We start from the raw sequence: 60,906 nt of genomic DNA on the forward strand, positions 1-60,906 counted from the left end.
TGCTGAACCAGGTCTCGCACGAGAACAACGTAACAGTCGAGACGGTGCACATTCAGAACTCTCTGCCCGACTTGGACTCGAAGAAGCTCATCTCCGAGGCGAATAAAACCTTGTCGAATTTGTTATTAGACGGCGAATGCCAGAACGAGATCTCCGAGCAGACCGACTCGGGAATCTGCACGGTTATCTCGTCGGAGAATACCAGTTTGTACGATAAGAGTCCCGAGGAGAAGAAGACGTTCGCCAATGAGATTCAACAGGACGAACCGGGCCTGGACGACGAGGACACGCAAGAGAACACCAGTTATTCCTGCTCTAATCTGAACTCACCGAAGAGAAAGAGTTCCACGATATCGGACAACTCGTGCGTTTGCAGCTTGCGCAGCGTGAAGACGGTGGCCTCGTTGGATCACTCGATCGAAGTGCATAACCTGCACGCGGCCAACACCGAGGCCGCCAAGAACATTCCACGAATATCGTCGAACTTTGACGGGACGAACGAGGAATTCGTCGGAGTCGCCTACGGGAACGGGCACATCTCTGTCTGCGACTCGAACCAGTCCAGCTTTCAGATCAACTACTCCGAGAACTGGGAGAACCTGAATTTGAGCATCGACGCGTCTACTTCGAGAAAGGAATTCTGGAGCGACCTGAAATGCGAGAACTGCCCGTCTACGTCGCAGAACATCGAGAAGATCGGCACGAAGATCGAGCAGTACGCGCAGGACAAGATCACCACGTCTAGGAAGATGAGGGACGAGAAGCAGAAACGGCGGCATCAGCGTAAACACGAACGAAATGGGCAGAAGCTTCATCACGGGATGCAGGAGAGTAGGATGCAGAATTTCCAGAACGTTCGATCGTCTGCGAGCACGGAGAGTTCGAGATCCAACTCGACGGACCGCTGCTTGAACCCCAGATTGATCAGTTACGGGGCCAGTCTGCACCCCAGTCAGAACACCAGACAGATGCCTAATTTTGGGAGCCATAGTCCTCATGCCAGTCCTAGACTGCAGCACTTCGAGACTCGTAGTACACCTGGTTCTGGTCAGAGGACCTCTAGCATCGCTTCTAGAACTCAGCGAAACCTGTCCCCGCAGAATAGGAAGCTTCTAGATCATAGGAGGTCTAGGTCTGAGCAGATTAGTAGGATGAAGAGGAGGGACGTCGATAAGAGGGAGAAATACGAAAGGGCCAATCCCAGGTCCGAGCAGACTAAGAGAAAATTGGGAAACAGAAGTCCCAATGAACTGATGAACGATGGTTTGGGACCAAGAACGGACAAAAGCGGTCTGGCCAACGAGCCAGCCTCGCCAGTCACGACACAGACCGTGTCGTACGGAATGCAAAAAGACAATAACTCGCAGAGGGCCACGCGAGCTGTGAGGCTGGTGAACGCATCCACGGTTCAAGGAACGCAGTCGTTCGGCTCGGATCACGTATTGGTTCATAAGCCAGATGTTGGATCCAGTTCGAGCTTCTCGAGTTACTGCGACTCGAGTTCCGAGACCAGCGAATTTCAAAGCGACTGTCAGGACGACGAAGAGATAGCATTGGCCATGCAAGCTGCTGAGATCGCGAATAGGAACCAGATTCGTGCGAAATTCCGGTAAAATATATTTTCTCGGGTCATTAACCTCTTGCTGTCAGACTTCCAGTATTATTGACACCGTGTCTGTCAGGAAACAAGTTCACTGACACTAGAACTACCGATCTTTAACGAGTATCTAGACATAGCAGACATAGATAAGAATAATTTAAGTGGTACCATGAAGTAAAAAAGGAAAATTCTGAGACCAATTCTATCTTTTTGACATTGGATTGGTAAATCTAGTGTTACGAATATTTATTCTGTCTATGAAATTCTTAAAATCTTGACACGTTGGCTGTCAATTCAACTGTATTGGTCACCCGTGAACAGAGCTTGTTTTCTCAATGGAATCATAGTGATCGCAGCAAGTGGTGAATGATCGAAATAAATTAACGAATATCGTTAACTGAAAAATTTGTTAACGAAGTGCATAGCTAGCCTAATTCTTGCCTAATTCTTTGATATTTTATTCTTGCAGGTCGTCTGAGGATCTCGTGCACCGTTTGTTTGTTTGTATAGCCGGTGTGGCGGACCAGTTGCAGACGAACTTTGCCTCGGATCTACGCAATATTTTGAAGTGTGTGTTCCTGATGAACAGTAGTCAAACCGTGGAAGACGGTGAGATGAAGGATGAAAGTTTGGTATCAGAGAATGCCGTGACGAGTCCGTCAAACGATACGGCCACCAATCATGACCGACAGGATTTGCTGCAGGAATACGAGGACGATTTGGAGGAGACTACCGCGACCACAGATCATAATATCAGTACGTATCTCCTCTTTTATCTCGGCTCTATGCAAGCTGTACAGGTATACTGCGATAAAGTTTTATGTGCCGGGACATGTCCTAACTATAAATGGATGATGATTGAATCTGTTAGATTATCCTGGAAGTAGATGACGAGTAATAAAATCCCACGACATGTTTTATTAATGTCGAATTATCAAAGGTACATGTAACGCAACATGGAATAAAATATTTATACCCGGTTATTAGATGGTAATGTTTTATTAATCTGCAAAGCAGTACTTGGTAATTTCAAAGCAAATTATGCACCGGTGTATGATTATACGAGGATTATTGTTGAAATATACAGAAATTATTGTTCTCTGTTTTTACTGTTACTTTCGATGGTATTAATTTCAGAGAAAGCTTACCGATACACGCTCTCTTTCTCAGAAGAATCTTAAAACAATAGAACTGTCTGCAACACTGTAGAATAAGAGATCACACGAGATGTTCGCATTCAAAAAAATAATCTCGAGAGTCTAATTAATTTTAAATACACTACAGTATGAACAGCTCGCTTATTATAATAATCTCGAATTTTTAATCGGAAATGACGAATCTCATTTTAGAAATTTCTAAATCCTCCTCCCCTAGGTACTTCTTATATTGCACATCCACATATTTGTTGAAAACCTCAAAGAATTATTCATTTAATAATTATCTTCAATCTGTAAACAAGTCCAAAGAACAAGAATTCCATACCTCATGGATCCAAAAAATATTTCTTATTAATCCTTCACAAACCCAAAAGTATCCAAGGCTTCTATTGATTCATACTCTTAACATTAAAACTACCAAAGGAGTCAAAGTCACTCGTTTTAGATATTTTAAATTTACATTTTCTTAAAAGATACAACTACTTGGAATAAAATTAATTTTGACTTTTATTCGGCTAGAAATGTGATTATATATAGGGTGGACCATCTAACATGACCACATCAATTACTTACAATTGTTCAGTTATTAGAACATTAATTAACAATTATTTTGCTATGAATAGAATATTGTAAAAATTGATTTTGGTTGAATTAACTATGTAATAAAATAATGAAAACAAAGTGGTCATGTTAGGTAGTTCATCCTATACCTATCCTTTACCTATCCTGTATACCTAACCTAACCTGTCCATCCTGTATCTATTTATCTTCATCGTATCACCTCAATTATTGTCATTTGCATATAGGTGGGTAATTCTAGTGATAATGAACCAAGTGTCCCCACCTAATCCTCGACGCCTGCTCAGTTTCACGTTCAAGTGCTATACAATAGAACAGTAATAGATGAACCACGTGACATTATCACACACAGTGGCCAAAAAAGGTATTAGCACACCACAGTAGAAGAAAATTAACCTAATTAGCAGAGTCTAATTTGGATGAAACTCCATGAGTATGTACATATATCATAACAGATTATACACGCAATAATTGCTTCTTTCACGTAACATCACTCTAAGTAGATGAAATCGGTAATTGAATTTTCAGTATTCTTTTTGTTTTTCTTTTCTAAAATTGAATTTCTAATTCTCTATCACCGTATGCTGACGAAGATTGTAGGATGAAAAAATACTGGAATTTTGAGAGTCCATTTGGCATCCTTAACCTATTGCATTACAGTAACGAGCCTAACTTCTCACGAGTCTTCTTCGAGTATTAAAATTATTTGCCACACTCGCCCTACAACAAAAATTACATTTAATATTTGTTTAAATGCAGAAAATTGGGAGAAATCCTAAAATTTTGTAAAATTTTATCACGAATGAAACTAGAATTAAATACTTCTCCGAAACCTAATTTTTCACAATTAGATCATGCTGTAAGGGTAAAATGATTAAAAGGATTTCCCGGCCATAAGAACACTTTACCTGTGTGAGTCACGTATGCGTGAGTTTTACTGTCAACACTCTTCAACGCGATGTTATCGATGACGTGTCCGACTGCTGCAGAATTGACCGTGTTAGGTATAGTCCTCTTCATTTGTAATTGGTCTTCCAGCGAGTTCAGATCGCACTGTGCAGTGAAATTCTTTGTGATATATTTCACGGTATAATGTAACCTCTTGTCCCACGACTCAAGTTCCGATGACACGTGTCATAATCAACGGCACAGTTGGTCACACGTCGAGCCATTTCGTCCGAACATGGCGAGGAATAACACGTAACTGAAACAGAAAGACATCTGACTTGTAGTGTTTACGTTGGACTCTAAATACGCCTTTCATCCGTGGACACTCATGTTTGGCTCGATTTTCTTACGAGTCCCACACGGTATCGTAGGCGAAGGTATTATAAATTTATTAATAATTTAAACATTAACATCATTTAAACATCCGAAACATTCCATCCGGCGGTGGAATGTGGAGGATTTATACACTGATTACTTATCAAGTTGCGATAATAACAGCGACGAAACGACAGATGGTGATGAATACATTAAATAAATATTAACACCTCGTTTAACTATTCAATCGTAATACAAAGTACAATTATATTGACAGTTTGAAGGTTGCCTATTGACGATTTAACCTATTCGCTGTCAACTACGAGATATCTCCTAAATCGATTGAAATTGGCCACGGAATAAGTTCATAACTGGTTAAGTTAGGAATTATTTGAAAAGAACGATCATTTTATTTTCAAATTACTGTAGATGCCATGTTAGTATTATATCCGCAACTATACTCCGTTCAACGAGAATTAGCAGGAAAGATAAACAGGAAGTTCACGTGATCGACGTTACGATTGCAGATAAATGGCTGCTGAATGTCGATGTTCAAGGACGTTTTGTAGCAACCCCTAGAAAAGGGGAGGATGATGCATATATACTAAGGTAGACATACGGCCATCCCTACTGTGTAGGGATCTGGATATTACGTTTTGACACTGTTCTGATCACGTGCAGCTGTTCCTATTTCCTGCCAATTCTTTTTGAACTGAGTATAAATATTAGACTTTGAAATTCCACAGTTCCTTTGACACTAGAACTACCTATCTTTAATGGGTATCTGAACATAGATAATAGTATCTATGTATCATATCAGGCATAGATAATAGTATCTATGTATCATATCAGGCATAGATAATAGTATCTATGTATCATATCAGGCATAGATAATAGTATCTATGTATCATATCAGGCATAGATAATAGTATCTATGTATCATATCAGGCATAGATAATAGTAATTTTACGATGAAGATAAGTAAATAATTAGTTACAGTTCTCTCTCAATACGAGTCGAAATTACTGCTTTAAAAGCAGGTATATGTATAAGTTGCTAGGGTTTGACAGTGAGTGCAAGAGAACATTTGGGCTTACCTGGTTGATAGTAGATAATAAACAGTAGTCTCGGGTTCAGATCGAATGGTCAGGGTGACGCCTGGAGTGCATATAGGAGAATAAGTGACCGTGTGCAAAAATTCTATGGAGGGGATGTTTACGAGTGATCGAGAAAGAAAGCCTGCGTGTGAAAGAAGACAGACTGCTGGGTTCAAATAAGGGTGCAACGGCTGTCTCGAGACAGTCCGTTACGCAGTTTTTATCGAGAGTTAAGTGTCAGTCAGTTGCGTAATCATACATCAGTTATCAGTTTAGTCTTTTAGTCTATACTTTACTTCTAGTCTCATTCAGAGACTAGTTAAAATAACGTCTCTTATATTTGCTAATGAAACAGCATCCCTACATAAGTTTACCCTAATTGCAAAAAGGAAAATTCCGAGAACAGTCTTTTCGCCTGGATTGGCAGTTCTAGTGTAAAAATAAAATCTTGGTGCCCAGAACAAGACGTTTTAAATTTCCCTGACAGCGAGTGGGTTTAATTTTGTTCGCTTCAACAATGTCGTCAGGTAAAGCGTTGAAATCGAAGCTTGCTAGTTAGACGAATTTATTTGTAACGTGTTCTAACATCTTCACCCCATGTGCATTGTCTGACAGAGGAATACCTGTTTACAGCGTCCGCCATAACCGAGCGTGGCGAGGAGTGCGTGGAAAGGGCGCCGGCCTGGGTCCCGGACAACGACGCGCCCCGTTGCATGGCCTGCCAGGCTGGGTTCACGGTGGTGAGGCGCAGACACCATTGCAGGAACTGCGGCAAGGTGTTCTGCGGCCGTTGCAGCAGCAACAACGTTCCCCTGCCCCGTTACGGGCACACGAAGCCCGTGAGGGTATGCAACAGGTGTTTTCTCTATCAGGTGACGCCTTTCACGGTGACCCCGGTGACGCCGGCGAGCTGAACTTTGCCGGGTCCAGGCGTACGACGAGAGAGTTTCTAGGGAATAAATGGTTTGCTTCGTTCTCCAGAAGATGGAGCCGTGTTCGCGCGCCCGCGGATCGTTGTATCCGGTCTCCCTTTTTTCTTCTAACTATAACGACCGTAAATGGTTTTTCTTTCGAGGTTTGTCTCTTAGGGTAAACGTTACAGACACGAGCATCAATATATAGACGTATATCTATATACATATAATATATTATATACGTATACGTACACACGCGTACACGGAGTATGTTTAACGAGTGTTTTCGTTGGTGGTGTGTCCTTTCGATTTTCATTCGGTTTCAGCCATTCTAGTGGAACTGTATTTTCGGATGTCACGAGTGTATTTGATAGTGTTCGAATTTTTATCGCGAAAGAGATAATGTAAAGTTGTTATTTTTGGCGGGTTAAATTTAAATTCTCATTTTCGTTATTTTGTTTGGTATTTTGCTTTTTCATTTACTATGTTGTTTCTTCTCTTGATCTCTTCGTCAGGACGGTGTAATTGTTGGTTAAATTGCGAAGGGTGCAGTTTCGTTTCACGAATTACGCGTGTTCGTGGAAAACTGATTAGAACGGATGAAGATCGAAGGTACATGACCACTACTCGTTCTTTGCGTTATTTGTATACTTACGTGCACTTAAAATCGTAAAGTTTAGAGTATATATCGGCGCCGATCGCTAATATTTTTACACGTCGTGATCGAACGTTTTTAAAGGAGCTAATTTCCAAAAGCAGTTGTACCATAATGTAATCTTACTTGCGCGCTTAGGCGATAAGGCGTTGAGAAACGAACGAAAGAAACGAAAAAGAAAAAAAAAAAAATGAAAAAAGATTCGCAGTTGTTGCTTTCTATTTAGGACACGTGCGATTATATTATACAAAGTATTCCTTGTATATCGTCTCTGTTCCCATTTTACTTTTCATTTCTCTTCGTCCACGTTCCGTTTTGAATTTTTATCTTCTTCCGTTAGGAGTGTTCATTTAACGATTATGACAAATATATACCTGTATATGCAGTCGAATTCCTCATTTTCTCGTGTCATGCTTTACTCTCGTGAGAATCGTTTGTTTTCTTTTCTACCGGACAGCTCGTTGTAAAATGTCAGATATAACTTCAAATTTTGGTTCATTGCGAGAAAAAAAAAGAAAAAAAAAAGAAAAAATGATGCGAAATATCGTGTATAAATATTTTTGCTTAAACCTATGGGAATTACAGGCTTTCGGGAATTTTTGTATCGTAAAATACATATTTTTGTCTCGTGTATAATGATATTAAACGTGTAATGATAATTAATAAATAATTAAGGTACGAAGAATTTTTTGAAATAAAATATTAACGCGATACATTGGGAATTTGGAAACCACGTTGAATTCTAAGGAAAATTTTATGAGTTCATCGTCGTCTTTATATCTGGAATTTTCCTGAAGCGAAGTTATGTCTGCATTTTATGGCACATCTCGTATAATCATAGTGTAGTTCGTATTCTCGACTGGATTGAATTAAATCGCTTTGTAAAAAGGAAGAAAATTATTGTCAGAGTCATCTGTAGACTATACTGGATGCGGCGAGTTTCATGGTACAAGTGAGAACAGAGTGATTCATAGTGTAAGAATTTGTTGAAATTTTGAAATAAACTTTGTTACGAGAGATGCGGTGTCCATTTTATTTAAAATCTATGAGTAACGGGAAAAGTATTTAAGAGAAAATTTGCAAACGAGAAACGCAATACTGTGTAATAGATTACGTAATTAAATTGTACGGTATTAAGAGTAGACATTTGAAACTTAATTTAAAAAATATAATAAAAATCTCAAGATTCGATATTGCGACATATATACTGTTTAACGTGCATAACGATATTTAGTTATTTTCTCATGTTATCACGTTATTTAATATTCACAAACAAGTGTAACGAAGAGAACAATTAAAAAGAGAAAGAAGATGAGAGTATTTTATAAAATATTCAGAAACTTTATAATCGAAAATCAAAATCTATTTCAAAATTGCGTTTAATCTCTATGCAAAGAATCATTCAATTTCAACATTTGGACCTACAAAGAGAGAAAAGAAAAAGAAAATGGAGAAAAGATCGCTGCAGCCTGTATAGTCGTGAAAGATAAAGAATATTTCGGTATTGCATTGTAAAATAGAGATGTTTGTATTTATACACATACATATATACACATATATGTATTTAATTTTGGAATATACTCTTTTTAGATGAGAACGCAAGATTCGTAGATAGTTGAAAGCGTTAAGGAGAACTCTATGAAGATCGGCGAGAAATCTGGAGTAATGTAGACTGAGAATGAAAAAGCGAAAGAAAAGCATGGAAATTGAAAAGCTCTTACGTGTCTAATTCTGCATTATATCAAACGTTCGCCCAGCGATAGTGATAAAATAGCGATTTCTAAATGTTTAATATTAAACCTGCGACAATGGGACTAGCGATAGGCGGGCCGTGATTTTAGTATCACTATCATATTCTATCGATGAAACTCTTTCGTTCCGAGGAGATGCGCGTTTGCACCGATACGTATTCTTGGTGAAAGAAATTGCTATGGCGGCAAAGATCGATGTGGATGCCTCTGATACGTACGAGAGAATGTCGAGAAATTTTTTAATCTTAGAAATTCGTCTAGTTTATCTCTCATGCGACAGACCATTGCTGTATGTATATTTCGAATTTTTCGAACCGACACCGTGGTAGTAGAACGTAGAAGATCGTGTAACTCAGAGCGTTCCCGCCTAATGTGGTGGCGCCACTGCGGACTTAACCTAAAACCGCGCTACATTTCTTCCACTTTGAATATACTCTTCGAGGAACGTTGTTGCTCCGTTTCCTTCCTCCCCCTTTACCAGAAGAGTTCGAACTGACGACTGCTGTTGTAAATAGCGCGAAAACTTGCGAGCGAGCGTGCAAGAAAAGCGAACCGTATGACGACCGTGACCGAACGAAGGGAGAAAGCGAAACTTTCCGTTTTTAACCGGCATTCGAAACGTACGCGCTGGCGAATCGTGATAATACAAACCGTTTAATAGCTCATCGAGACTTCACGCAAATTTCTAGGCGATATTTAATAGCATCACACTGAGTGTCCTACGATCAGACGACTCTTCGGAGCACACGCGCAGCGGCGCGTCGCTAGTTTCTGTGCCAAATTTACGTGACAATAAGTTTCCTCATTGTAATACGACACTCGCGAATACGAGTTTCGACACAGATCATTCTGGTCGAAAGAAATGGAATCGTTGAGCGAGCTATGCGAGGTTAACAACCGCGTTAGAATCCTTGATCGCTGTATTTTGTAGCGTCGTCCGTTATGTCGTACCATGATTCGCTAATTTTCACGTCGATAGGAAATCGAAGGGTACATATCAAAATCGACCTTGTCAATTTTAACGATTTCATTGATTTTTCCAGATATATCATCTTTGATTTCTTGTTTTATTTATGCAATCAGTTAATTGTTTTGTTATGTTATAATTCAGGAAATATGGCGTTTTTTGTAATACCGATTCGATAATGATCCGACTGTTATTTTTGATTATCAGAATGCATTATCACGCGAAAGCTTGGCAAAATTGACTAGGGTCGTTTTTGACACGAGTCTTTCACTTTGTGAATTTATTCGTTATGATTATGAGTGATCAATGATTCCAGAAATCCTTTCGATTGAAGACAGTCGCCGCTGTGCGTGTGCGATCTCAATTTCGATTTAAAAGACTGCTTTCGATTGTAGGTCGTTCAGATATCGTGTAATAGATTCGATGATTCGCCATAGTTGTTGCTGATTGCTGAGACGAGCGGTTGTGCTTTTTGCAGCTGCGGAGAATTGGGCAGTATTTTCGGTTGATCGGTAGGGAATTTATCCTGAATTTTCTTATTCGAATGTAATTGTAATTGAGCGTCGATTATGTAGTTGATTAGCTAATTCGACGGTAGCAAGCTTAGAAATGAGAAACTGCGAGAACGGGAGCCTTTTATTTCGATTCGAATTGCAAAATTTTGTTTACGTTTAAGTTTCCGTTCCTGTTTTGGTATTATAATTCGACTATTTTCTTTTCTTCTTTATTTTGCGAAAAGGGGGTTTGAGTTTACGTAAGCGTGTTTAGGTTAATGCGGAGAATGTTATATTAGAAGTTACGTTCTTGTTATTATTTGACGACTGATGTATTAATTTTATGACTGATTTACGAATTTAATGAAACGAAAATTCGTCGAAACGACGCCCAACTCCGTGTCGTGTGTCAATTTCATTGCGTGACCTTATTCAATTCGCGATAGCAAAGGTACAGAGACCAGGTATTTCAATTTCGATTACTCGCACAATTAATATATTCGAAATTGATTTAAAATAATAGCAAAAGTTTATTTCCTTATTATCCTGATTAGTGGAAGCATGATGTAACCTTATGTACAAATTCGTCTATAACATTGATATTTGGTATATCGATAAACAAGAGTGGTGTCTTTGTACAAGGCACTTTTATAGTTTATAAAAATTGAGGAAAACCTTGAGGAAATTAGATAGAAAAGATTATAAACGATTCGAATCTAAGAGAAATGGAAATGATTTTATTTTTTTATTTGAGAATAAAATGAAATAACGCTTTGGTTTATACGAGAAGAAAATTAGCTCGTGCGTGTTCGAGAATATTTAGAAATATTTTCTAACGATAAATTTCGCACGGTCTTTCGTATTTAATTTCCTCCTTCAAATTTATATTTCACAATTACTATTATTATTATTATTGTTACTGTTATTATGAGATTAAACTAATTGGCTGTATTTTGTTTGTAATATTTTTTTTTTTTTGTAATCTTTTTTCTTTTCCGCCGAAATTCGATATTTCAGCGAGAGCTGTCTGCGCGAAGACAAAGTGGTTCAGCTTGTTCGATCATATAGAATTATTTAAGAAGTACTAGGGTGTAATGTAATGCAACGAAAATAACAATTATTTGGGGTAATCATTGAATTCGAATGAGTTACTGCTCGCATAACGTGAAGTGCGATTACTGCCAACCTTTATTGTCAAATTAAGTAGGTGTAAAAATAATTTCCTAGTAGTACTTGCATATCTGCTCGATCCAATAGTTGGGTTGATTATTATTGAATATTTCAGAATGTTTAATTTGAGGATTATTCAAGCGAGAACAAGGTCTATGTGGATCTTCGCAAAAGCTGGCCAAATGAGAAATTTTGTCTTGCACTTGCAATTAATTTGCAAAATGTTAGATTCAGGTAAATTAGGAATTTTTGTCAATTTTAATGTCTCGACGTTGGTGTTCGTTTGAGAAAACAAACGCCATTGCACAGGGTGTATCTAAATACGAAAAGATAAGCTTGAAACTTAGGAAATTGACTAATTAACGAAGTCCAATTAAAACAATAACGACATCCTTTGCTCCTCGCCAAGAATATTCTAATAAATTCTGCATATACTTGAAGACAAGTAACCTCGTCTCTATTTAAATTACATTACCGACTTAGACGAAACTTCAGCCAATTAACCGAATGGAAATGTTGGAATTTCCAAAGCAGAGAGGAAACTGCATAAAATAGAGTACAAAATTAGACGATGTAATATGATTTTGAAACAACGACTTCTACACCTTTACTATAGTATGAATTCAGTGATTACCCTGCCGCAATTAGAAACTCGTGATTTCACTTTCTGGCCGATCGTACCGATCGTCCGACACCATTTTTAGCCGAACTTTCATCACTGTTTTACAACCTGTAATCATAATCATCGTGTGATCGATTAAATGAGAATTCACGGTATCGTTATATTCTCCATGTATGAATCTATGACAAAAGTGAGCATTTTCTTGTGAATTCCACATCGTGGTTCGATCGTGAAATGCCTTTATAAATGAGAGGTTCGAGGAATGATTAACCCTTTGGTGCTCAACCATTTTCCAAAAATAATATTTTTCTTTTAAATCAGTTCTAATGTATCAAAAATATAATTTACGATATTAGTGTGGCGAGTGCATGTTACGTATCTGCAGTGTGTTAATTTATGCTACTTTAATTTACATAAAATAGCATTGCACGATTTTGCTGATTGCAGGATCTTGCAATTTTACTGTACATGTAACGTGCAGTATAGTGTATGTGCATTTGAAGAAGCACTAAAGGGTTAACAAAGCTGCATTCTAAAAAGAGGAGAATACGTACAGGAAAGGTGATTGTAAAAACATTCATCCGTTTGCAAACTGCGTTGCAAACTGTCGACCATAGTAACCAGTAGGTATCATATTCCTATCAGAGCAGTTAACACGACGAATTTTTAGAAATATACCTGACGAGAGTAAAAGATGATCACTGATATTTTTCCTGGAAAATCGTGGAAAGCTTTCTCCGAATTTTTTAATCGATCAGAGAATAATGATCCAACACGTTATCATTATTCGTGGAAGAATTTCTTGGATTAAATTGGTCGTTTTAACTGCTCTGATAGTTCTTGTTTTAACAGTGTCGAGAAGGTTAACGTTGAGAAGCAAGATGGCGAAGATAATGTGCCTGTTCAAGCGTTGTGACGATAATAAACGAAGAGCATGCTTGCGACGTTAAATTCCAACATTCCTTTGTGATTATAACGTCGAGTGAAGCAAATTGGACGCATGGGGTTTTTTATCTTAACATCTACGACAATCAACGTCACTGTCGATGACACGTTTGAAATTACCGCTGTTTGTAAAGCGTTCCAAATTCGAAAATTCAGAATTCTGCGCGAACCACGCAGAAAATAGATACGAAGAAAAGAATGGAACGATTCTTTCGCGTTTTAAAATTTGCAGCACAGCTTCTTCGAAATTCGAGAAGTTCGTGACATAATTCGAGAAAATTTATTATTCGACGAAATTCGTGACGAATGAACCTTCTTTCGAAATTCACGAAATTTGCAACTGAGTCTGATATTGGTACACTGCAGAATTTAATACACTTTGTGCAATTTTTAAAATTCTTTTTCGTGTACATACGATAAATATTGTGTAATTGGCGATTGTGTAACGCTTTTAGAATGGTGGACAATTTTGACAAATTGCAATTCTCATTTGCTGACTTTGGTTGTCGATGAAAGATGTCGAGTGTTGCAAAAGAACACTCCAGAGGACTGTACAGCTGTAAATTGAAAAAAAAAAGAAAAAAAAAAGAAACACGGGTATAAAGCAAATATGCTTGTTTAAGAAGAGCATCGACATTAAGAAGTACATTTCAGGTACGAATGCTTGAGAAAAGAGTTATTTTGTGTAATCAACGCCTTGCTAGGGTATTGTCGAGTGCTTTGGATCTTTCGAGATTTCGACTCTTCGTGCGTCGAATTGTCAAAAAGCCTCGAGAACGAAAGTAAACAGGGAAAAGTTTGCGAAGCAATTGGAACGCTTTCGGGATTCGTGGTATTTAAAATTTAAGCAGCTACGCCATTGTTTTCAATGTTGGTAGATATTAAGAAGTATTTTTTCATAATTAATCGCGTAATTCATAATTACAATTCGATACGCATATGTCATACGAAGAAGAGGTTTCACGAAAATGCAGAAATCCGAGTTCGAAAAGATTCTCATCCTTTCATCCTTATTTTCTGTTCACCCGGTATCTAAATGTCGATAATCTAAATATTACATTCTGAAAACTAGTGTAATAGGTACACTGCGAATTCTAGGCTCAACGATATCAAACATAATATTTAGCAACTCGTCAAATTAGCTATAATGCGATAATTAGATACAATTGGATGAAAAAGAAGTCAAGTGAAACAAAAATAAATTAAATATTACACTTCAAAAATTGGGCAATTGTTATAAAAACAAAAATATTTTATATCACGATAAAATTCATAAAGTTACAAAAGTGAATAAATCAAACGAGGATAACGATTAATAAAGAAGCGAGCAAGAATTAAAAATATTTTGGAATTCAAAATTCCATGGATTGGAAATGAAATTCAAGCAACTTGACATCTTTTTCCATCAGTTTTTCGGACTCGATCCCAAACCCGCGGATTAAACCGTGGAGTTCTTTTAAGATTAAGGAAATACGAATTCCATAGAAAGTTCCACGTGCGAAGGGTCGACTGCCATTATGGCGCGTCCGCAATTCTCTCCGATTGCTCTTTCTCCCTATTCGCATCGCTCCGGTGATCGGGAATTCCCCTGTGCCTAAATGTCGCAGGCTAGCCTGCGCTCAGACCGACAAGCGAACTTAAAAAAGACAGACTAAACGAAGAATAAAGACGGAACCGTTGTAAATGAGAGGCAAACAAAAGCAAAAAGACGAGTACGAAAAATGGCGCGAATGGCACCCAGTGAGAAAACACTTTCGGGTGCCATTACGAGGATGAAAGTCACGATGAACGTGATCTGCCAATTAGTTAGAAAATTCCGACTATCGAGGAGAGCAGAATACCTCAGAATTATTTTTATATTATTTGCCCAAGCGTATGTGTATACGTGTATCGTAATCATGGCTCATGCTCGACTTCTGGATCTTCCGGAATGATTTTTCTCGTCGATATTTCTGAGAATAGGTCATATAGGAAGAGCTATAACCTAGTAACTCGATCCGATCGTATTTGGTCGAGAGAAAATGTCGGTAAGATGGGACGAGAAAATGGAGGACGAGGAAAATTATAATGGCGGATTCGAAGATCGAGCGGGGTCACGTGAGGAAGATCGTAGTTAGTATGTATGCGAATTACGAGTAGTAGGAGAGATTGTTCGCGATATTGGACGTAGTTTGGCCAATATGCGGATATACGGTGGTTTCGATAATAGGACACACCGAGTACGTGAATGTAAATAAAGTTTGTTATTCAAGGTGTTTATGGGGTGTTGTTGTTCAATGCCGGATGCATAGGCCTCTTCTTTTTCCGTACTACGAACGACTCCAGATATTACGTTGTAAGATAGAGCTTAAGACATTTTAGTGGGAGAATTAATATATACATACATATATACATACGAATAAGTGTTACGATGTAAAATGTTAATATATATATGAACGATGGCAATTTTATTAATACAATGATATTTTCGTTCAACGCGTTTTTCTATTCAGCTAATCTCGTTGTGCTGAGTTCTTGCTGTAATCCTTTGAGTGATGAAGTGAAGAGGCACAGTCGAAAGGGTCAGTTAATTTTAAGAGTGAAAGAGAATTGTTAAAGGGAATATTTTAAATTAAGATTTTCTGGCAATCGCTATCAATTAACGCTAAATTTAGTAGGGAATGGGTTCAAGAAGCTTATGCTTTGCCATGAGAGATATAAGTATAAATATGTACATGGTATGAATAGAATAAATACATGAATAAACAAATACACGAATACACTACAAATTACACTATACAATATTCCACTGTTTCAGGATTTTTCGTTTGATTTTTTCTCTGTAACATACCTGGTGGAACAATTGAACAATAATTCGATACCTCAGGACCAGAATACCGCAATTAATATCTTAATGCTCCAAAATGGATATCTGATATTCTTATATTAAATACTTTAGTACCACGAAACCTCGATGTTTATTATCCTCATGCAATTCTACAGATGCCCTAATATTTTTATACCGTAATAATTCTAATTCCCAATATAATTATTTCTCTTACTACCCTAAAATTCTAGCACCACGAAATCTTCTCATTTCAGTATTTTAATAATTCTATGCTATAGTATTCCAATACTCCAATACTTTACTACTCGTTCAATTTCACCATAATTTAATATTTGAACACTTCATCCGATACATCACTATCCAAAAATCGTAGTATTATATTTTAATACCTCAATCTAACAATTATCTAACAACTATAGTTGTCTATGTATACTATCTCCAAAATATTCGTATATCGATACGCTGACACAGTATTTCAATACACAGACATCGATACATCGTCAGTTTTCGTTTATCCCTAAATACGCAAATTTCAAAAACCACAGTTTTCATCCTTTTTTTTCACCTGGAAATTTTGAATTATAACAAGATGGTGATAACTGAGTATTGTCATCGAAGTCATCGACATTTTCGTTCGAATACAATCCTGTCAGTTTAACACTCAAAGGGTTATCCACGAACTTGTACCTACACAGTGTACACGTGTCCTTTTTTATCACACTACACGTGGCCAGCAGCAACAACGTGAATATTGATTTCCCGCAGCCTGTTGAGGAATTAGGGATCACCAAAGGCTCCCATGGATACCAGTCAACAAGGGAAATAACGATAGTGGAATTCTCCTCGATGGAACATTCTTTCGCGTGGCTTTGTTTTCTGTTACCCGGTGCAACTTGTTAGCTCAGGACCTGAGCCTCGGGTATTGCGTACCAGCCTTTATTCAATCGGGATTTTAATTTTATTTTTCCCCATCGCGCTACGGAAATTTCGATAACTTTCATCTCTGCTTATTTACGTTTCTGTCTTCCGTATATTTCTTATATTTTGTAATTATAGCTAGCTCATCGGTCTTTGCTTCCCTGTATCATCGTTCTTAATCCATCTTTAGAATTTTTGCAATTTCCACAGCAAAAAGTTACAATCTTCCTGTGTGTTTATATTTTATGTGGCTTATAAAGGGTACTGTAAATTTGTTTTTAATTAAGTTCCTGTAATATCGTGAAGAGAATAAGTTTTGCTTGAAAAGAGAGTCTGAGGACGTCGTAATCCGCCATCATGATGGATATGGAGATGAACGCTGGTTTGGACGTAAGTACATCTCGTTTTTAGGATTGATATATTTATAATTGCGAATTTTTCGTACGCAAATATTTATATTAATATGTAGAAATTTTCATAAATTTTGTAACGTATTCAAAAATTTAATAGAAAAATAAAATTTTGTATGATTAGTACCGATGTTCCGCGTTTAGAATTTGAAAAGTGACGAATTTTTATCGAATGACATTTTATTTTTTATTAAAATTGTGTTTATTCGTTGAAAATAGGATAAACAAGTAGACACTAAAAAATATCGATTATATATCGAATCGTGGTCGTGTTCTGTTACTATAAATCTAGTATAATTCAGACATCGCGATTGACATCGTTCTTGATTTTTACCTAATACTTTTTTGCTCGTCTTTACAAGTGTTTTTTAATTTTTAATCGGCTAATAATTATAATGGACAACCAGAAGCCTGAAAAGAGCAACGAAACAGAGAAACATGATGTTGTTATTCAAATTGAATTCTTTCAAGTATCGATAACCTAACCGCGCGACTATCTGCGGTAAGAAATTTTTCCAAAAAAGGATTACAGATATTTTATCAACCATGCATGGTATTTTTAATTTGAGTTTGTTTACCGAATTCTCGAATTTCCCCTTATCTTTTTTTATTCATATTTTTGAAGCTAACGTACGTCTGAGACCACAGCGTGAACTGTCAAAATAGGAAATAAAATTGTATCACTAACTAGGTAATTATGGAAGCTCATTAATATTCTACAATTATACTAATAGATACAATTTAGTTACTAACATTATCAGTGATATTATGAAATGCTAATTATATTAAAACCTAAATAGTAATATTATTATTTTAGATTCTACAAGTTACAACTAATCATAACTAAATTCTTCACATCTTCAATCATAAGTTACTTTCATAAATCCTACTACCCTTTTCTTTTCCTTTTTTCAAAATATAATTTCTAAAAAACTCTTATAGTCCAAAGAACAAGAATTAATAAACCAAAGAGGACTAAATAAAAATCTAGGCACCTCTCAATTCCAAAATCTCGCTCCAAATATATCCCAATTTTACCAAAAAATTGCTACACCTTGGAACCTGGATCCCACACTATCTTAACGAACGTTGACGACCCAATAACGCTGGGAAATAAAAAGTAGGCAATAAACGCGAGGTCTCAGACGCGGGGATCAATCGGCAGTAACGAGGCCATCGGAAGCCACGAGATTCGGTGATAACTTCGACTAGTATCTCGTCGTCCTCGGCCATCACGGTTAATTAGGGTGCTGTCAAGGTCGTAGTGACGCTTGAGGAAAAAAAAAATGCCGATCGTAAATTTTCGCGAACCCTTGTCGGGTCAGTGATTAATATCGCGTGGTCAGTGGCGCGGGTAGGTGACGATGATGGTGGAAAAGTCACGGAGGACGCGACGGATATCCTGTTAGCGTGGACTGACACGTTTCAGGATGAGGGCAGCGAGAGCAGCGAGGTCTCGGAGGGCAGCTCTGCCAGCAGCACGTTCTGCAACCTGGAGAGGGATTACTCCAAGGTAAGAATGTTTTTGTTTGTTCTTCTTTGTCCCGAGGCTGGTTTCATCATCCAGGGTGACACAATGTAGGGATGGGCGCTACTTTTTGACAGCAGTCGGCTTTAATCGCAGCGACTGACTAGTAGAGGTAAATCGCCGAGTGTTTGAGGTTTCTGAGTAGACATCCGAGTGAGTCACTGCGGTGGGTATTGGATAACTAAAATTTGTCGGATAATTGGGGTTTGCGGTTTGCGGTAGAGATACCTGAGGAAAAGTTCATCGTGGAATGTTTGAAGAATTTTTGTGGATAGTAATCCATGTAGCATCGTGGGTTATGGGTAGAGCGAATAGAGGAGAGAATTTTCTGACACATTTGGATATCGAGGATAAATTAAACGTGAAATATTTGAACATTTTCTGAAGACGTTTACTAATAATTTAATTTAGAATCGTAAATTTGAATTAATATCTAGTTATGTAATATTTAATCAGTGTCTACGAGCATTTGGCATTATTTAGTAACGATTCATGAATATTAGAGGTTTTGTACAATCGTTGGATAGGGAAATAAATTTGTAATGGTCGAAATTAGTACCCATTGTGGGAATATTCGAGGAATGGGTGGAATTTGTGGGTAGATACCGAGTGGTAACGAGTTACAGCATAATTGACATCTGTATCAAATGGCTAAATAAATCGTGGCATATTTAGGGGTTATTAATTAAATCCGGAAAATATAACAACGAAGCGTGGAGTATCCAAGATCCATGAATGGAAACTGAGGGAAAATTAATCTCGAGATATCCGAGATTCATGAACAGACAGATATTGCTCTCCTCGAGTATCGCGAATTCGATATTAAACCAGATACTTCGCCTTTTAGGTATTGCAAGAAATGAAAACGAACGAGGCGCTGGCACCTTTCATGCAAGAGTACACCAAACTCTACGAGTCCCTGTACAAAGCGCACAAAACGGAGAAGGAGTTGACAGAGAAGTATAATTCCACGAAGGTATAACCAATTTATGTCAATCCATAAAATAATGTAAAACGCTATATAATCGATTTGAAAACGTGAATTTAATTCGAATATACCTTAAAATGCCAGGAAGAATGCTTTGTGAGTGGACACAAGGTATACGAGTTAACGCAGACGATTTCGAGCAAGAACTACGAGATAGAGAAACTGAAGCAGGATGTCATGAACGCGATGAAGCGAGCAGATTCAGCTCACACGCGCGAGCAAAATGCACAGGACACGATCGAGAATCTGCGATTGAATATCCAACAACTGAGCCAAGAAATCGCGCAGAAGAATAGGCAGTTAGCTGCTAGTGAAGAGTAAGTTCTTCTTGGTACTTTTTACTCTTGAACTATGTTACTAGGAAATTCTTGGTACCCAATTTGCATATACAAAGTAGGATATACTATGAAAAACAGTACCATGATCAAATTGCTGAACTGTGATCAGATTTGTAAAAATTCTGAATATATGGCCACGATCGAATTCAATTGGTGGTCATATACGCGGTTAATACTATATATCACATTTCTGGCATATGTGAAAGGCATAAAAGAATCCTCTTTTTTCCTATAATAAATTATAATTAATTCTATAACTAAAATTCGAGAAAATTGAAGAAAACTATATAGTATAATTATAGTAATCAATTATACTTTGGAATTGATTGTGTAGTTATTTCTCGCGTCGATTTGGAAATTAGGAGCTAACGATATTTACTAAGAAAGTGTTATATATTCTTTCCTGTAAATAATACCGAAATTAGAATCTTCTTCACGCCAAAGTTATTTAAATTATATGCAAATTTATGAGTTTCCCAATTATTCGTTATTTAAACCCATATTATGCTCTTCAATTATTGCTAAGTACCTCAAGTCGTGTCAAATGAACCACGAATCGAGTTACGAATCGAGAATACGTCTCGAAGCTTCTCGAACAGGAAGAGGCTAAGGGATGAACCAAACTTCCGGTTGGCCCGGAAATCCGTCCTGGCCCCGATTCCTGCGTTGTTAGGTCGAAATCCGCCGCGGAGTTTTCGAACAGCCCGAGGATTTAATTTTCATCAACGTTTCAGATTAATTCGATTCAGCGTTATCGACGAATTTCCCGGACGTGAGCACGCATGTTTTCCAACTGTGCAAACAAAATTCCGTTGACCTTAGGGGATACGCGATACGCTTCCTGCTTATTGCTTTTGAATATTTAAGGGTTTGATTTATTTCTGCCAACCCGAAAATCAACAATTTTATCGATTCGACTTTGTGTGTCACGTAATTTTTAATTCTGTACATTGCGCGTGAATTTCTGTTCTTCTTTTACTAGGTCAGTCTGCATTCTTATGGGAGAGGAAGACTGAGGACATTTTTATCTTCTGTTTAGCTCTCCCTTAAATTTCTTGCTAAACCAAGTCACTCACGAATTACTGGAATAAGAATTCTGTACGAGGACTTATTATCTCGAAATTTTAAAGTGTGCTCATTAATGTGGTATTGATGAGGGGGCTAAGTGATTGTCAGAGGGATTGATGAGTGTTCGAAATGGTGTGATACTAGATTGAGAAGATGTTTACGAGAAAATTGCGAGAGTTTCTTGAATGCACGTGGAATTTTTAGAAATTTGGCAGTGTGTAGAGCAAGTGTGTGATGTGCAGGGACTAGAGTGTCAGAAGAGAGTATCATAAGATAGTCATTTGAGAACTGATAGTGAGAGTTATTCGTCAAAGTTAGGAGTCGCATAGTGAGCTGTATTTCAATAAACATAATAAATATTATTAAATAGTAGAAAAGCTCTATTCCTGTTCTATGCTCTATTCACCCATTCCTACATTAATGTACTAAATTTTGCACCATTAGAATACCATAACAGCAATACAAAATAATTCCAATCAGTTCTGGAAAAATTGTCATCTTGTGAAGAAAGTCCAAGAAATTTGTGTACCTGTTATCTAGCTAAATTTTCTTCATCCTCAACTAAATTCCTTCATCGAATCTGGAAGCTGCTATCAGCAGTAAATAATGACAATTTTTTCTGCTTAAAATATAGGAAAATTTTCTAATTTTCCTGGATAATTTTTTTCAAATCGTGTCAATGTTTCCGACAAATTTGGCGCGGGCATAGCAAACGACGTCGTCATCGGGACACTGTATATATATACCGTGATCAGATCGAAGCTACACCGGTGTCCCGAGTCTAATCCCAAGGGATGACGAGCGTGTCCGATACCTGGTCTTCGTTCAGTCAACATGGTCAAAATGCATGCCCGCTCCGGGACCGTAGCTCATGGCATAGTGGTTCATAAAGATGTTCCGCTTTGTTTCTCTCGCTCGGATTGGGACAAAGGACCAGATTGTCTTTAACTTCCGGTCAGCTCTCTGGCAAGGGCTGAGACCCTCGATCGATATCACTCGTCTCGTGACAGCTTCCTAATTGCTTGATGTGCACGGGCTGCCTAGGATGATCACTCTCTGCTATTATATTTCGCTCTTAATCAGTCTTCCTATATCCACCTATTTTTATCTTCCGAATTTTATATATATATTTTTCTTTATTTAATTCGAATTATGTTTGTTCCTATTATTTACTGTCTTTTGGTAGACAGAACTTGGCAGATTATTATAGCTTCGTCTTTGCAATTTATTTTCTTTGCAATGAGGGATTGTGGTGTATGCCTGTTTTGGGATTTAATTATCCTTTAATTATTTAATAATTTCTTCGAAATGTAAAGACTCGTTTCATATCTATCTTTTTAAAGATAGGGGGTAGGTTAACCTTAGGTTAACTAGGAAATCACTGCTAGTGAGAAGAAGAAATTATAGTAAAAACGTTCTCATTATTGAATCCTATGAATTCAAAATCTCCGTGTTGTGGTCCCCGAGTTCAGAGACCTCGTTATCGTGTCTCTTGGAACTAACGTCGCCTCTGGAGAGTCTCATGGGGTTCGATTCGTGTGTATTACGTCCCTCAAGTCCTCTATATTCTGACCAATCAGAGCGAAAACACCATCTCAGGATGCAACCATACGAGAGCAATCGTAAACGTAACAAGTGCAATCCTGAATCGAACGATCATTAACAAAAGCTTCCTCGCGAAAACCTCTACCAAATCAATCAAAATTATGTCAATTTTTCTTTTCTAATTTCTCTTCTACGTATTCTCGAATTTTTCCTTAGACAATATACCATCGTTTTGTCTGTTTTGCAAGTAAGGAAAGAGAAAGAAAGTAGTCATATTTTCCATATGATACTTGCAGCACCAGCTTCGCGAAGCAAAAGGAGCATCTGATAAACAAGTAAGGAAAGAGAAAGAAAGGGTGGTAGTCATATTTTCCATATGATACTTGCAGCACCAGCTTCGCGAAGCAAAAGGAGCATCTGATACAGGAGAAGGAGAACTTGATGAGCGAGGTGGACACGCTGAAGCAACGGCTGAAGAACATGGTTCTGTACACAGAGGAATTGGAGAAGAAGAGCAGCACTGCCAGTAATCAGATAGCCGAGATGCAGGAAAATCTCGATATGCAACTGAGCGAGATCTCGAGAGAACGTCGAGGCAGACAGAGGGCAGAGGATGAGGTCCTGCAGCTGCAAGAGGAACTCGCTACGAAAACAAGCGATCTCGAGGTGAAGGATCTCTAGACGTTCCGTGGTAACCTAACACCAGAACTGTTGACTTATGCTCGAGAAAATATGCTATACCTAAAACAAAGAAAGACAAGGATTATTTTATCCAAGGCAGCTATGTGCTTTTGATAATTGCAATCATGAAAGTGTAATAAAAATGTACTGTCATTAACCAGGCATTTCGATTGATTTGACAGTTCTTGTGTTAAATATACGCCAGACCTGTTACTCATAATTCGAGCTATTCAACTCCTAAGTACCTATTCTAACTCCTTAATTGGTCAGTTAAATCTAGGCCATAAATTGGTTACTAAATTCAATTTGCTTTAATAGTCGGTAGGTTTCTGTTAAGTTTACTCTTCGTAATTAACATGTCAAGATGGCCCAGACTCGACCGTCAAGTGGGCCACTGATGGCGACCCAAGTGTTCATAAAACTCGGAGATACTGTACCAATTGTTATAACAGGAATTCTCAAATATCAGGTTCAAAAATGGCGAAGAATTTAACACCAAAAGTTAGCACCTTTTGGTCTTAGTCTGGGCCGGTCCCTGAGGACCCCTGGGGACCGACGTGGCACTTAACGTGTTAAACAACGTGGGAATGGTGAGCGCGATGTGTTCAGGGTATAGGTCACCACCTATGACAGTACCTTTTGTGTCAGTGTTATCTGAAGTGCATGTGGGAAGACGAGTGACCGAATAAGGATCGTATGAACGGGATATTTATGGCATTATCGAATGCAAGTGAAGAGTGAAATGCGTCTGAGTGTTTAGGATACGTGACCCACGTGATTGAGACAGAAAGCATGAACATGAAAGAAGACGAAGTGCAAGGTTTAAATAAGGGTGCAAGGGTGTGAAACGGGACAGTCTTTTGAGAGATAGTCAGTGTGAAAGTCGTGAGTTTAGAATAAGTTAGTTGACAATAAATTTTATTTATTATTCACCACCGTCGTTTTGCTGTCACCCAACAATCCTACAATAATTACCTAACTCTGGTTGCTATTTAAATTAATTTAACCTTAGTCGACTTCCCTATCCATTCACCGAGTTTATCCAATACCTGTAATTAATACTACTTTACGTATGATACTTCTTTTCTAACAATTCAAAGGCTCCAATCACCAAGTATAGTAGATTATAGTATATTTCAATCGTATTCGAAGCTACCCTCTAACTATTATATAAATCAGATCATGAATTTATTTTCTATGTATCAAATAAAATAGTTTGGTTTAAGTATAAATCTGTTATACTGTTCGAAGAAGATCAGTGTAAAAGAAGATCTAACAGGATAGTTGCAGTTTTAAATCGATTGACTAACATTACTGGCACGTGAAGATTTTAACATTATTTTATTTCAGAAGTGTTTTCTTCATCATTTTTAACCCTTCGCACTCGAGAGGTGAGCTTCAGTCATCATTTCATAAAATTTGGAAGATCGATATCAATTAATATATCAAATTTAATGTAATGTAACAATGTACGAGGTATCGAAATTAAATAATTCTACAATTCTTTATTTACTGCCCAAAAAAGTATCGTCAGCTTTTTAGTAGAGAATCTTTGAATTTCTAGTCTTTTCTAGCAAAAAACTCGTCGTGTGCAAAGGGTTAATACCGAATGCCACTTTTGCCCTAAAATCTCTCGAGTCATCGCGAAAGTCGCAAGATTCGCGTTTAAGAAGTTACCGAGTTCTTTCCGAATTTTCACCGTCGGCGAAAAAATCAGACGGATAGCCTTCCGTTTCCGGGTTAAAATGCTCCTTAGCCTGGAAATGCAGACGAAAGTTCAACAAGTCTGCAGCGGAAGCGAAAGGAAGAGGGGTTGGCGTGGCAAGTTTCGTGGCACTCGATGGAATTTCGCTTTCGAGAACAAAGCTTATCTCCGCGAGATGATCACCGGGAACGGTTGTAAGACGGGACTTCGATCGGCGAATCGAAAACTTCCGGCCAGGAAACTTGTTGGACACTGCAGTGAAGATACACGGCGGCAATAATTTGTACGCGCGATAGGACGTCGACTGGAATTGACAAATTTCATTTTTCCACTTCACAGGTTGCCAAAATTTCTATTAATCATGAATAAATTTAACACGTGTCGAATAGGAAACAATTTTTGGAGAATTTCTCATTTTATTTGGACAGGTATTACCATGTGCAGAATTTTAGAGATAGAATAGATATTATCTAGATAGAAGATAAATCTAGATAGACGATAGATCTACATAGACATTATCTAGACAATGAAACGAAGAAATAATTTAGATGTTTAACAAAATTTTGTCTATTTTGGTACTCAATAACACGAAAAAGCTTTAGTAATTAAAATGGCGGGATATTGTTGCACGTTATGATGATTTTCAAGGAACCACGTTCTAAAATTTCGTATTTCCTTCGACTGATATATATCCTAAATTTTCAGGTGACTAAATTGGCGTCAAAGAGATACAGAGTGGAAATTAAAAATCGAAATGGATGATTAAATATTGATATAAAATTCGAAGTATTTCGTTATCATTGAGAGAATATTGATACATGAATTTATATTCGATATTTATAATTAATAAATATTAAATATAAATTTGGCTAGACGGCAAACGCAGCGATCCAAGCGGCAGCTGCGAACGTGATAAAACTGGAGAGTTTGCTGAAGGAGCAGAGGACATCCGCGGATAAGATGCAAAGGGAGATGAACAAGCTGTCTGTGAAGAAGCTGCACCTCGAGACGGATGTCGAGAACGCGCATGCGCAAATTGAGAATTTGGAGATGGAAATTGCGGATAAGGACAAGCAGTTCAAAGAGACTAAACAGATCATGAACAGGTAATTGTAATGGCGTCGAGAAACGTCTGGAAGAATGATAATCCACTGTTTTACAATAAATAACAATTTATACAGTAGTCTTACATATTTTTCTCGCGTAAGAAATTCGAAGAATCAATTATGGAAAATTTTTGCTAATTATGACTGGGAAGTAAAAATTATTTCACTCATTTGGCAATTATAATCCAAACGAATACCGATTAAACCTGAATCTGCGATATTAAGCACACTCTTAGGTTTATAATCTCGGATCAGTAACCTAATTTATAACTAAATACCCAATCTCGGATCAGTAACCTAATTTATAACTAAATATCTAATCAAAAAGATGAAAATCTGAAAATTCGTATCCTCGATTAACGTATTGATATTACACTTCCGTTTTCATCTTTTATTCTTAAAGATTTAAGATTCTTTTTATTTTCTCAAATTTTGTACTCAAACTTTTTTGGGTTTCTTTGGAATAAAGATGCGATAACCGTATTTAATTAACTTTAACCCTTCAGCAATCGAAACGAGGTCGATCTCCCTTACAGCACTCGCGATTCGCGTTATTTCGATTTCCGCTAATAAAATATCGCTCGCGACTGGAATGTAATTGATCGCGGGGCACGAGCTAACGCGAGAAACATTATTTCGCCAGGCTATTTGCGAAATTATACTCGCGGTGTGGTGGAACGGTGCCTGTAAACGAAATTTATTTTCCATTAAATTTTGCATTACAATGCGCGCTGATACGTATGGCCATGGTATAATTGCTATGCAAATTGTCATATATTTTTCCGAGGGGACCGGTCGACGCTTGTGAAAATATAACTCTTCGTCACAGACAAGAATTGCGGCCGTTTTTATCCTGTTGACAAAGCGAATTCGTTCGTTGCTATTCTCGTAGGCAGAAAGGAGAAAGAACGGTGAAAGAGGAAAGGCAAAAAGAAATACACGAGGAACGACAGATATTTTCGAGCACTTTGTCGATAACGAAGGATGACCCCCCTCGACGTTTAAAATATTTTTCGCGTGTTCGATGTTTCAGTTGTTACTGCAGGATGTTTCCATAATTCTGGAGTATTTTAACATCCCCTGGTAAGTCGATTATATGAGAACACGGTGTTGAGGAACGGGCGTGCAAAATTTTATTTTGACACCGGTGTGTTTTTAAATATGGAATAGTATATTTCTTTTTAATTAATAATTTAATTATAATTTTCTGTATTTCATTTTTTTCCTATATAAAACAAAATTATTTATCTTTATCTTCGCGTATAGACCCTGTATCTCGAATTTTATTTGAAATTTCGATGATTTTGAAATAAAGGAAGATTAGTCACAAATTTGTGAAATAGGAGAGCGACAATAAATAAAATAGAATAGAAAATAATAGAATAAATAGAGAATAAGTAAATCGACGTTTATTCCTATGTAACGTAATAATTTTCCGGGAATTACACAGCAGCCAAGCTTAAAATTTGTCAAATGATCGGAACACGAGCAATAGAAACTATGTACAGTAATTTCCGCTGCACCGATGCTCAAACAAATAACAATTATACATTTATTCGTACGTTAAAACGATATAGATAATCATCTGAAATTTATGACCATTCGGGCGCGTAATACTATGTTGAATTATTCCATTTATGTGGAGACTGCCAGCTTTTAGTAGCATCAATCTATAATGCAACATCCACTGTTATTTAATACCGCTCGTTATATCGCAGCTGTCTTATTTATCCTATTGAAAAGCTAAATACGTCTCGAATATCTTCTCCTATATCAGCAGACACAATAATGTTGACCTATCGTTACAGAAGCTAGTAGATGGGTAATACTTCCTAACACTGCATGAAATTATATCAGATAATGATAATATATTCTATGGGAACTTTTGGAAGAAGCATAAGAAAATTTTCTACGTGAAAATTGCGAAAATTGTACAAATTGTTTACAGAGAATTATTTATTTCAAGTACCTACATAATAGAGTGAACAGAAAATTATTCAAACACCCAGAACTCAAAAATTTTGAATAGAAATATTCCCTCAACAGTGTCTTACCTTTACAAAGGTGTCAAAAACATTTCTCCACGAAAATAACTGTAATACAATTTATTTCCATAACGAAAACAAAAGTAGGATTAATAAGAAAAGGAAATTTCTATTATCCTATCTTTCAAATAAAATTCCTATAAATTTTGAAATTATAGAAATTTGAAATTAAAATTCCTATAAATTGAAAAGAAATTTTATCAAAATTATCTTTCACGTACTTCCTTTCGACTCTCCACGCTATTTTTATCCATCTAATACGATTACTCGAGTATTATCCTTTATTACAGGATGAGAGACGAAGCCTCGAAGTTGAAGGTCGAGAGGGAGATGACGCTGAAACGGATGCAGAAGATCGAGCACGAGAGATCTGCGATAGAACAGCAGCTGAAGAACACACAAGCGAAAGCGAAGAACGCGGAGCATCAGAAGGTCACGTTCCAGAAACAGCTGACCGACAAGGTCCAAGATATGGAGATTCTTCTACGCGAGAAGAATATCTTGGCGCGTTCCAAGGAGACCTTGGGCGACCAAATCAAGAGGCTGAACCACGAAATGGTGGTGTGCGAGTACAGCAGGAGGAAGATCGAGCACGAGCTAGACAGTTCGGTGCGGGACGTTATGGAAATCCAGACAGTCTTGAACACGGTGGAGAAGGAGAGGGATAAGCACAACCTGACTGCACAGAATTTGGCAAAACAGGTGAGTCTTGGTGCTTAGGAAAAGGGGTTATGGGACGAAATAAAAATTTGTTGCGGATAACGTATTTCTCTACTACTGGTAGAATGACTGAGTGATTACTGGTCTATACTACTGATGCCATGTTAAATACTTTTTGGCATGGTTTAGAGGTTTTAATTATTTTTTAATATATTTCAAGAAATGTTTAAAAAAGAACTTACTATTGGAAAATTGTTGAATATATGCAGTTTAATATGTAAGTCAGTAAGTGATGCAAATCTATTGCCTATCAGACAACAGTAAAGGAATGGAAGTGAAATGTAGGTAAATGGATAAATAAAGATCGATTATTTGAAAGTAAATAAACAGATGGAAAATATAAGGAAAACGAAGGAAAAAATAGAAAAATATGTAACAGAAATAAAAACCAGGGAAGTAGTCCTGTGCGCGACTGGCAAGTAGTATAAATCAGTATTTGATTAGACAAGTGGAGTAGAACCACGCCTGAGCGTAGTGGAATGGAACGGTACGTGGTCAGACAAGTGAAATGATGCCGTATTTGTTTGGGCAAATAGAACAGAATTATAGCGAGTGACGTAAGACTATGTGTACGTATAACTACACGAGATTATCCACGGTTAGCTGAGCACTATAAACCTAGGCTGTCTGCAGACCAGCAGGCATTTAAAAATATATTTAATACTCGTTTACATACTACTTCACCAATTTTAATATTCTTCAGGGAAAACTTAATGACCGGTCATCGAAATTTTATAATTCATCCGCGCAAGAATCATTCTATACAATTTTCTATCATACTCAAAAATTGAAACAGTCGAAATTCACTTTGCTGGAAATTTTAAGATTCGAATAATTTAATAATTATATATTTCCTCGGAAAACACGTTGACGGATAATTTACATGTCACATGACATAAAACGAATAACCCACTTCAAAGTTTTCGTTTTTGAAAGAATTCGTATCGCTATGATTGTTGCCCAAAAATTTATGCGTAAACACTCGCGCTGCAATGATCTCGATGATCAAACACGTGCTTCCGGCGCGCGTGCAAATCGAAAATGGCGCGTATGGGATTGGATAAGCGGAATTGTTCAGGTGTTCTGCGTAATCAGGTATCCTGTAAGTAGTAGAGGCAGACGGGCTGTTAAACATCTATCTAATAATAGGTGTTGATATAGCGTGAGCTGTCAGCCAAGTTGTATAGTAGACGTGGAGCCGAGGGATCGGCAAGCGGTACGGTTGCTGTGTGCACAGACATCGAGCGAATTGCGCTGACGGATATATGGTTTGCCGGCCAGCAGGAGGTAAAGGTAGACGTAGGTTAGTCGTTCGTTCCAGGTTTGCCCAGGGTTAGACGTATCTTGCCTTGGAAAGATTTGCGACGAGATGTAGGCATCGTCCTAGAAGGGGTTACGATCTTGCGCTTCTGAATTCTTTATAATCTTCTTACGGATAGGTCTCTCCGATGTAACCATTCCTTACGATTTCTTCTAAAATATTAACTCCTCTTTTAAGTTTCCCCATCTCGTTTGTCAATTTTATCTTTTTATCTATTTAATAATTTCTGTGTCTCTTTAGACAGCTGCTTGGAAATGTTAATAATATATTGCACTGGGTTAATATTATTATTGGTATTCACACTAGAACTACCCATCTTTGTTAATATTATTATTGGCATTCGTACTAGAACTACCCATCTTTGTTAATATTATTATTGGCATTCGCATTAGAACTACCGATCCTTAATGCGTAACCTAAATAATAGCAGACATAGATAATAGCAATTTTAGTGGTACCACGAAGCTAAATTAATATACGAGTCCTCATTGATCTTATAAAAGCAGGTATATATGTTTGGTGATTGGAAAAAGGAAAATTCTGAAATCTTTTTGACAAGATTGGTAATTCTAGTGTTAATATATCATATTAGATTGTTACATATGGAATATTCGATTTTTATCTGAAACGTTTTTGGAAATTTATTTCTTTATCTCTATGAACGAGTGAAGTACCGTTTCAAAACTCGATATTTGTGAGATTTTATTCATTCTTTTACACAAGTGCATTAGCAAGCTTATAACCTGTTCGAAAAAAATGCACAGAATGTAATAGTAGGGATTATTTCGATAAATAAAATTTAGTATTAAAACAGATATAAGCTAGAAGCTTATTTTAAAAATCGAACGTTTCACTGGTAACAATCTAATATGATAAAAATTTAATAATACTAATGTATTATATTATTTAATATAATCCTGCCAAGAGACACGGTTGGTTAATCTTGTTTGGAATACGAAGCAAAGTTTCATTACAGAACAGGGTCTCTATTACTTAACAGTATCCTCGACTTACATCGATCGTCAGCTGATCGCTAAATTGCAGTTTACCGGAAGTGGATTTGCGGGATAAAGGAGATCGAGGTTATTACCAATATTCCTTTTTTGCGAGATGAACCATGAAACTATATTGCGGAATTAACGTACAGCAATCGTAGGATGTAATTTGCGGGGAGTACAAGACTCGGTCGATCGAGCTATTTATCTCGAATATCTTCGATTCTTCTTTATCAGACAACTGTTTCAATCTATTCGAGTAATTTGGTCGTCGATGAATATCCACTGATTTCCAACAATATTCTAATATTATTAGAATAATTTTTCTACCAAATAATAGCCACTAATTACCCAATTTCTAATAATTTTCTTTGAATTACAAACTTCTCTTCGATTATTTTTGACTCCTCCTTCCTTTAATTTCGTCTACCGAATAATTCAGCGATATTAATTACTATAAAATATGATTCGGGAATATTCCACGTTAAAATTCCTTATCTACAATAATTTTAATAACATTAACGAATCAAAATAAAATAAATCTAAAAACCGAGGAAACCTAACAATAAAATTAATAATATATTTAAACCTAAAATTAGAAGATTATTAAAGAACACCTCGCCCATTTTACCAGTTATATCTAATCGCAAAATGCAAGTATCAGATGCAACGAAATTATCAAAAATTTAACACAAGATTTAAAATAATATCCACTGTAACAAATATCTCAAACGTTTCAAGTGTTTGATAAATTGAATTTCCTATGTTCGAGGAAATGTCTTAACAGTGGTTCCGGCGAACGGATCGTGTGTAACCACATCGTATACGCCTATGTGGTTGGAAATTATCGGATATATATAACCGGCTCATTTCGTGATTGTACATGAAATTGTAATTAATACTAGATTACTAACTACTAGTAGAAACAGGATCTACAATCCAGACAAGTGTAGTAATTGATCCGAGTGCTTTCCAGCTAGCGATTACATCTGATAACTCTAAAACCCCTAGATATCACCCTCTATATAACTTCACGCGTACAAAATGCGCGTTTTATCCTGGAAAAAATTCGAGTAACTTTTTCTCTCGACACGCACACACCAGCGCAACTTCACGAAATATCTCCCACGCGAATCGACTATTTTATGGGAAAAATATTTACAAATTTCCGCTCGTTGGGGATGGAATTTGGTAAAAATATATCCAACGATTTTTCCATTATTTCGGACGAACAAACAGATTATTTCTCGCGTTACTCGTTAAATTTTCTCTTCCGTTGCGATTCCACATTTGTAATATGCTGTAACGTTTCGTAGCTGAGCCGAGTGTTACCAAAATGCTCGTCACGCGAATTTTCGTCACTTCCCTTGAAGAATTATTTATTTATTTCCGACGTTGCCTAATCAGAGTGTTGAGCTTTCGGGAAGAAAATCAAAGCGTTTAGCGTGCGCAGAAATAACCGTATTCAGATGTACAGCAATAGGTATATAAAGTTTAATACAGGTGAAATGTATACACTTATGTGGATCTAAAAACAGAGCTTTAATCACTTGCGGTGGTAAGAAATTCACAGACGCGTCTGCCAGAACGGTCCAGTGTTTCTGTAACAATTCCCTAACGACGTGTATACCACGTCGTTGGCGATTCTGTGACAAAAGCATTACGACGTGCGTGACACGTCTTTCCAGCGCAAGTGGTTAAACTCGCCCCTATGGGTCACTATACTTTAAAAACATTCTGCATTGTTCTGGATTAGAGACTAACTCCTGCAAGAGACAGCAGGCGCTTTTAAACCTCAAAACTGACCTCTTGATGCCTGCATAGTATCGAAGGTCCTTGAAGTCCTAAGCTCGGTATTAGCTCGTAACCTCTAACAGGCCTGTCACCATACTTGCATGATCGTAGTTATTTTACAACACAGAGTGCAAATTGAGTAACTAGTAACTAGTCTACTGTGACGAGGCACACACGATTTTCCTGGAAAAAGGAGAAATTTGCAGAAATGGCCGAAGGAGAACACTTCTGATTTTGGCCGATTTGTTCCCGCGAATGCTCGCTTTTCGAGACGTTTCGTTATTAAGGGTGGCTATCAATTTCTTCCCGCAGAACCCGCGAGAATATCGAGTTACGCTGGTTTTCTTTGCGACGTTATACGAGGGAATTCTTAACACGGAGAGAGCGTTCGATATCAAAGCGATAGTAAATATAAATTTCTCGATGATAAATCTTTGGTAATAGCACGACCGTATAACGCTACGAGGAATTTCTTAATGCGACGATAAATTTTTAAGGACGGAGTTATTATCGATTCTTTATTGCTATTCGATATTAATGCACACGGTAGCCATTTTATGTTGCTACATTTCAGAAAATTCAGGAGAAGCTTCAGTGTATAAGCACGAGGAATACGTTTTTACCTGACTTCTGAAGGCTGCATTTTGTGTCCATGTAATAGTAGAGATAAATCTCTCACGATGAATGACGATCATTTATATTGCGTTTCAATGGCTGTATACAATTGCGAGAAGCTTTAACGCACCTATCAGGGAGTTATAAATTTAAGGAATTGTAGTATGGTGAATTTTCTACCATGTACACGTAGCTTTGCGAAGGAGCAAAGCCTAGGTCAATTGGGAAAAACCCTAAGTGATGCGTTGGGCCCTTAACCTCTTCCTGTACAATGACGAGTCTGACTCCAGATGAAGATTCTGGTCCAAACGTGATTATCGCGAGATTCTTGTAAAGAGATAATTCGTATGTGTAATCGTCACTCGTACACAGTTATAATTTATTAATATGTGGGAGGTTCTTCCTCGTTGTTGTTGAAGTCAACACGTCGTAGGGATCCTCGTTATGGCAGCGGATTCCTGATAGGATCCCTAGATGGTACGAAAGGAAAAGAAAGGGATGAGTTTCGTTCTGGGCCTGCCAGTGGACATGTCAGTAAGGCTACCTAGCAGACCCTACCTTAGACGGGGGATACCTAGGGGAATTTGGAAATTGTATATATAGGAAATGGAGGATTTCTACCGAGGACTTGCGAGAAAGTTCTCGAACCTTTGCAGACGAGCGCCGCATATGTGTGTTCATCGGAAACCATCAGTTTGGCAGAGAAACACTTATATGCGTCCATTATTGCGGCACTAGGACTGCACGTCCCAAGTGGTGGATTATTTTACGTCCATATTGATAGCGTCCCTATGAACGAAAATCGCGTTTAAGTAGAAATGAGCTTTTGAATGACTATCGCGGTAATGACTGGGTCCCATGATACGGTTTACCCAAAACCTCTCCGTCCGCAAAGGGTTAAGTAGGAATTCATCTATCGTGCGAATGATGCTGCCACAAATAAATTACCACCACCGTCAATCCCTACAGAATAGAACCTTCCTAACCTAACACAGGAGAGTGTGACCAGAGATAAATTTTCAACGACGATACGACGACAGATTTTTGTTACCGTCGAATGTCGACAAATGTACTAATTTTCTCGTAATATTGCGTTTCAGAAGCTTCAATGCAAGAATTACATCGCGCAAACAGGATTCACGCTCCGCTGGTAAAATCAAATCCTCCCCTTTCCTAAACGTTTTCCATAGAACCCAAGCGTGTTCACGGAACACGGCTAATCCGATCTGTATATGGAAATGAACACGAAGACGATTTATATGCGTGACTAATCGGGACGTGTAACTTGGTCGCGTTAATAGGTGGAGGAATACATAAGCGAGACGAAGCTGAAGCAGGTCGAGGTCTCGAATTACAAGAAACGTTTGGCGGAGAGCGAGGCTAAATACCGTCAGCAACAGAATCTGTTCGAGGTGGTGCGAGCCGAAAGGAACACGTGTGGCAAGAGCCTGACAGAGGCCCACGACGAGATCCAGGAGCTGAAGAACAAACTGAGGGTGCTCACCCACCAGATCGAGCAGCTGAAGGAGGACATCGTGACGAAGGAAGGACAACTGATCAAGGAGGAGTTCCGTAAGCTATCCTACGCTCCTGACAAGCGTTTCACCTGGCATTTGATCCGTGATAATTTGTAAATTGAATTTCGGTGGCTTCGAGATGCACGAGGTAGCTCGGTTCTTCGGCTTGGTCCAAGTTTGGCAAGTTGCTCTGCTGGTTGCCAGTGGTCGTCGATGTGGCTCTTTGAGCAAGTTCGGATTATTAGAACGTGCTGGAAAGGGCGGTTAATCCGTTAAGTAGGTTTTTGCCTGATTAGATGCTTTTTCGAGCATGGACCTGGAGATTAATAAAGTTTCCCTTGATGCACTTAGAAACTCGAGGATTTAGGTGGGTATAGATTAGAGTTTGAAATACTGGCGATTCGGATGAAGAGTTCATTCGAGTATAGTCGATAGACTAACTTCTTTGTGAATTATTAGGCAAGTAGGAAGTTCGTGGAGCTGAAATTTTGGGATACCAGTTCGTAACTAAGGTAGCAATGTTAGCTCTGTAATTAGTCTCTAGTTTCTAACTATCTGGGTATACCAATTTTCGTTACTATGCATTCTTACAACGCACGATATCTACAGACACTTGACAAAGTTTAATCGAGAACAAACACCTCGCCTAGGTCACTTACAACTGATAAAAGATCCTACAGATGTAAGATCTACAGTCCTACAATCGTGCTTCGCAATCTCGTCTTCGCTGGAAGACAAGGAACGAAACTAAAGCTTGTCTGACAAAGCTTCGAGAGAACAATGATTCCCCACGTGGCTTTCTACCTTTCAGTTCGCAGCAAAGTGGAAAAAGAAAAAGAAGGACTGAAGGTCGAGCTGCAAGGCAGTCGCAAAGAAGTGTCTGATCTGAAACGCGAGATCGAATCTATGAAGCAGGAGGAGAAAAGCTTGAGACAGGTGATCCAACGTGCAGAGTTGGACATCGGAAGGCACAAGAAGGACATCGATAACGTGATGAACGAGAGAGACATCCTGGGTACCCAACTGGTTCGCAGAAACGACGAGCTGAGTCTACAGCACAGCAGGATAAAGGTTTTGCATGGCACACTCCAGCAAGGAGAGGTTCAGTACAATCAGAGATTGGAGGATATCAAGTTGCTGAAGTTGGAAGTAAAGAAGCTGAGAACGGAGAAGACTCTTTTGATAAAGAACATCTCGAATATGAGCGATCTACGCAAGGAAGTGTTCCATTTGAACCAGGATTTGACGAGGGAGAGGCTAAAGGTGATGGCGCTGGAAGAAGTGGTGCAGACGCCGTTGAACATTCATAGATGGAGGAAACTCGAGGTGTGTTATAATTTACTGTTAATACAAGATCGGGAAAGATCATTTCCAACAATTAAATTCATAGACAAGAATGTTTAATTTAATACTGTAACTTTAAAAAAATTAACACTTAATAATTTTTAATAATAATTTTTCTAGTATCTCGTTGAAATTGATTAGGTACTGAGAAATATAGGAAGATAAACGAAAATGTCTCTTAACGAAATATTTACTGGACAGGGTTCCGATCCAAACACCTACGAATTGCTGAAGAAGATTCAGATCCTCCAGAAACGCGTGATAAAGATGTCAATTGACATGGTCGAGAAAGAGAAGAAGGTGAAAGACACCGAGAAGCTGTACATGAATCTACGCGAGATTTTGTCAAACCACCCAGGACCTCAAGTGACAATCTCCCTAAACAAGACTCAAAAAGCTCTACGCGCGAGAGGACAAAAAGTGAAGGTAAGAATGATTTTCTTTACAAGCTTACTCCTAGTTAGAAAACGAGTATCCAAAATCCCATAGCTCGTACGCGATTGAAAAATTGAAATACGAGTTTCCAAAAACAAAATACCCAGAACTATTATTCGCAAGAAACATGTATGCAATTGATCCTCTTCCCAGTAGAATAAAATACACTAAGCTCAATAAAAACGAAAAGAGAATATAGTTTCCTTCATGATAATATGACCGAATCTAGCTCATGACCAAGTACATTCACTTGGTACTTCATGCATGACTAAAATCTGCGACAAAACCGAGTTTACTGATTCAAAGAGACGTTTCTCAGTGCCTGCTGGCGGAGCTGAGCATGTACGAGGTCCAAATGGGCGAGTACAGGATCGGCATGGACAGGATGAGCATCGAGATGACCGAGCTGAGGAAGAAGTTCTACACTCAGAAGAAGAAGCTGGAGAGTTCGGGGGATTCGAAGCCGAAATCCCTGACCGAATCCGTTCTTCCCGCTGTGAATCGAACCCGAAAGAAATTCTGCGGCGGTGGCTTCAACATGGTGACCCCGACACCTAGGAACTGTTTCGTGGTGGACTCTGCGTGCAGATGAGCCCTGTCGCCGAGGAAAGGGTGCCGAGAAAAGGGTGCAAACCGGTCTGTTTGTCGAGACCACGATACGACGGTGTAATGAAAATATAACGGTGTATCTTCCAGGATTCCCGTGTGTGCCTTTCTGCCTGTGAATCTCTGCCCACCTCGTTGTTTCTTTCCTTGCTCTGTTCGGAACGTCTGTCAATATTTGCCATTCACGGACCAAACGTTACGCGCAGCCATGCAAACGCGGCTGTTGACTAAAGCGGGGTGGAAAAAGGGTAATTCGTTTTCGTTTTCGTCCCTTTTCCCTTCTCTTTTTCCTTTCGTTTGACTACGAGCATTCGAAGGAGCATAAGTGGGAAGGAAACAAGTAAGTCGGATGTTAGGTTCTTCTCGTTGCTCGAGAATCGATGATGACATTCATTATTCTGATTCGGGGGCTGGCGGAATAAAATTGCTGGAATGTTTGGCTTGTTTCCGGGAATGGGAGAGCAAATGTTGATTTTTGTTTAAGTGAGTCAGGCGTAGGGAATTGTCGAAGGATTATGGATTTTTAGGAGCCATTGTTTGCTCTGTTTTCGTGTACCCGTTTTTGGCTTTGTCTTTGGTTTCGCAGGATTTCCAGTTGACATTCGTGGCTGCCCTTTTAGCGTGTTATTCTACTTTCAGTTTTCGCTATTCTGCTCTTCTATTTTATTTTTATTTTATTGCATTTTACAGAGATCCTTCTTGTTCGGAATAAATTTTTAAATTTGGAGCGTGGTTTTTGAGCAGGATAATTTTGGTTATTAATGTCGCCGTAATCCTTTTTCATTTTCATGACAATATCGAAGGTTCTACACATTCCTCCTGCTTTTCGCTCCAATTTGCGGTTCACGGTACAAGAGAAGTAATGGCTGAAGCAATTGCATGACCACAGATGAACGCCACGAGAGCGTTCATTGACGCGTAAATCGATTGTCGTTCGAACAGACACCAAATTAATTACGAGTGGGAGCAACTGACAACGAGGAATCTCGGGAAAAAAGAGAAACGTAACGTTTCATCTTCCATTTACACTGATTAATTCTTCTGTTTATAAATAACACGAGATAATTAGTCTCTTTGGCAAGGGTAACGATTTACTATTTTCTTCCTATTTATTCCTATTTATTCCCTACGCAATTTTTCCTAGTATTACGAAATTCGAAATTTATTAACTTCGTGGAAAATAATTGTACCGATCGATATAAATTTCCTAACGTGTACGATTAATTTAAATATTTCTATATTTACCCTATATAGGATTATCCTGAACTTTATCGATCTTCGTTCTTTATTATCTCTTCTTATTGTTCTCTTTATTTATCCAAACTTTCTGCAAAAATCTAAACTAACTCAATTTCTCAAGACTTAACCCTTTGCACTCAAGAGACGACCCTCAGTCGCCATTTAATCAAATTCTGAAGGATGTTAATTAATATATGAAATTGAAGATAACGCAATGATGCGTGGAATGTGCAAGTAGAATAATTCTACGTCTTAATTTGCATACGATTTCTATTTTACCATTTTAGACAGGAAGTCTTCGAATTGCTATTTTTCTGTAACGGGAAAGGGTTAACACGGATAATTCTAACAAAGTATTGCAGAGACTTGGGTGGTAAATAATAATAAAGAATTAGCAATATATGGGTGACGATTGAGCATACGAATCCATATCAACTACAACTTAAGACTACAACTCAACTCAACAACACAATGACAACTCAGCCAGTTACAACTGTTCCATCCCGGAGAGCGTGTTTAGAATATGATTTTATAATTAAGGCTTACACTTTTAACAGACCTAACGGTTTATTTTATATTTTATAATGCGACTGCAATTCCGGAGGTTCGATGTGCCTCAACGCCGTTCTAGCGGATTAAGCTCACAAAGGTAAAGCAAAATTAGGAATTTTACTAGTGCCAGACGCGATAGATGGGACCCGCTTGTGACAGACCCAACAAGCGACGGACGGACGGCAGTTACAAATCACGTCATTGACCATCAGAAATCGGCTCCTTGACAGTTTCCTACTCCTTAGCCAAAGGTCCTTATGTCACACCCTCTGTCCAATTAAAACTCTTTACCTTTCCACCAACATCTATTTTACCCAATCAGAACTAAACTAGAGAAAACACTGGACCGAACACGACGAGACAGGACATAGAGAAAAAGCGAGAAGTCAGTTCGTCTTCGGCACCGATCCTTAAAGCATCGTAATTACACATACAAACGCGTGTTCGAAACGATACTCCGTTAACGTCTACATTATAACTATTCTACACTTTTCTGTAAATAAACACTCTCTTTTGACCACACACATTCTGGATCCTTATTATTACAACTAGTCACGTAATATTAATTTGGCGCGTGATAAGCGTTCTTGGAAATCGAAGAGATTCGATACCGTAGGACGCTACAAAAACTAATGGCTCACAACTAAAATACAACTAAACAACTAACAACTAATAACTCTTCTTAATAACTCTCTCTCTACACAACTGTTTTACAGACTTCTCTCTACATCACTCTCTTCCAATCACTGCTCACTAACCACTTCTGCCTTCTCTTATATCTTCCCCAAAAGCCTCCCCCAACATGACAAAATATGGTCATGCTAAGGGCCTGACGCATCGCCGGAGTTTTTCCGACCAACCTGGTCCTCGAACCCTCGGTGACTTTCTAAGCTAAAGTCACCTATACACGAGGTGGAAATCCTGCGATACTACAGTATCTACAGATTATAAAAATAAATATAAAATTTCGGAGTTTATAGATACAGACAATATTACCATTCTTATAAATTCATGTCGATTTACAAAGTCGAAGAAACTACGTATGCATCCCAATTCGAGACTCCACTTTCCTCCCCAAGAAAAATGTCAAATCCCTTCACACTCTTCACCATATTCTCCCACCCACTCCCCCAAAAATACCCTAAATAATCTACTCGCATTATCCATACTATAATACAAAATATCAATTTTTCTTTTACCTCGTCCGCAAACGTTTTACTCAGATGATGCAGATCTCGCACACACGCACACGCGTAATAACCGGAAACGCTGAACGCACACGGCGAGATAAGAGTGCTCGAATTGTCGATTCGCGGCTTAACGGCTGCAAAACCACTCGACCAGTTATCCCCTCGTAAATATCGAGAACGGTGGTTCCTCCTTGAGCTTATCGAACGGTAAGCGACATTCAGAAGAGATATAAATCGATCGTGGCCCCTCGAAATATTATTGCGGAAGTTGCGGTAGATGGGATAAACTCGCCCTACGATTTACGTCCCGGTGACGCGTGCCATAATCAACAAGGTCGGTCACACTTCCAGCCATTCCGTGCGAACGCGACGGGGAATAACACGTAACTGAAACAGAAAGACGAATGTTAATCACGAGCCTGACCGTAATGTTTATGTTGGGTCCTGTCCACGAACTATGCCTCGTCTGTGAATATTTACAGTGGCTAACGAAGATATTCGAACGGCTAGACTTCCTACTTTCAGCACGTGAAATACGTATGATAATCCTAGATTTATTGATTTATTTATTTATTTATCTTGTAGCGACCATCATTCTCACTAGATGGATTCCAACTTCGAGGACTTTCTCGCAAGTCCTCGGAAAACCGCTAAATCCTATATACAGTGACTCGCGAAAATATTCGGACACCAGGGTATATCTGAATTAATCGGATCGTATCGCAGATACTAATAAATGGATCCTGTTCACTACTTCTTCTAGTGATAAGACATTTATTCAAGTAAACATAGACATATGTTTTATCTAATAAATTTGTATGGATTTGTTATAATAAATTATAAACAAAATGATACCCCATTTTATGAGTGTGATACGATAAATGTCTTCTCACTAGAAAAAATACTGAACAAGATCCATTTATTAGTATCTGCGATACGATCTGATTAATTCAGGCAGACCCTGATGTCTGAATATTTTCGTGAGTCACTGTATGTAGGATCGGGGTGGGTGGATTAGCTAAAGTAACGTTGTTTTACTACTTCTTAAAGTACAATAAACTTATACTTATTGGCTACGAAACCAGAGACCCGCTACGGGTACGCTCGACTCTTACTTGTTAGACCTGGCGCCCTGGCACACTTATTTAAGCATTCACTCTGTTCTTTTCCATACCCAGGCTTTCCTTCGCAATCATACTTCTTTCCTACGCAACCTCGGAGGGCGCGGTATTTCAAACACTCTGCACGCATATCTAATCTTTCGCTCTAACCTAAACATTCATTGAAATCGATCCTCTTGCGCGCGGTCTCTTTCGTTCTGGGTCCAGACACACCTGCCATTCTTCCAGGGCCGTTCTTATTCCAATCCCACATGTATATAACTTCCCGTCCTTCCAATAGTATCTTAATCTAAGGCAGGGCCTGCTAGAAGAAAGCCTTACTGATGAGTCCGCTAGCAGGCCCAGGACGAAACGCATCCCTTCCTTTTCCTAGCGTTCCTTCCAGCTACTCCACCACCACAACGAGGATACCTGCGCCTGCCCAACATTAACGACCGTAGGGGGAGGACCCCCACAATCTTAACACATTTCTGACTGGTGATGAGTTAACTCGTCATTATCTATTTCAATTTATGAAACCCAGGGCGATAGAGAATATTGCGTGTGAAAGTGATTTCGAGGATTGGATTAGAAAATAATAGCCGGTGACATGACAGTTTCTGTGTAAAATTGCCGGTCAGTAAAGTGTTAACCCTTTAACTGCCACGCCGAAATCTAATAAGACTATAATTCGCGAAATAAAAAAGGATCCTCCAATTTCAGCTCCTATATTGGCAAATATAGTTGAAGAAACGCTTGAAATCGTATCGTGAAGAGGTTATGGGTGTCCTGGAGGATGGATCGGATGTCGAAGATTCGTGCAGGGGGTAATATCCTGCCGCGGGGCACGTGCCCCTGTTCGCAGTTTCCAGTCGCACGTATTGGTCACGCACGTGTGACGTAATTTATACAAAGTCAAAACAGCTGCTTTACGACCGTCAATTGTTCCCCATCCCTCTTCCACTCGCCCTCTCAGTGGCTGTGTCTTGTTTTCCCTTTTCACCTTGGAATGGAGATTTATAGATGCCCCACAGAGTCTGAACGGGCGCGAGCGTGAAATAATTCTTACGGAAATTGGAAGAGACCCGGGATGGTCTGCGAGATAAAATTCGAGTGAGTGGATTATAAAGATTTATGTGAAACGGGGTAAATTCTAACGCTGTTGTGGCTGCTATCGAAGAAAGATGTTCGTGGGTGATCGCATCCTGGAAGTGGTACGAGGATAGTTCGATGTAAGGTTGACCGGAGGATTAATTGGCCACGTGAAAATTTATTTTCGTTGTGTGATATCAGATTCCAAATATAATTTAATATTGCACGAATCTTTTGCAACGCAAGCTTTATTTCTTGAATAAATTGTTTTAGTGACTAGTGATCTGATAGGTGCCTGTGCAAGTGTCTGTGATGCTTTGCATTATTTACATAAATTATTTAAAAAAGAGTAATACACCTATATTATGCGTAATCAAAATTCGTAGATATGCTGAAATTTTCATTCTGAACCTCTTTCGCGTTTTTCAAGAGAAACTTTAATCTCCAAATTGAAAAAAGGTGTTATCGAGTCGAGAGATTATTAACCCTTTGCACTCGAGAGACGACCCTCAGTCGCTTGATTTAATCAGATTCTAAAGATCGATGTTAATGAATATATCAAATTTAAAATTACCCAAAAAATGTGTGGAATGCACATATGATTTTTTATTTACCGTTTTAAAAATATCATCGATTATATGGCAAAAAGTCTTTAGAAAAAATCGTCGAGTGCAAAGGGTTAAAAATATTTTTAGAAGATTTCGCGTGAATAGAGATATCGAAATTTTGATAAATATATGGCAGAAGAGTGTTACGAGGCAATTCAAGAATTATTCATCAGTGTGGGCCATTACCTCTGGCAAAGAGGTCCTGAAAGGTCACATGTATGAAAAGGGAGGAAATGGGGTGGCTTTCCATTCCATTGGGACTTCTTCTTGACTACCGAGGCCATAAATTACGTTAAGTATCTATTGACATCTACAGGAAAGGACTCTAGTCTAGACCAACGTATGTTTCCCGTTTGCCAAACTGCGTGTGCAGATGTATTCATTTAGCACCCTCCTATTCCCTTGTCAATTTGTACTCTCTATCTTCTTCTAATCGAAAAATTTTTAATTTCTAATCGATTTATGACGTGATCCAAAATTTACTTCTATCTGACAATAAACCCAGAAAAATCTATGCAGTCATTCATTAATGTAATACTAAACTGTTATACCAATTAAGAATTACATATCGAAAACTACCCTTGTCAATTTGTACTCTCTGTCTACTTCTACTCGAAAAATTTTTAATTTCTAATCGATTTATGACGTGATGCAAAATTTACTTCTGCCTGACAACAAACCCAGGAAAATAATCAATCGTATGAAGAAATGAAATATATTTATCGAAGAATAAAAATAGCACAAATTCGGAAATAAATAAAATAACAAATAAAAAGGATTCCTGTAATATAGAGGTTATTTCCAATTTTCGAAATACAAATTTAAGAAATACGAAAAGTCTGTTACTTGCAATGTTTGCGGAAGAAATGAATATGTAATTAACCGTAAGGCGAAGTAGAGATAATATGCATAGCAAATTGGAGACAGTAAATAGATTCTTGGTTGAGCTAAATGCAGACAGCGAGCCAAGCTGAAGCTAAAAGTGAGCGTAATACGATTCTCAGGAAATGAAAGTAATAGTCGTAATAAATAGAAGATGAAAGATGGATTCGTGAGCGTGTCTAAGTGATACTTTTAGAAGTACTTTTAAACCGATTTAACAGGAATATTAATTTTCCCCGGGCAATATTAATTATTTCATATATAAAACAGTCTACTGTTAAAATTCGAAATCGTTATGAAGAAAATTTTGCTTTGAAAATATCTTTCAAAAATAAAATGAAACACGCGTATCTTCATAACGACGACAATTTCAAACAAATAAAGATACTCGTGCTTCCAATGTAATTTTACATATATTTTATATATATGGTAAAATTAAAGAAACGCAATATATTTTTATTGTTTAATATTCGTTTCAATATATCTCTGCTGAAAGTGGTACCTGTCGTGTTTCGATATTTCACGAATTGGTAGAAATAGAACGTGACAAATACCAATTTATTTATTACCAATAAATACCAATTTAAATACCAATTTACGATTATTTTCTAATTTCGCAATTTAAACAGCTCTAGAATTTATTTGTTATTCGTTACCGATAATTAACGAAAAGACGTGGAGACTGGAAAAGATGTTTATCGAGAGAAAGAGCAAGGTTATTCGCGACTGATTAAGCTGACCACGAAAGCTGGCGACCATAAATAGAAACTTTGCACATTTCCGTTGTGACTAAACACCTACTGTTCCGCTGCGCTGGAAACACCGTTAATTACTGTAATTCGTGCGCAAAGTAATTTCAGTTATGCGTGATACGAGCTGAAATTGCGATTGCAATTATTGTAAATCGAATGTAAGCGATATGGTGATCAAAACAATGGTAGAAACAGGAATGGAATTTCTAACGTAACTTCATACTTGACTCTCTATTACGCCATATACCTACATTTTTCAGGTACCATTTTCTATCCTCATTCGTTAAAAATTTGCTGCTAATTATATTTTTCCTTTTTCATAAATGGAAAAACATTTAGTTAGTACCGTTAACATTGTTAATACCATAATTAACGTTCATTCGTTAAATCCCTAATATGCAAATTAGGGTGGTTCGTATCCGATCAATTTCAAGCTACTTATTTTTAAGCAGGACATACTGAAACGAAATATTTGACAAAATTTTCATCCTAATATTAATTTGGAATATCTGAAGATGCTACACGAATTTTTTCAGACTCTTTTTAAAATTTATTATTCGCCAAAAAATGTATTATTTACTATTTACCAAAAAATATTCAGCAAAGCACGACCTCTGGTTTGCTCGATTAGAGTACCGAAAAAACGTTTGCTCGGCAAGAGTTAATTACGTATAAATATATTCTATTTACCACGAACTATATATGCACACAATTCCTCTTTTCACTACACAGTTCGCGATAGTTAATCCCAGATTTAATTCAACGAAACTCCCCAAGTTCCACGAAAGTTATGCTAATTGAAAAGTTTAATTGTTTGCAGTCAGCACACGAAGCATACAGGGTGTCTAAAACATTCTAGCCAAATTGCGCCATTGGAAATCCTCTTTCTCGCTTCGCGAATTACCAAAATTCAAGTTTCTGCGATTGTTTTGCTATTTCATTAAATTCAAGACGAGGTATCGCCGTTTGTCAGCGACGAGTGACGTAAATGACGCGACGAGAAGATTTCGATTAACGGGTAACGATATGTTAGAAATATTTGGAATATCGATCAACCTGCTATCATGGATGCTCGATTGATGCACGGTCACGGCTCGTTTACATAACTCAGCTTTCCATTAACACTATACCAGGCGTGTGTAATCCGTGGGCTCTGCCAGCAAGCAGAACAATTGTCAGAATTAGGAGGCGTGCCATCGCACGTTCATCTGTTAATTGGTTTATATGTACATACGAATCCAAGCCTTCGATTTTCGAAAATAACAGAGCTTGCATGTGACGGTACCTAGGACGATTTATATTCCACGTATCCAGATCTGTCAGTGCATGTTGACTTTTGGATGTAATGAAAAGGTAAAAAGTGGCTCGGGCTTGGATAATCGATTGAAATACAGGTGTCAAGTGCGAAATGCATTTCTGTGAAATATTATCGATGAAAAATGTGAAATATTATATTAGCTTCTAGAGATAGGATCCTTAAACCCTATTCTAGGGATTTTTAGGGAAACAGGGCAATTTGACACCCTCAAAAATTAGCGATACTTTAAAGGAACACCGGAGAAAAAGTAATTGCTTGATTAATATAAATATTTGTGACCTTTTTCGACGTATTATAAGCTATGTAAAACGATATTAAATTTTTTAAAATAAGTCCTGTATTTAACTCTGTGACTTCATCATTTTGAAGTAATCTTTTCAAATATGGTCTTTTGGTGTGCAGGATCCTAGCCAAATGGAGTTAGTGATATACAAAAATCGAAAAGGACTTGAAACTATAACATATTTCCTAGGCAGTGACGTTCGAACATTTCAATTTTTCTGAAAATTAACAAAATGGCAGCTATATGTATTTGATCCTTCGAATTTTCATGAAAAATTTCGTTGTTTCCATTACTGCTTTTCGTAATTACCGTTAAGCATATTTATCTAACGAATTTTGAATATATTAAAATTCAGGGAGAAAGTGAAACGAGATCGAGAGGAAAAATACATTGACTATATAATTATTTACGATGAAAAATTGGAAGCGAGGATAATAATTGCGAATGAGTATAGGAAGAAGAAAAGAACGAACGATTAACAAAATATAAATCGTGTAAAAAGTCCACATCAGTGAGACTAGTACACTGAAGATCTAAATAAAGAAATAAAAGAGAAATTACGAAATTATCGCAAAGATTGGAAGAAAATTTGAAATTAAATGGCGAAGAAGAATATAAAATTGTAGAAAATTTAATATTCGACGTCTTTGGAATTTCCATTAGTTTATTCTCCGTTAGTCGTTGTTCAACGATTAAATGTGTACGCTAAATTGCAAGTCAATCAAAGTGAAAATGTCGGTACACACGACGAGTGCATTTTTCGTGCGAGCGCTTCGGCTCAGTTCGCAAGAAAATCCAATATCCGCGGCCTTTTTCTTCCCCCGAGTTACCATGATCGATTCAATTCTTCGAGAACGGCACGGAACGACCTCGTTGATTTTCGGAAATAACGTTCGAATCCGAACACAAAAGTCGTTACTTACGGATTGACGGCGACGACGGTCGATGCGGTAATATCGCGCGTTATGGATTTCATCGATGCGATCGACGCCACGTCCCTCCACTTCCGCTTCTTTTTCCCCTTACTCGTTTTTCAGGAAAACGGAAATTTTCAAGACGACTCGTAGATGATTGTTCGTTAAACTGTATCCGGTCACGGAACGAGATTTTTACCACTCGTTTTCGCGTCATTCTTCTCGTACTAGCGTTTATAAAAGTACCATTTCTATTTCCACACTATGTTCCATTTAGCTGCTAGGGTTGTAATTACTAGTTATTTTAATTTGTAGAATCTTTGAAATTGTCATGCATAGACTTAGTGCTCTTATGCACTGACCTAGTGCAATTAGCCTTGTGATTGGATGAGTACCATTTTCTCAGGATTTATTCTTATTAAATTTCATGGCATGACTTAAATTTAATGGTTTTAAGGATTTTAAATCCTGGGGGATTCTGGAGGAAATTTCGAATCTGTCAAATGATGAATTTTTAATGAAGTTATAAATAACTTTTTGCATATCCTTACCATTCCTAGTTACGTTTCATAAATCATAAGGAATATGAGTATCCTTTGACATGATTCCTTTTTTACATAAGAAACAAAAATTATTTTATGGTTGTCCCATACTCCTGTCTCTTTGAGATTCTTCCTGCCCAAAGGACTCGTTTCTCTTAGCATCATCTGTATAAAGTGAATCCTCTTCGAAGAATCCAATTTATTTTTCTGTCATCCCCGTAATATTCCCTCGAAGACGATACCCTTCGATAGACAACAGCCTAATCGAAAGCTTATTACAATTCGCAATTGCAATTTCAAGCATCGAAGAAGATAGAAACAGAAGAAGAACGGCTGAAACTTGCATAAATTAGAGCCAGTGACAAATCATCACGTTCGATCATCTGCACCGTAGTCATCGCGGAGCGAGTGGTATTAATAGCCCTAATTTTAAATCGACGCGATCGAACCGTTCCTCATGCAGCTCGCGTGCGCAGGCCGCATTAATTCAACGACCCATCGGCGGCCTAAGAGTAACCATCGCTACTCGTTCGAGCTTTTAATTGCTCCGTCGGAATTGTGTCGGTGACCGTTTGCGACTCGTCCCCAATTACTCTTCGCGCGTCCCTTCCTTCTGCTCCCGCGCGCGCTTCCTCTGAGCGTTCTCTGCCTCCTTGCCAATTGATGGCCGTCGTCTCGGCACGGTCGATTAAAAAAGTCGATTAAAAAGGTGCACCGCGCGAGTAACCGCAGAATCGGCAGCCGTTTATGAGGCATGCGACATTGGACCAAGTACTGCACTCACGAAAGAGTGAGTGGAAGAACTCAGGTGAACGAGTAACTGGGCAGACCCTTATTCTCATCCTTAATTCGCTGATCCCTTCGATCCTCGCGTCAGCTTTGCTCTCTGTGCACTTACAAGCTGTAGAGGTCTGTGCAGGTCTGTATAAATCGGGGTGCTATGGGAATGATGGAGTTTAACACGTTGAGTGCGGCGCCGATTTTGCTATACTTTCCGCTCAGGCGGCAGCTAGTGAGCACTCGATGCCGAGCGCTCAAGTATACCGAAGGGTATGAGCAGAAGATTACTTTGTTTCACTTTGTCGTTTGGACTGTGAGAATGATACAGCCAATGCACAAATACACAAATTATAAACAGAAGATAATGGGGTGGGGAATGCCAGAAAGGCAAAAGGCGATCACCAAGAAACGATCAGTCGAAAAAAGCCACGGAAGCGTAAAGATTTACTTTAGCAGAAGGAATTAAATTTTTACAATATATTAATTGTCATTGATAATTTAACCCTTGACAATGCCAGTCTTACGCACCGATGATGATCAAACGAAAAATTCGCTGTCAGTCCCTAGAATCCACACCGTCCACGCGAAAAGTTTACTGTCAGTTCCTAGGGACTGACGTAGCACTCAACGTGTTAAAGCGAGTGGAGAGCGAGTAGAGGATTATTATGCTAGAATGACAGGTGTTTGGCATAGAAGAGTAGCGATGTGATGGAAGACCTAGTCTAGTGTTTAAGATCGTGGTATAATTACAAGGTTTAAACAGGTATAATGTCTAACGTGTGAGGTAGACATGTTTGGATGTCATTTTGGAACACTTGGACACCATTAACTATAGAACAGAGACGTAGGACAAATTGACAGACTCTCCTTCTCACCCTTAATTCGCTAATTTTTTCAATCCTCGCGTCAGCTTTGCTCTCTGTGCACTTACAAGCTGTAGAGGTCTGTGCAGGTCTGTATAAATCGGGGTACTACAGGAATTATGGAGCTTAAAGCGTAAAGGATTATTGGGCTAGAATGACAGATATTTGACATAGAAGAGTAGCGATGTCATGGAAGACCTAGTCTAGTGTCAAAGATCATTATATAATTACGAGGTTTAAACAGGTATAATGTCTAGCGTGTGAGGTAGACATGTTTGGATGCCTTTTTGAAACATTTAGGGACGATTAAACTTAGAGTGTTGACATACGTTAAATGGAGTCCTAATGTTAGTGGAAATGTACGTCAGATTGACACCGTATTACTACAATACTAGTGACTTGAAGTCAAATTGACACCCTATCAATAATGGTGACTCGAAGTCGGATTGACTCCATATCAATAAAGGTGACTTGACGTTAAATTGACTCTGTATCGTTAGTGGTGAGACCTAAGCACCTAGTAGTATACTTACAAGGTCTAGGTATCTAAGGATACGTCAAATTAACCTCGTGTCACTTCTAGAGATACGAAGTCAATTTCATGTCACGTTACCACTATTGATAGAGAGTCAATTTGACGTCACGTTACCACTAGTGCCATGAAAATAGTGGTCACTTCTTGAAGGTTAAGAGTTGCACAGCGAATTACGATCGATAAAGCTGTGCTAAATTTCTTATGTAAGCGTGTGGAAATGAACTGGCCAATTTTTACTTGCATTACGAAATACATACAGCTTGGAATAATGGTCGAAGAATTGGAAAATGAACATATTCAGACTGTCAATTTGATGGCGAGACAACAGGTGACAATAGGAATCACGATAGCCCAATCTTTTTCAATGGATTGTCAAAACTCGAAGCTAAAACGTGAGCAAAATCAGAATTTAGTGGAACATTTAAAAAGTTAAAATGGAAATGAAATGTTAATTTTAATTCTATTTAAAAGTTTTCCAACCACCTGCTTGAAAGAGGCATTTCCATGCGATCGAGGAATTTTCCAAAGAAGATTCTTATACGCGTGACAGGCAAATAGCCCCTATTTTCAAGAAAAACAGATAAAATCCTGTGAAAAACTTTTTCGATTAATGACACTACTCCTTTGTCTTCTCGCTCGCAGTTTTCGAGCAGTTTCAGTCTGCTATAGTCCGAAAGTAGCGGAAAAAGGAGGAAACGAACGGAAAAAGGAGCAAAAGTGGCGGGAAAAAAGCAAGGAACTTGCCAACAAAGCTTTGTCATTCGGCCACGGTGCGTTTTTTACATACGACTTTTATAAATTATCCTTTGTTCGTCGCGTGCCGAAGTTTCCTCTTTTTCCTCGCCGCGGTTTTTACGCTGGGTTTCTCTTTTAACATGGAAACGTACCAGCTTCTTGCCCTTTCTTGCGAATTTTTTTACCTCGCCCAGGACATACGTTCTTCTTATTTCAGTAGAGTTTCTCTTGGCCATGCCGGTCAATTTGCACGATTATTCAAACATAATTGCCGCAACTTTCTTCTACCTCTTCGAGTGGCCATGAAAAAGTAAGCAGAATAAATAACGCAATTCTCAATTTCTCCGAGGAGCAGACGAAGGAACGAATATTTATTTCGCAAAAATCAAACACTGAGGAAATATCTCGTTTACTCTGCGATATTTTAGTCGTGATTTAACGCGTTTTAATTTCCAGAATTTTATTCGCATAATTATTTAGACTGGAAGAAGGAGGAACGACCAGAACGGTGACAAATGCACAGAAGTAACAAAATGGAGCACAACTTGCCGATTCCACAAAGTAAATTACTTCAATAGACGGGAACACGAATTTATAAACCATACGAATGTTCCGCTACAACATTAATCACGGATAATCCTCGAACGTGATTATGCGCTAGGATGAATAAAACAATTATCGTCATAATTGGAATTTTCACTTTGATCGGATAGTCGTTAACAACTCGCAGCATATTGCTGCGAAATAACGTAGGCGTATTTAATAATCCACTGCACGCCAGCGTAAGTCCCGTTCAAAGTCATTAAATTATTTCGAAGAGAAGAAATTGTTTATGAACCGTCTCTCTCCATTTATAACATGCTTTCACATCGGCGTATAAATTCCGAAGTAAGGAATATTCGTTAATGCTCCTGGAACTTATAAGTGCTTCGGAACAAACTCCGACCCTTTGGGCTAAGAAGTTGGAGATCTCCGGAGCTTTGAATATGCCGAAGCAGCTAGCACGGTTCCAGGGTTAGAAAGGTACGGATGACCCTTGAATAGTTCGAAATTCCTCGAGTCCCCGGAGAGTCGAGGTCTTCCAGCCCTTGGATAGTTCCACGACCATCTCGTGTTCTCGTAGTCAAGAAGTCGGGATCAAGGGACTTCTGAGTGATCCAGGACTAGACCAGCGAACCCCAGATCTTTGTACCTTTGGATCTTTCAACGATCGTATCACGTATTCCTCGGTTTAGTGCAGTTACTGTTTCCAGAGTCGAGTATAGTCTGCAGGACTAATGATCTCGAGGAGTTACGTAGATCAGTTTCGTGTCAATATAGAATCCTCCAATTCCTTGATCTATGTATAATTCTGTGGAAAGTTAGTCTGAACTTAGTTATCTCATTCCTGTGCTCATTATTGTAGTAATTTAGTTAGGGAAAATAGGAGTCCATAGGAGTAAAAGACTAGATTCGCGAGGACCTCTAGCTATGCATGCGTGACAGGGAATACAGGTCAATGGTAAGTCTGACGAGGAAAGCCAAAGTGTTTTCATCAGTTGAAAGCTATTTTTCACATGCCAGCAGTACCAGAGAGCTCCACAGTACTGTATTATATCAATAGTTAGATAGCTTGGTGGTCAGAAAGGAACATGGGTTTTCATTGATCATAGTGTATCCCTTATGGCATTGTGATAATAACTGTATGGATTCCTACGGTTAGGGGCTATTGATTGATATTCCCTTGGTCGTGGTGCTATGACATGCAGCAGGTAGAAAGACACAAAGAAGGGATGCATTTCGTCCTGGGCCTACTACTAGTGGACTCGTCAGTAAGGCCTTCTAGTAAATCCCGACTTAGATGGGGTTACTTAGGTAGCATAGGAACTTGTATTTATGGGAGGTCGAGGGCTCATCGAGGACTTGCGAGAAAGTCCTCTAACCTCCTTCAAATAGAAATCCATCTATTCTCAAGGATTTCAACGTTGGTCATTACAGGCTAATAGGTCCACTTGCTCTAATCCAATCGTAAATATAATTCACACGAATTTTCGTTATCGACTGGAGCGAATAGGGTTATATTGTATCGTGTAACGAAGAGAGTGAAAATTACACTGGACCAAATGTAACAGAACGACAAGGCACTGATGTAGACGTAGGACCAAGTTAAACAGTGTCAAATGTTTAACATAAGAGAAAAAAATTCTCAACCTATCCCTTTTGCTCCACTGAGTAGAGGATCTGACAGTCAATATATCGCATCGTGTGACAAAGAGAGCGAAGATTACACTGGACCAAATGTAACAGAACGGCAAAGCACTGGTGTAGACGTAGGGCCAAGTTAAATAGTGCCAAGCTACACCTGTCAAGTTTATGTTTAACATAAGAGAAAAAGATCCTCGACGTAACTTGTCGTAACTACCACGTTAGAATATGCTCCAAGGGTCCTAAAAGTAGAAACTTCGAGACCATCAAAGGTGCAATCAAACAGGGTGAGCAAATTCTATCCCTCTTGCTCCTCTACTCTGCTGACAGTCATTTCACCAGACTCGTACAGCATCCAATTAGCAACTACCCCTTTCGGCGAATCCTTTCTATCCCACATCCCGGCAACATTCCCGCTCGCAGGATTCCAAAATGTCACGATCGCACCTCCGCAACGATCGAGAAACCGATTACAGCGATGGTGTCGCGCTGTGCTCCAGCATAAGTGGCTTTATCGATTCACCGCGCAACGTAGTTGAAAATTTCCCAAGCTGCACCTGTCACGCGTTACACGAGAACGACACCGTCCGAGCTTACGCTTTTCGTCACTCATCGACCGCGTTTGTATCGGTATTTTCACCTGTTGATAAACCTGTTGATGACACGGACGACCATACGTAACTGGCCGCCAACTCGCGCTGCCTGGCGTGTTATTACGCAAGAATCCTTTGTAGATCGTCGCTTTTCTCTCGGCCGTTCACTGGAACAAAGGGTGTCGATCCCGTGCACACCGCAAACGCGGCCAGGAAACCGCGACCAACGATTCACCGTCGGATTATTCGGCGAATTTGCATGCATTGTTCGCGGACACAGAACCGAAATTTCGTATCGCCCGAACGGACGCCAGGGTTTCCGCCACCCCTCCGGTTCACCGCCATCTTCCTTTCAACCTATTGTTCCATATTCCACCTGTTATTCGCACGCAGGTCGTGTTTTTGCATCGGAAATCATCCGCTAATGCGTTTCGTTTTACATCTCGCATGCTGGTTCGGTGTACCGAAAAATTTCATTGTTTCCTGCTTTCTTCCGCTTCCTGTATTCATCGCGCTTCATGTTCGAAGGCTGTAATCGATAATAGAAGATGTTTGTGAGACGAAAAATCGGTGGAGCCTATTTTCAGTCTATTATCAAGTTTCTTAGGTTATTTTGTAATTATTATACGTGTAGGATATTTTTAAGCTTCATTAGGGTGCGGTGATCGCAGTATTCCTGTAGGTAGTGAACACTTCGTCAAGTCTAGAGGACCTGTTAGGATTTGGCTGCCAAATGGATCGTAGGAGGTTGGGGCCTCATGCAACCTCGGCTTTCCCCATGAGGGTGGTCCCTCGGAGTCTCCTCCATCCTTGACCTTGACGTACAGGGTGTTTCTCCTCCTTCGGGGTGGCGCTTGTCCTCTAAGTGGGCTTTAAAAGGGCCCGGTTTGGAAGATAGAGTTAGTTGTTGAGATAGTCGTCAGAAACAATAGTTAAATGAGTATCATAGTTGTTAACAGAGTTTATGAGATACAGAGTGTCATAGCTGGAAGAGTTAACTGTAGAGTGTCATGGTAAGATAGTCAGCCGGAATTCCATAGTTAGTCGAGTTACGGTTATAGCAGCCTAATAAAGTCTAGTCAGAGATTCTCTAGTAGCAACTTCGCCTGAAGCACTTCACTAAAACCATCCACCTTGATCCCTATACATGACACAGAATATTTATCTACCTATGCATATTTCAATTCCTGTCTAAGATTACAATCTTCAGTAACGAAACATCATCAAATAATTCGTATTATCCGCGGATACAGGTGTACGTATTCTCCCTTGTGTGCATAGCGCCTAATTACTTCCTCCACGGTTCTAACGACTCTCAGTCGACCAATAAAGGAGATGACTTGTATAACGTATAATACTCTTCGAAAATGGTAAAGATAGGATTACCAGCAGATGTATAAAGTCAAACATGTACACATCATTTCGCTGTGCCAATATTCTTCGCCAATTTCAAGTATCAATTCTCGATTCACGAATTTTCCTTCATGGTAGTTTTTCAAACAACCGATTCGTTTCGAACGTCACAAATTCGCCTACTCGCCAAGTTTCGCCTCTTCTTCGCTATCATGCGTCCTCCCCATCAAACTTGAAATTGACTTGGGCGCCACCGACGCGAGAACGCGGATTCCAGTGCAATATTTTCGAGACTCGAATCTTCGGGTTGCTGTTGTTCTATTATCCCACTGGTGACCATAATTCCTCGCTGTCGACGGAGTTGAACTATAGACGATGCTCAAGAACGGCGCAGGAAGTTCCTCGAACGTCAACGGCAACCGGAAGTTGGACGGAAAAGCGGGTTTGCTTGATCTTGAGGATCGGCTCGACACGATTTCGTCTGATCTCGTGACGGTACCTTTAATTACGTTCGTGGAAAACTTGGCAATTAGAGGGACGGCTGGTTTGGAAGCGTGTCCCGTTCTTGACGTAGATTGCGAGGTTAAGGGACGTAAAACGTCGACTCGACGGGAAATGATTTAATTAAGAAAGTTAATTTTATTTTGATCGAGCTAGACTGCTTCGTGTGTCATGTCGAATTAAAGATACCCTTGCGACGATGTTTTGGCAGAAGTTGGGTCGATTGAATCGTTGAAGTATAGTTCGTTTTGTTTCTTGAAATTTATACGGTAACAGCGATATTTTAAGTTTAATGGAAGTATTGTGCCAAAAATTTTAATACGTATGACCTAGAAATTAAAGAAAATGTAATAATTCCTCCCCAAATTAGAATCAAATTTTTTAACTGCAAATTTTTGTACAAATATCGTTGAAGTAGTCTAGGGATAAAAATAAGACATTTCTAAGTGTCTTATAAATAGGAATATTATATTATAAAAATGAAATAAGGCTAGAGGATGCCAATTATACTGATGGACGTATTATGAATTAAATACGAAGCAGGAATAGAAAATTAAAATTAAATAATTTCGTTTATCGAATAAATTCAGCACTAAAGAAGCAAAAGCCCACGATCTTCACAAATTTGTAGAAATCGCAAGAATATGTAAACTTTAATAATCCTCCAGGACTAAATCTGCAGGATTAAAAATGAAAAATTCAAACGTGACTGGTTGGAAAAGAAAAGAAACCTATTTATCAATTTACGGAATATCCCATTCCTCTTGTCTCGTGAGCTCATCCTCCACCCCTAACTTTATACCGTTCTCCATCCACGTAATTCGCAATTTCGCCACGCTCGTAGGTACACACGTGTCGGTAAGAATGAAAATTTGCTTTCGACGATGCCGAGCTTTGTCGGGAATTCAGAAGAAGAAATAAATCGAAGCGAAACGCCATCCTGCGAACACGATGTTATTTGCGCAAATTGTTAAAGTTTGCTCGTACAATATTTACGGTGCCGTCTGATGAATATATGTATACCGCGCGTCGCCTCTCTTTGCCGTGGAAATACACTTTAGAAACGCCGTTTAATCTGTCAACGAACGTCGACGCAATTTTATTCGGATATCGAGATCGACGCCGCGAGATATTTTTCCGACCGATCTTCCTCGATCCTGCGAAGACACGTGCAGCGTCCCGATCAGATGGAAACTTCTCTCAGTGAAATCGAAACGAATTCAGGACGTGTTGCTCCATGACACAGAACAGAGTTTCAGCGCGGTTCAAAGACAGCTTAGATACAATTTCGACAGAGGAATCGATTCTAATTTTCATTGAGATTTTAGAAATACTTTTTGGGACACTGGACAATTTAAATATGTATTAGATACTTCAGAAACTTAGTGATGGGAGAGAGACACTTTTAAAAGTGAGGTGATAATAGGTTATTTTTCGAGATTAGTCGGGTTGCAATGTTTAGCAGGGTTTCCTAAGTTTTCAGATACTTTTTAGTCCTTAGAAGATACCAGGTCTATCGGATGCTTTCTTTTCTTTAGTCTTCTTGGAATTTCTGTAGTGTATATAGTATCCACTAGCTGGTTGGGGTGGTTTACAGTTTTCATCCTACAGCGAGCGGTGTGTGCTGTAATTTCTTGTGCGACTGTTGTCATTTTTAAGTCATGCCTTATTTGTTCATTTCGGATGTACCACAGTGCGTTTGTCACCGTTCTTATTTTCCCAGGAAAATTACTCGTCCTGATAACACAGACAAAAATCAAATGTAATGCATATCTAAATCTTGAAAAATGTACCAAATGCTCATGTGCAAATTGAAAACACCTGCATACTCATTAATAAAAAAAATAAATAAATAAAAAAGGTCGATACTTTTAAAAAATTTTCCACAACTTAATACAAAGATGCAATTACTAAATTTCGATTATTATATATAAATTTGAATACTTACGAATGAAGATTTTCATTCTCTCAAAATTAATCACGAAATATTAAATAAGACCACGCTGTATAATTCAAACCATGAAAATCCTGCTACTATTATTTACAATGTAAATTAATAACTTAGGAACCCTGTATCAAATATTCAACGACTACTATGTTACCTAAAAATACGTTATTACTACGTTGATTGATAATTCAATGCTAATTAATACCTGAAGAACCTAATATTAGGAAATCCCTTCTCCTCTTCAATTTAAAATATTAACAAGCACTGAACAAAAATTCGAAATATTCCCATATTCTTCTCCACGCTGTCCCGAATAATCCACGACTATAAAATCTTAAAAGATCATGTGCTACATGTGCCATTGCTTCCATTAAAATCCCACGGTTCCTCTGAAAAGCGACGCAAGAGCACCGAAAATTACGCTCGGTAATAACTCGGCCATTCTTCGCCATCGTCAACGTGACGACTCCCTCGAGATTTCATACAACGTGTAATGTTCCTTAGCTGCTGGTATCCCGGTAATTATATAATTCAGCGCAGCTTTAATGGCGGAAAAGGCGGTTAGACGCGCGTTTAATACGAGTCGGACCGCTTTCGCGGAAAAAGCACGTATCTTGTTGCGGTAATTGCTTTAATCTTCGGACGAAGATAGAACGTTCCTTTGTAACCTAGTGCCAGCGAGATTCTTTGCCACGGCTGTTGCTGTTTGTCTTATGGCCCTCGTAATTTTTTACGACCGTTCAGCAAGTTCGAGAAGTTCGACGATCATACTGTTCAGCCGCGAAACGAAAGTTCGACAAATGGTCCAGCAGTACGGTTAACCTCTCGCAAACTTGCTGGCGTTTGTTATAACGCTAGTAAAGAGCATTTATTCGCGGAAGAAAAATGGGTTCCACAGAAGGTTGTGATTTAAAAGACATTTATATTCGAGTCTTTAATTTGAGAAATAAAATATTCCAATTTGAATTCGATATATCGAATGGATTGTGTTGAAGATATTAGACGCTGTCATTTTATGAAACTTCTGTCAAATCTCTGATGAATTAGGTTTCTTAACGCTAGATTTACGGAACCCGTCAATTTGATGGAAGGGTTGCTCCAATTATACGATGGTAATAGATTTAGTTAACTTATATTAAACCTTTGCACTTCGATATTAATTATTATACCAAATTTAAGATAATGTAACGGTATGCAAATAATTCTACGTTTAAATTATTACTCGACTTCTTATTTACTGCTGAACAAAATATAGTCAGCTTTATGGCAGAAAATTTTTGATCCTCTACTGTTCTTTAGCCAAAAAATCGCCGAGTGCAAAGGTTTAAGACTCTTAATATAATATATAATTGTTTTTAAATTTAACTAATCGTTAAAGAAAAGGCACGTGGTTTCCTTTACCTGTCAATTTGACAGGTGTCCTTAGAAATAGGTATACAGATAACGTCCGTAAATCTAGTGTTAATAACTCTAGGGAATTGAAAATTGCTAACTCTCTATAAATTGGGCTTTGGAAGTTACTAGCTCGTGAAGATTACAGTCTACACCTTTTAATTCCCATTTTATTCAGTTATTCACCATTACGATATTTATTGTATTATTGTACTACTGTAGTAGCGAGAGTATTTATGATGAATGGCAATCGGATCGAGGGGATGTTCTTCAGCTTGGTATCTTTTAATTAATAGTAATAGATGTATCCCAATTTTGGTTTTGGCATCAAGATCGAGTACCCTATTTTACAGAAACAAAGAAAATATTGGGGATGTAATAATTATTATTATATAATAAAGAATGGAAAGTCTAATTAATAGTTTGTGCACAAGGGTAGATGAAAAGTGGTTACCATTTGTCACGAAAAATTAAAAGTACCTTTCTTATTATATTAATATGTTGTTAAACGAATTTTGAAAAATATCCTTTATTAATAAACCTATTTTATTTTAAATAAAGACGTTTTCCCTATACACTTTTATTTCCCAAGATATTTCAGAAAATATGTCTGCAACCCCTAACTTTGAGGGTTGTTTTCATCCCTTTGATATGTACGACTGCCAATAAAAAAAAGTACGCGTCAAATATTTCCTCCTGAACTGCCTTCCATATAAATTTCTTCAAAATCGGTGTGTGCATGGGTTGGTTATACTCCCTCGTTAAATGGACAGACGATCGTATAAGGCGCCGACGACATTGCTGGAAGGAGCCCCTGAAGATTCATAAACTTTTCCAGATTGAACAGTACGTTCTCTTGCGTGTTCGAATTTCAACAAGGACACGTTTAAACATGGAGAGAAAACTTATACAAAGATGAAAAGGTGAAAAGAAATTAATCGAGTCTTTTTGTGGATTTCAAAGAATTTCTGTCAGACCTCTGATGAATCAGGTCCTTAATAACTCTTTTCAGAAAACTGAAAATTGCTAACTCTCTATAACTTGGGTTTTGGAAGTTACAAGCTCGTGGAGATTACAACCCACACATTTTAATTCCTATTTTATTCGCTTATTTACCATTACGATATTTATTATATTATTATACTACTGTAGTACAGAGACTATTTTAGATGAATAGCCATCAGATGGAGGGGATGTTCATGTTAGATTCTGTTGAAAGACAAACGGGTTCCTAGAATGCACGTGGATGAAATGCATTTTCGGGATACGTTGTATGAGTGTGTAGTGTATGTGAGGGAATAAATGAAGATCGAATTACAAAGATTACGACACAGTCGTATAGAATCCCCAAAGATTGTCGAACAGTCATACAAACGATTGTTAGTCACAATATTCCCTTACTTTAATTTCACTTTATATCTTAACACGTTGACTGCCATTTTGGTCATGGATGACCGGAGACGATGATCACCATGGTGGTCAACAGAGTCCAGCGATACCAATTTTTTAAATTTATATTTGTCTTATTCTAACCATTCTTTGAAAATTTGATCGACGCAAATAAATAGAGAAGACATTAATAATTTACACCGTTTTCATTTTTTTAGCCATATTGTTTGATAATTCATCACTATATCGTAAGAATAATGGAAATTTTATCGTGGCCCCCTGAACGTACCATATGAAAAGTCCGTGGCAGTCAAAGTGTTAATAAATATATTTTAAATCTAATATCCTTCTCTACTAATCCATATTCCTACTATTATTATTATTATTATATTATTATTATTATATTAACCTATAACCTTTTCTCAGATAGAAAGCTATGCT

General features: G+C 38.3%; 2 protein-coding genes across 2 annotated transcripts in view; both read left to right on the forward strand.

Moving 5' to 3' along the window:
- The window catches only part of LOC108555219 (lateral signaling target protein 2 homolog), a 53,875-nt gene extending 46,270 nt beyond the window's left edge, over window positions 1-7,605 (forward strand). Inside the window, exons 4-6 of the mRNA XM_017910769.1 lie at window positions 12-1,609; window positions 2,070-2,356; window positions 6,330-7,605. Coding sequence (XP_017766258.1) covers window positions 12-1,609; window positions 2,070-2,356; window positions 6,330-6,610 — 2,166 coding nt within the window. The 3' untranslated portion in view covers window positions 6,611-7,605. The remainder of the gene's footprint in view (window positions 1-11; window positions 1,610-2,069; window positions 2,357-6,329) is intronic.
- A 9,711-nt stretch (window positions 7,606-17,316) lies between these two features.
- On the forward strand, window positions 17,317-37,706 carry LOC108555221 (cilia- and flagella-associated protein 58). The gene is made up of 11 exons (XM_017910770.1): window positions 17,317-17,349; window positions 18,799-18,882; window positions 19,745-19,873; window positions 19,970-20,202; window positions 23,226-23,502; window positions 26,096-26,328; window positions 28,664-29,075; window positions 35,120-35,390; window positions 36,147-36,661; window positions 36,881-37,105; window positions 37,434-37,706. Exons 1-11 carry the CDS (start codon window positions 17,317-17,319, stop codon window positions 37,704-37,706), a joined length of 2,685 nt encoding a protein of 894 aa, XP_017766259.1.
- Window positions 37,707-60,906: the final 23,200 nt, after the last annotated feature.

The sequence above is a fragment of the Eufriesea mexicana genome, unplaced genomic scaffold, assembly GCF_001483705.2.
Source record: "Eufriesea mexicana isolate 0111107269 unplaced genomic scaffold, ASM148370v2 scaffold172, whole genome shotgun sequence".
Taxonomy (NCBI): domain Eukaryota; kingdom Metazoa; phylum Arthropoda; class Insecta; order Hymenoptera; family Apidae; genus Eufriesea; species Eufriesea mexicana.

Bases quoted from the DNA above. Each gene is read 5' to 3' on its own strand.
- LOC108555221 (XM_017910770.1), top strand. From the start codon at position 17,317: ATGATGGATATGGAGATGAACGCTGGTTTGGAC. The intron at 35,391-36,146 runs GTAAGCTATCCT...TCTACCTTTCAG, and splicing joins ACTGATCAAGGAGGAGTTCC to TTCGCAGCAAAGTGGAAAAA. The intron at 37,106-37,433 runs GTAAGAATGATT...GACGTTTCTCAG, and splicing joins CGAGAGGACAAAAAGTGAAG to TGCCTGCTGGCGGAGCTGAG.